The 71,413-nt window shown below is 42.3% G+C and overlaps 5 protein-coding genes and 1 pseudogene across 7 annotated transcripts; 5 read left to right on the top strand and 1 right to left on the bottom strand.

Annotated features, from left to right (window-relative positions):
* The first annotated feature begins 4,472 nt into the window (after window positions 1-4,472).
* LOC308372254 (peroxynitrite isomerase THAP4-like) lies at window positions 4,473-13,755 on the top strand. The gene is made up of 4 exons (XM_080847396.1): window positions 4,473-4,627; window positions 12,845-12,999; window positions 13,106-13,165; window positions 13,368-13,755. Exons 1-4 carry the CDS (start codon window positions 4,478-4,480, stop codon window positions 13,639-13,641), a joined length of 639 nt encoding a protein of 212 aa, XP_080703522.1. The 5' UTR covers window positions 4,473-4,477; the 3' UTR covers window positions 13,642-13,755.
* Window positions 13,756-14,952: 1,197 nt separating this feature from the next.
* Window positions 14,953-21,185, top strand: LOC308372295 (alpha-(1,3)-fucosyltransferase 7-like; annotated as a pseudogene). The gene is made up of 4 exons: window positions 14,953-14,973; window positions 16,596-17,176; window positions 17,818-17,886; window positions 20,974-21,185. The product of its transcript is annotated as an alpha-(1,3)-fucosyltransferase 7-like (transcript).
* A 15,577-nt stretch (window positions 21,186-36,762) lies between these two features.
* On the top strand, window positions 36,763-38,513 carry LOC308372294 (caspase-7-like; the record flags this gene model as incomplete). Its single annotated transcript, XM_080847453.1, has 4 exons — window positions 36,763-36,979; window positions 37,479-37,642; window positions 37,814-37,949; window positions 38,200-38,513. 4 exons carry the CDS (start codon window positions 36,763-36,765, stop codon window positions 38,511-38,513), a joined length of 831 nt encoding a protein of 276 aa, XP_080703579.1.
* A 963-nt stretch (window positions 38,514-39,476) lies between these two features.
* Window positions 39,477-45,740, bottom strand: dusp11 (dual specificity phosphatase 11 (RNA/RNP complex 1-interacting)). Its single transcript, XM_080846932.1, has 10 exons — window positions 45,582-45,740; window positions 45,179-45,230; window positions 44,986-45,061; window positions 44,767-44,898; window positions 44,289-44,412; window positions 44,132-44,192; window positions 42,123-42,169; window positions 41,657-41,732; window positions 40,783-40,950; window positions 39,477-40,515 (listed from the first exon to the last, which is right to left on the bottom strand). Exons 1-10 carry the CDS (start codon window positions 45,694-45,696, stop codon window positions 40,197-40,199), a joined length of 1,170 nt encoding a protein of 389 aa, XP_080703058.1. The 5' UTR covers window positions 45,697-45,740; the 3' UTR covers window positions 39,477-40,196.
* Window positions 45,741-46,084: 344 nt separating this feature from the next.
* LOC308372281 (STAM-binding protein-like A) lies at window positions 46,085-52,540 on the top strand. 2 transcript variants are annotated; one of them, XM_080847436.1, is made up of 10 exons: window positions 46,085-46,202; window positions 47,324-47,534; window positions 48,212-48,287; window positions 48,381-48,476; window positions 48,894-49,290; window positions 49,481-49,605; window positions 49,892-50,029; window positions 50,655-50,767; window positions 50,858-50,957; window positions 51,347-52,540. In XM_080847436.1, the coding sequence occupies exons 2-10, from the start codon at window positions 47,332-47,334 to the stop codon at window positions 51,401-51,403; spliced, it is 1,305 nt and encodes a 434-aa protein (XP_080703562.1). In that variant the 5' UTR covers window positions 46,085-46,202; window positions 47,324-47,331; the 3' UTR covers window positions 51,404-52,540. The 2 variants fall into 2 exon arrangements, with proteins under 2 accessions (XP_080703562.1, XP_080703563.1); XM_080847437.1 differs by having other exon boundaries at window positions 46,096-46,202; window positions 47,328-47,534.
* Window positions 52,541-52,740: 200 nt separating this feature from the next.
* Window positions 52,741-63,052, top strand: atp6v1b2 (ATPase H+ transporting V1 subunit B2). Its single transcript, XM_080847987.1, has 14 exons — window positions 52,741-52,877; window positions 53,761-53,816; window positions 54,206-54,304; window positions 54,433-54,526; window positions 54,611-54,688; window positions 55,669-55,808; window positions 56,756-56,857; window positions 57,179-57,276; window positions 57,538-57,661; window positions 57,760-57,910; window positions 58,024-58,106; window positions 58,207-58,311; window positions 59,070-59,199; window positions 61,713-63,052. The coding sequence occupies exons 1-14, from the start codon at window positions 52,745-52,747 to the stop codon at window positions 61,847-61,849; spliced, it is 1,530 nt and encodes a 509-aa protein (XP_080704113.1). The 5' UTR covers window positions 52,741-52,744; the 3' UTR covers window positions 61,850-63,052.
* The last annotated feature ends 8,361 nt before the right edge of the window (window positions 63,053-71,413 follow it).

The raw sequence follows: 71,413 nt of genomic DNA, 5'->3' as shown, positions 1-71,413 counted from the left end.
CTGCCTACGGACTTCCCATTGGGTATCAGTGGAGGTGGGCTCAGAGACGAGCGTTGCCGTGGCGCTCGTGACACACCTGACAAGCCTCTGTCTGTGAATGCTACGAGGTCCACCAACAGGTGCTGCAAAGACCAGAATAATCCTCAGGACGCTCCGTGCTTATGCCCCCAGCGTACAGCCCCTCCGCCACGTCCTCATGCATTACCGTTCCCCTGCACACCGGAGTACAATGGTCGGATGAAGGATTGGCTACTCGAGAGATACGCCTCATCTACATTCAACACTTGCCCTCATCGAGCCTTGCCTTGCATGGAGGGGCCACCGATCGAAATGCACGTGGATCCAGCAGCCACACCGAAAGCATGCCACACTGCGGCCACCGTGTCTCTGCACTGGCAGCAGAGAGTCTACGACGACCTCCTACGGGATGAAGCCCTTGGTGTCATTGAACGTGTGCCATATGGCGAACCAGTGACGTGGTGCCATCGCATGGTAGTCACCCGGAAGCACGATGGCTCCCCCCGCAGGACCGTAGACCTCTCACCTCTTAACAAGTTCTGCCAACGTGAAACCTTCACCACTGAGTCCCCATCCCACCTTGCACGTCGCATCCAGAGGGACACCTGGAAAACCGTCACGGACGCTTGGAACGGCTACCATAGTGTGCCTCTGCGTGAATCGAATCGACATCTGACCACCTTTATCACGCCCTTCGGCCGCTGGCGCTACATCAGGGCGCCACAGGGTTTCCTGTCATCGGGGGACGGCTACAACCGCCATTTTGACGCTGTCCTCTCTGACTTTGAGCGCAAAGAACGTTGTGTGGATGACACTGTTCACTACGACACTGACCTAGAGCATCACTGGTGGAGGACCATCGACTTCCTGACACGTGTTGGCCGGTCTGGCATTGTGCTAAACCCAGATAAGTTTCAATTTGCTGGAAGGAGTGTAGATTTTGCTTGGTTCAGGGTGTCGGATGCTACCATAGAACCACTCCCAAAGTACTTGGACACCATCCGAGACTTCCCCACCCCGGACTCCACGACAGATATTAGAAGCTGGTTCGGCCTCGTCAACCAGGTGGCGAACTACGCGCAGTTGCGTGATACTATGGCGCCATTCAAGCCGTTCCTCAGCCCACGCTGCAAATTCTCATGGTCCCCGGACCTGGAGGAAGCCTTCCAAGTGTCCAAACTAGCCATAATTGGGGCCATCCGTGAGGGCGTGGAGATCTACGACATGCAGAGGCGCACCTGCCTCCGCCCTGACTGGTCCAGGCGTGGTATTGGCTACTTCTTGCTCCAACAACATTGCAGCTGCACTTCAGGCATTCCAGACTGTTGCACTGGAGGATGGAGGATCACCCTTGCTGGTTCTCGGTTCCTATCCTCGGCGGAGCAACGCTATGCGGCCATTGAAGGAGAGGCCCTGGCTGTGGCCTGGGGCCTGGAGCAAACAAGATACTTCACACAAGGATGTGACAACCTCGTTGTGGTCACCGACCATAAGCCCCTTGTGAAGATCTTTGGCGACCGTACGCTAGATGAGATAACGAACTCACGCCTGTTCAGACTCAAGCAGCGCACCCTGCCATGGCGCTTTGACATCGTGTACCTGCCAGGCAAGAGCAATCATGCTGCGGATGCGACTTCGAGACATCCTTCCCCCTCTGGCTCTGCAAACGGCCTGTCTTTGGGGTCGCTGAGCATACCTGACGCCGTAGAGTCAGCGCTTATGGCCTCCATCCGTGATGATGCAAAAGAACTTGGAGCCATCTCATGGTCCCTCCTGGCACGAGAGACGGCAGCTGACTCGTGCCTCGGCCACCTCCTGCACCTGATTGAGCACGAGGGCAGGGTTGACGTTAACGACCCTGTCCTGGCGAGTCTGTCGCCGGCCTGTGAATCCATCTATGCTCAAGATGGCGTCTTCCTGTATCAAGACTGTGTCGTGGTTCCACCGTCCCTCCGTGACAGCGTCCTTCGGCACCTCCATGCCGCCCACCAAGGTACTTCTGCGATGGAGCAGCATGCCCGTGCCATAGTTTATTGGCCCGGAATGTCAAAGGACATCTGAGCCACCAGGTATGGATGTAATCGCAATGCTCCATCACAAGCTGCCACGCCCCCCCTGCCATCCCCACCACCGTCGACCCCATTCGAGGCGGTGTTTGCTGACTTCTTTGACTATGGAGGCCGCCACTACCTAGTCGTAGGGGATCGACTCACGGGCTGGGTGGAGGTCCTAAGCTCCACAGCAGGCACTGATCTTGGAGGCTCGGCTGGCTTGGTTCGCCACCTCCGGACGTTCTTCGCCACCTTTGGCGTGCCAGAGGAACTTTCCAGCGACGGTGGTCCAGAGTTCAAAGCTAGTCATACAGAGGACTTCCTCCGCTTATGGCTTGTTAGACATCGTGTGTCCTCAGTTGGATTTCCACAGTCGAATGGGAGAGCGGAGGTTGCAGTGAAGACTGCCAAGCGCCTTCTGATCTCCAACACTGGCCCAACTGGCAGTCTTGATCATGATCGCTTCTTGCGCGCCATGTTACAGTTGCGCAACACACCTGACCCAGACTGCAACCTCTCACCGGCCCAAATCATTTTTGGTCGTCCCCTTCGAGATTCATTTTCTTTTGTCAACAGACTGGAAAAATTCTCAAACCCTCATATCCGGCCGCTCTGGCACCAGGCTTGGGCAGCGAAGGAGGATGCCCTTCGGACCCGGATGTCCCGCACCACACTCGAGGCCGCTCCGCCCATTGGCACTTGGTGAGAAAGTCTTCCCGAATCCACACAAGTGGGACAGGTCTGGAGTCGTGGTGGAGTCGCTGGGCCACGATCAGTATCGGATTAAGGTGGACGGGTCTGGGCGCTTGACTTTGCGCAACCGGCGATTCCTTTGCGGTTACACTCCAGCCACCCCATACGCCCGACAGCATCCAGCTGCACCGTTGCTGCCACCTGCGACCCTGGAGTTCGAGCCTCTGCCTGCCCACCTGGGGCCGGTGGTGCCCCAGGGTATTGTTCCACGAGCGGCAGTTGGCCCCGCGGCATGGCTTTGGCAACCTCCCCGCCGGCACCCCCTAGTGAGGTAATCCTTGGTCTCGGAGCCCAGGATGTCCCTGTCCCTACAGGCATCACCATGGATGCGTCCCTTCCAGCGTCACCATCACCACCACCGCACCCCGACTTGACCGGCCATGCTGCAGGACTGAGTCCGTTCACCTATTCCGAATCATAGCTTTCCGGACTGGGGAGGATGCAGAGTTTACCACTGGCCACTAGGGGGTAGTATCCCACTAAAGACACTGACCGGCTCAGTTGAGTTAGGAGTCGGCCAGATTGAAGAAGAAGAGTAGAAAAAGCATGGTAGGAAAAGCATGTTAGATATTACAGACGTTCCTGTTACAATTGGATAAAAGCATGGTAACCTTATTCATGTCCATTATAATTTTGTTTTATCATTTATCATCATTATTAAGTTCCTGATGATATTTATGTTAGATATGTGTGCATGTAGCTCATATTGTTATTTTGTGAATTGCTGCAGGACTTCTTCATCTTTGTCATTAAAATAATATACCTGACATTGAGGAGTGTATTTCTTCAAGTATGACATCGTCAGGCTCATAGATATCTTAGATAAAGGCTAGATGGATTATGGCGGACTCTTGAATGTCCGCACAGGAGGCCATTTTGAGGACAGTATGCTTCCGGTAGGGATCAGTGGTACGTTAGGTAACGTCAGTGATCTTCACAATCGTTTACACTCTTATCTCGCGGAAATTTTGACGGATTTACATATGACTTGATTTACAATCGTCATTACCTTGGTAATAATTCTGGATGCTTGAACATGTTGAAATGTGCAGCTTAATTGTGTATCACGGCTATTGTGTATCAGTCATTTTACATCAATTGGCGAGTAATTGTTCTTTCTTTTCAATATAACTTAAGTTGCACATAATAAAACTGAAGTTGCACATGATTTCCAATCGGGTTGGTTTGTTAAACATCTTACATTATGATTTCGACAGGAAATTGCTGACTATTGCCAATGAAGATGCCAGAATTTTGTGCAACCTGCTCTATTGAACACTCCCTTGAAACGAGACCTGTCAGAGACCTGTCAATGTTATTTTCATATGAAAACCCATGTTTATAATTCTTCATAAGTATGTAGTGCCATAAGAAATATCTTACGTTTATAACAAACCAACCTGTTTGAAAATCGGTTGAAAATTGAGCAAGTTCTGATTATTTAAAAAGTCCACTACCAACACAACAATGTTAAGGGGAGTGAGCGATACTGTCCTCAAAATGGCCGAAATGTGCGGACATTCGACTCCGTCGGCCACAAACGCAGGCAGGATATCTAGCCTTTATTATAGATATCTATGGTCAGGCTACCTTATTCCCCTACGACGCCATTTTGAAACGAAAACGAGGCTTAGCTGGGTAACACACCAGAAGAGATGTCGTTTTACTGCTGTGTCCCCGAGTGCAGGTCCTACAAAAGAAACGAATCTGGCAAATACAAATCATTCCACCGCTTCCCTGCCAATACCGCAATTCGGCGAGAATGGGTGGTGAAAATAAGGAGAGATGTTGGGCATCATTTTAAGGTAAGACACAAGGCTACTATAATAGAAAAACCAGAGCAGACATTAGCTAGTTAACGGTACATTACCTAAAGTTAGCAAGCGAGCCAACTAGCTTATGTAACATCGTGAATGTTTGCTTTAAATAAACAATTTTCGGGATATTAAGATCATAATGTCATGAAAGTAAAACAAGTCAACATGAACACAATAAAAGCAAGTGATGTGGCGAGAATAGGATCTCACTACACATTTTCTTTCAATCAGAAGACCAGAGGCAGGATGTAGAAATCTGGAGGTTTATTATTGTAATCAATAAGCTACAATAAGGAGATGGTCCATGGATTAGCTCGATCTCATTGTATGAATGGTCTGCAGGCCATTTTAAGGCCTGTCAATTGTGGGGTGTGTTCTATCTGGTTGTCTGCCAAAACCAATCAGAAATAACTATTCCCTCTTCTCTAACTCCTCTGAAACCTCCTAGGTGTGTGTGTGTGTGTGTCGTGACAGGCTCCCCCTGGGACCCCCTCCTTTCTTGGAATGTGCCTGTGTAGTAACTTTATTGCTCCCTCTAACATCAGTGAATCATTTCTATGGCTGAGTCACTGTTTTCCCAACTAGTCTGCCTTCCCTAAGTGAGACTTTCATACAGATGAGTTAATCCATGTTCATCTAAACATAAAATAGATCCCACATATCCCCCCTATGTGTCTAATTGACACACAAAATATTTTATGATATCATAGAAAGTACACACTATCAATACACTTGCAGAAATAAAAGCCCATCCTAACGTCTACACAGCAAAAACCCAATAACTAACCTTATTTTAAACATCTGTAAATTTAAACTATCAATACGTGTTCATACGAAATTCCATTACACTCCAATATAACATATTATTGCTCCTCCAGATTAACACACATTCAACAATTATAAAAGACCATCGGGTCAGTCCCGAATGGTTAAGGCACATAATATGATATACAACATGTGAAAGCATATAAAAAGAAAAAACATAGATCTTGTGACAACACATACTTATACTTCAATAACTTTTCTAAGAGGCATATAACTGTCTGTATCCCGTATCTTACAGACACACTTAGAATATAGTACCGTTATATTTGTAAATCTTTAATTTTCTAAAACACTTCAAAAATCATTATAGCAATAAAATGCAATCATCCCCAAGCAATATTTCCCGGAGAGGTCTTCATACGCAGAACGGCAACTACTCTAACAATACCGAACCCCCCTATGTATACAACATATGTGATCCCATTATATAAAACTACAGCGCACTAACCACCATCCCATCAGTCTATGAATTGTCCAGTGTATGCATTCAGTGTATATTGTATAACTACCGGTGTGCGAAGTCTTCAGCTTCTGTAAGCCGTCGAAGGGCAGAGGTTATGGCTGAGTTTTCACTCACGACCATCCCGCTGGCAAGGCAGGGCCAGCACTTAACCCTGACGCGTTATTTGTTTTTTAATTTTTAATCCAGGATTTATGTGGTCTGGTCACCCAGTTCCCACACATCACCGTTGGAGTCAGGTTTGCCTCCTGACCCATCTTGTTCTGAGCTGCACAATACCTGTAACAGTCCTTATCTTTTGCACATGACATTGTTAAACCAACTTTATTATCGTCCAAATAATCAAACATCACAATCATTTAAGTGAACCTAGAGGCTATTGCCCTTACTGCAAGGAAATTAAAACAGGGAAGACCACAACACACCACTGCTATGACCATGTTATGTGCTGCATCAGTTCCCTTCCCCCAATGATAAAAAGCATCCATTCACTGCAGCATTTCCATGACCTAACAGCACCTCGCCCAGGTCGAGCTGCTGCAACAGAATGCTCCCCATTTTAACCCTGATACTATAAATTGAGGTAGTCCCACCACCTTGTATTCCTGAAATTTTACAAAAAGTTAGTACAATATTACACATTAGAACCTTGACTTCTCACCACCATTGGCTGGAAGCTCTTTTTGTTTAAAACCTTCACCTATACCCAGTCTGCTGACTGGACCAGTCCATATGAGTCCACCTGTGTATATGTAATCTCAAAAAATTAGAAACAACAGATACACATCATTTCCACACACCCTCTAAACATGCTCTAAAAGTGTGTTATATGATTGCCAACATTTGCAGTACGTTTATTTCATGCTTCTCATTAATTCTTTATTGTTATGCTAAAATCATTGCTGTAATGCTAAAAATATAATAATGTCACATATTAAAAATATACTTACCCTCTCTCAGTTTTGGTCCTGTCCTCAGACATTCCTCAATCACATGAATCCATTCATATCTCCAATACCTTTTAATATCTATGTAGTACATAACTACTTACAATTACACCTTCCATTGTAAAATATTACCCAAAAGTTTTATTGGTACTCCTTTTCTCTGATTATAGATGCTACAAACATAGCATTATACAAATTTTATTTTCCAAAACTTCCCATAAATAAAATGACCAAAAACCCATAAATCTAATTTTCTGTAACCTCCCCCCTTACACACTTAAAACTAAAAGTGTGTGCACATAAACAAGGCAGATAACATGTATGGAATTACCATGTGGCCACAATAGTAAGTCCATAATTTACCAAGCCTGCATTTTAACCCACTTTGAAATACACTTGGTCTATTCCCCTGACCTAATGTCATCACATATTTACACAATATCATTAACTACTAAGCTTGACTATAACTGAATTACTGAGGACACTGTTTTGCAAGACATCCTGCACACGTGGCTTATCAAAGCATAAAGGCTGACCCCCCTTAGTCACATAATAATAACAAAAGGACTTATACTGGTGTTCACAATCTGTATACTACATCAACCCTACTCATACCAAGGTTTATCACCAGTAAACTTAAACCTAACAGGGCATGGCATTCCTTCCTCATGCCCATCACACACTGAAAGTACAATTATTCATAGTATACCTTCCTTTGATGCCATTTCTGTTCCTAAACCAAAACCACTTATCGTAGATATTACAGCCAAGCCTGTAAGAGACACTTAAAACCACATATTTACATACACTTTTGAGTAGTTAACACAAAACCAAAACAATTCCTCATGCAGATCTTTAAATATAAGCCATTTGACTCCATACTCAAACTGGCCTTCTTCTAAGTTTCACTGACGCATGCACAGGGGAACCCCTTCTCTGTCATTCTTCACCCAACTCTATAACTAAGAACACTGATAAGAGAAACTCTCCATACTCTACTCTTTTTCTTCTTCTCTCTTTTGCCACTGTATCTATCTGTTTTAACATGTCTATCTTTAAAAATATAAATGCATATCCGGTTAAATCTGTTAGTGTTGGTGTTGAGCATAATCTAATCTTTTAAACCCTCAACAATCCTATCTATATAACATATTGTTGCTATAGTCACTATTAAAATGTATAATTTACCCTTAACCTGTGTATTTCTGGTGTAACAACAGTCTGAAGGACCATATTATCACCTGCAGCGTAGTTCTCTATCAGCTTGGTTTAATAACATATGTGGTGTGGGAAGTGCTTGAAGAATCATGGTGAGGCGTGGTGTCTGATTAGTCAAAGAAAATCCATCCGAGGTACACTCAATTTCAACTCCCATACAGCAAAACACATAGTGCCCTAACAGATTAATAAGAGTATGATTTTAAATCAATATAGGCATCCTTACTTTCTTCCCACTCACTTCAATTGACACTAGAGCTGTTAAATTCCCCAAGCCGCTTTAAAACTGCATACCCCCGTACAGGGAAACTAGACCCCCGGTTTCACCCATTCATGGCTGAGCTTTTCCTCGTCCTACCACATTGTACCTATAGGTGCACATTCTTGAGAAAAGTCCTTGTTGTGTGTGAGGTCATGTCGGAGGCCTTTTAACCTGCCACCTCCCTTCACCCCCTCTCCCTCTGCCTTTTCCTCTGAATTTCATCTGAGGAGGCCCTTTCCTCTGAGGGTTGCTGCCACTGTTGAGATGGCTGTGTCCAGTTCGATTGTTCATAGGCTGAGGGTGCCATAAACCTGTTGGGGAGGGGGTTTCTGTGGGGGATATTGAGCAGACACTGGTCCAGTCCCAGACCCAGTGCAGGGGCTTGAGCTGTCTCTCAGCTGTCCCTTTCACATAGTCCAGTTCGGTTTGAATTCAGATCTTAGGCTTAGATCCAAGCAAGATGTTTTCTTTCCATCTCACTCTCCAGACGAGTTATATTGGAGCACTTTCTTGCAAAATGGGTAGTCCTAGAGGTCAGCCCAGCCACAACTTGATGTCCCCAAAGTTGCTAATTTGTATGTGTGCAGACCTTTCTTTTATCCTTTCTATCTACACTTCCCTCAAAACCTATTTTCTATTCAGCTGTTATAAAGCATTGTTTTGCTTTTTCTGATTCTTCCCCTGAGTTACTGCCTCTCTGTCCTTACTCTATTCTTGAATTCTCTCAACACTTTCCCTAATGGACTTTGTGCTGTCTCTTTCACTGCTGTTTTAAACCTTAATGGGAGCACTGGTGTTAACAAATCTGGCTGTGGACCTTTGTCCTTTTCCACCTCACTACTAAAATTACCCAAAAGTGCATCAATTACTCTTTATTTTAAGTTGTACTGTTTTCTTGTCTTGATTTCCACTACGTGTCCCCTTTTCTGGACTGATTCTGACACCCAGACATGTCCACGCCTCATCCTGCATTCTCCTCAAATGTATTATTTGTTTTGTCATTATATCAAACATCTTATGTCCTAATCCTACTCGTCCTGACTTTAGTCAGTGAAGCCTGCCCTCTTATTGCTTGTGCTACATGATCATTCCATTCAGTAAACTTTCTCTCTCTCTCTCACCCCAAAAAATGTCTATAGATGTCTATGTCAGTATTCTCTCTCTCCTTGCTCCAAAATGACATTCCTCCTTGGGACCCCTGTGCCGTCCATCGTCTAATTCTGTCAATACTATGTCAACCCCCATGACCTTGTCTCCACACCTCTCTCTTTCCTGTGTTTCCTGCCTTCTCTTTGTCTCTCGTTTCTGACAAACCCTCTTCTGGTCATCTCTTTATAAATAACCATAATTCTTTTCACCTTCCTGTGTCTCTTCTGCCAAACATACTGGTGGGGATGGAGTCCCCTCTGACCTCACCTCCTCTCCACTGTTTACATTTTCAACATCTTTATGACTGGCATAGTCGGCAGATGGCTCTGCGGATCGCTTTCTCAGTGTTGGCACCCTGACCTCACATCTGCTGGTGATATCTCAATACTTATCTCCCCTTCTTACTAGTGTCAGTGATACTCCAAAATGTTCCTCTTCTCCTCAGCTTTCTCCTTTGTTAACTTTATAAATTCCTTCAAAGTCTGCAGTATCACATTTGCTTATGACTAATACAATACAACTACCTCCTGTAAAAGTGTATTTGGTTCTATGTCTAACAAAGGCATTTCTAAATTCAAACAATATCACAACACTATATCTAATCTGACTTTCCTCTCACCCCCTCTCCTTCTACATACAAACGTGTGTGTGAGGCCACAGTCCTCTGTGACCCCTGAGCTAACAGCCCCCACCTTTGTGCTTTTCTGTCCCTGTCTTTCTATTCCAAACAAATCTGTTATCAGCAAGGTTTTCTTAACAATCAATCACAATGGTTTGTTTAAAAAGTCAAAGTTACTTGTTAACGATGTCACGTCTTATAATCAAACTACAGCACTTCGGGCAATGTTAGTCATGATGGCACTCAGTACTTTTGCGCAAATAATTGGTCTACACATACACAACACAATTCCTACTTCCACTTTTCCCAATTCAAAGTCTTATGTAATCACACAACTTCCCTGCTAATCAAAAACTATTTCAAGACACAAGGTCTTACATCTATTTCTGATTCAATAATACAACTCCTACTTTACATCTGTCTTACACATGCTCTACATAAAGAAATCTCCTTTTTATCTATGTTTGTCAAAGCATGTATTTTCCAATCAATTGTTCCTTCAAACCATTTCCAAACCTTTTCAATCTCCTAACTTACTTTAACACACAAGAACAACGATAATCAAGTAATTCACAATTTCACAACTTATGCAATGACACGTTTTGCCAGTCACAACTTATCCAAAAGATAACTTTCCACGTCTGTTTTTCACACACTATGTAAAAATTGAAGAATCAACATGAATGTTTTGAACTGAATGTGTCTTGCATATGTCGGAGATTTCTCATTCATTCATTTACCCAGCATCCACATCAAACTAGAAGCATTTAGAATAACTAGAAATCTCAAAATGAAACTTCTTATAATTCACTGAACTTTTTATCAGGAATGTAAACAATCCTTCAGTGAATTTATAATGCTCCTTATTAATCACTGCAATTATTAGGTACTTTAATTTTCACGACCTGCAGTGATATCACAGAATTTTCAATCAATCACTCTCTTTCACTCATACACCTTGTGTGTTCTCCACCTCTCAGCTATTGAATGTAATTAACCTCTTTCAGTTTAAGTGTTTCACAGATCAAATATCACAATACTTCACAAAGCTTATATTTCCTGAAAAATAAAACAAGTTCAGCATATCCCACATTAACCAATGATTTTGACCAACCAATCCACTTTTCTCCAGCTTACGCACCCACACAATTACTGATTACCAATATCAGTACTTAATAACATACAAAACATTAATCACAACTCAATGAGTCATTTTCCAGGTCCTCTAATGCTCAAGAGAAACTTTCACTCAATAAACTCCACAAGGTTAGACAAACTCTCCCTTGTACATAAAACAAACTCCACAAGGTTAGACAAAACTCTCCCTTGTACATAAAACAAACTCCACAAGGTTAGACAAAACTCTCCCTTGTACATAAAACAAACTCCACAAGGTTAGACAAAACTCTCCCTTGTACATAAAACAAACTCCACAAGGTTAGACAAAACTCTCCCTTGTACATAAAACAAACTCCACAAGGTTAGACAAAACTCTCCCTTGTACATAAAACAAACTCCACAAGGTTAGACAAAACTCTCCCTTGTACATAAAACAAACTTGCACAAACAAGGTGTACTTCCCCTCTGTGCCTGGACGAACAATCAGACAATTCTCAATTTGTCTACCAATTTCCTATTGGTTTCCGGATCCGCTATTCCACATAAATATTAAACAAAAACCTTCCTGCATAAATAGTTCCTTAACACATGCAAATATAATTCCCATGCCAAATTAATTACCCAACAGTTTCTTACCACAGATCTGCAAACTGGCACTATTTTAACCTGAACAGTTTTACCACAGACCTGCAAACTGGCTTTTACCCCCAAATAAAACCCTTTTTCCTAATACACTCCAGATCTACACATTCAGCCTCTGGCGAGTTCTTGCCTGAAGGACTTTTGTCCGGCTTCTCTCGTGCTGAGTATTCTAATTGACTTATTCAACCAGACTAATATTAAAACTTGCTTACCATTTTTTTTTAAGAAAGGTGCCTTCTGGTTGAATTCATCAATCGGTTTACTCGCACCCCGGAGCTCGGTCCTTTTCAGTTCCCTTCTTGGTCGGCCAATTATGATGTGGCGAGAATAGGATCTCACTACACATTTTCTTTCAATCAGAAGACCAGAGGCAGGATGTAGAAATCTGGAGGTTTATTATTGTAATCAATAAGCTACAATAAGGAGATGGTCCATGGATTAGCTCGATCTCATTGTATGAATGGTCTGCAGGCCATTTTAAGGCCTGTCAATTGTGGGGTGTGTTCTATCTGGTTGTCTGCCAAAACCAATCAGAAATAACTATTCCCTCTTCTCTAACTCCTCTGAAACCTCCTAGGTGTGTGTGTGTGTGTGTCGTGACAGGCTCCCCCTGGGACCCCCTCCTTTCTTGGAATGTGCCTGTGTAGTAACTTTATTGCTCCCTCTAACATCAGTGAATCATTTCTATGGCTGAGTCACTGTTTTCCCAACTAGTCTGCCTTCCCTAAGTGAGACTTTCATACAGATGAGTTAATCCATGTTCATCTAAACATAAAATAGATCCCACACAAGATATTGTTAGGTAACGTTATTGACACCAGTGACAAGGCAGCTAGCTAATGTTAGCTACGCTAGCCAGCGAACATGGCACGAAAACACCAACCAAATGCAAGTCGGGCTGGCTAGATTTGTATCAATTACTGATTTGTTTTGATGCTAGTTGTTATGATCATTGTTTTCACAGATCGGTAATAACACGGTAGTGTGTTCTGATCACTTTCCTGAAGAGTCCTTTACCAAGACTCTATGTGGCATCAGGAAACTGAAGGAGGGTGTTGTGCCATCTCTGTTTACATGGTCCTCCAAGCCTGTCAGACGGAAGATTGCTAGAACGGCAAGGTATTTTTTTTTTTTGCACTGTTTAACAACCTTCGTCCAACAGTCGGTGGCCATCTATTTAACTAAATACTAATGAATTGAATTAATGCGACAGTTTGTTTTTCAGTCATGTTGCCACTGCCACCTGTGGAGAGCATACACTGGGTGAAGAGTCAGATGAGTCAAGGTAAAACACCCAAAGCCTATATGAGCTAATTAGTTCATTATAATGTACATTCATTTGCTTCCATCACTTTCAGTTGTTCATTATACATAAAAAGCATGGCAGTAAATCTTTAAGATGGTTCTGTTTTGTTTGTGGAGGAGGACCTCAAGTGGTTGTCCTTGTTAAGCATCTTTCCCTTTCTTTTTTTACCTTACCATTCCAGCCAAGTAGAGACGAGCTTGCCACACTCCGATCACGATTATACTCAGCGGCCCCTGTCCTTTGAGGAGCAGCTTCAAGAGGCCTGCAAGACCATCGTTTGCCAGGAAGAGGAAATTTCGACTCTTCGTAGCAATCAGTTCCTCTTCAAACGCTTTCAGTGTGACGACAAGCAAATCCAGCTCTACACAGGATTCAGAGACTATAATACACTCAAAGCTGTGTTTACAGCTTTACAGCCTACAGCTTGTCTTGTATATAACCATAGCTCTACATAATTTAACACAGCAAGACTCAATTCATTTTGACTGACCACAGCATACAAGACCCTCCAACTGAAGACTGCACCTATCTTCCTTCAATCACCAGACACTAAATGTCTTTTTATCTCGAAATAAAAAATGTATCCTGTTCACTGACATAGTTCTGTAATGTTGTTTATTGAATTTGAGTTACATTTGTTCAGATATTGCTTATCATGTGTTTACAAGTCACTTGTGTGTTTGGTTGTATGACTTTGTAAAAGTTCGGTTAACAAGTCAGTTGAGTATTTAGCCGTATAACTTAGCAGAAATAAAAATAAAATAAAAACCATCGTTTAAGGTCAGCCGACCTGACACCACCCCCACTCTACCCAGGTCCAGCTAAACAGGTGAGGCGGCCAAGTAAGTAGGCCAAAACAATGAATCAATGGAATCTGAAAATAACACTCCTTTGTCAATTCCCTTTGGTCTGAACAAGTTTGGGGATCTGCTGTTTCTCGTTCACCCATTTATCTATTAATGTCGTGATTATAGGGGGCAATAACCGATGGGCTTAGATGATACACAAACAATACATTGCAATAATGTATGAAGTCATGTGCATTTATTCGAAATCACAAAGAAATGAGGACATCATGAATAAAGACAAGAATTATGACACCGGACGTAACTTTCACCATCACCAGTGGCGATCCTTGAGCTTGTTCACTGCACCTGCAAAAATACGAACTTCCTTGTGGCTCTGGTCCCAGTGCTCAGGAGAGATCCCTATCCACTTCCCCTTTCTGGTTCTCCTTTCCTCTTCCTTTACCTCCCCAACCCCCCTAAAATAAAACTTGATGATTCAATATCTGTTAGACTATACTAGACTTTATTCAATTTTCACTATCTGTGTTGCAGTTTTAGGCTTGTCAATGATGTTTCAATATTCAGCATCTCTGAACAACTTGTATTCGGTTCGTTGCTGGTCAACACACTAGAATTCTTATATATTGTTTTTTCCAGGTACCAGCTTAGACGTTTTAAACCAACGGCCTCAAACTCAGACTACCTTCGGACCACTTTTAGCAGTGGGACCAATGCCTTTCTCACAAGAGTAGTGTGGATGAGAAATATAGACAAGCATGAATGAGCTTTTCTATATTTATTGACACTTTTAGATTTAGGGTCAGCCCACATCTCTCCACACTGTACAGAACTGCATTGAGTCTCCTGGTCTGGAGTCTGTGATTGATCATGTCATTGACATTCTCTACCCTCTCGATGCCAGCCAATGCCATTGCAATCTTATGTTGGTATTGCTCTCTAGCTGGTGGCACACCAAATATGAGTCTGTTGTACCTGAAAGTACCAGGGTATACAGCAAACGTAGCAGTACCTCTGGATTCTGGTGTGAGCTAGTTGCTGGTAGCCCCACTTTAGCTCCAGTTTGATCGGTTCATCCCTGATGTCATCCTCTGGTGCCTTTGGGGTAACTACGACGGTTCTCTCATGGCTTGAGTCCCTGCGCTGGGGTAATTGGAGCAATTATTTGAAACCATGGCATAGCCTACTTATGCTGACTGTACACATGGAATAGGGGCATGCTGAGGAATGGGTTTACATTGCCAGGAGAAGAATAAAAGACCCAGGAATGATACAGTGAAACAGTGACAGTGAAAGAATGACTAAAATGTTTCATATGAAAGTGAGATCTGGCACACAATTATGAATAATTATTCAAATAACTTTTATTACTATAAATATAAAAATATTACTTTGCAGTTCGTGGTCTCGGCCAACAAGTAAATAAATTCCATTTGCAAACACACAGCCCCAGTGAAGATGGTAGACCTGACAGTTCACTTGCCACAAGAATTCTTTCCTGAGGCAAGGCAAGGCACCTAGCCTGTCCAATGGGATGCTTGCACAGCTTTTCCCTGCATTTGTACTCTCAATAATTAGCAATTTTGGAGGAAAGCCTGTGCATCAGGTTTGGCCAGTCATGAGTTGTTTTTTGGGAGGACACCTGTGACGTTTCATGTGACTTCTCACTTAAATGTCACTAATGCAACAATGAACAGAAACCCGTAAATGTACCGGGAATGGTGGATGACTCTTTTACAGAAAGGTAAGGTTCCATTTAGGGAAAATGTGTTTAAGTGGTAGAGGTGCTGAGCTACCCAGATAGCAAGCAAATCTATACCGACCGGTGGATTTTGATCGACACCTCACTGGAGGTGTGCCACTTTTGGTCCACTCTGGAACCACCATCATCTTTAGATAACCTGGGTGTGGTTAAGGAAAAAACATAAAATGTTACCTATTCCTGGAATTTCTTAATTATATCCTTGGCATTGTCTATTTAAAATATCAGCTGCTAAACAGAAGAAGCACATGGGTGTGGTTATTGCTAACAAGACAGGAATCCCTTTATCATGCTTTTAAAACATTTATGTCATGTCTTTATCTAAACCCAGAGATGATGGTGTTCCCATAGCAGATCAGAAGTGGCAAACCACCAGTGGGATGCCAACCAAAATCCACCGGTGAACCGATATATTCTTGCTATCTGGGACTGAGTAAGCATAGTGAGGCCCAGTCTTGACCTAGCAAATGTGGAGCTGGAACAACACAAGGATCCCATGTAGGCTACTGCTATGCTAAATAGACCTACATGACAATGAACCTTCTGTGTATGCATGTTTATTTATTTATAACTAACTGCTGTTAGTCAGTGAATGTTAGAAAAGGCCATTTAATAGTGATTATACCCTTAATTTCAGTGTTGTTAGATAATGTTATGTTGCTGTAATTTGTAACAGAGAGTAGCCGATATTTGTCTTTGATATTTTTTTATTAATGTTCTATTAATTGAAATTCAAACTTTTTATTAATTCACAGCCAAAAGGTCGAGAAAGCAACAAAATGAGATTTCCGTCTCACCGACAGATTCTTCTGATGTTCATCCTTGTATGTTCCATCCTCAGGTGGTCCAATTACTGAACAGAACTAATGCAGAGTCAGGCACCAAAACTCAAGATTTTAGTGTGGCACTGGCCATTTGGGAACTCATTTAATCTAAATGGTGATTTCTGCAAAGACAAGTTCGGGGTACCCAATTGTATCATGATGGATAATCAGTCCCGATTTTCTGAGGCAGACATTGTGATTTTTCACAACCGTGAGCTGATCCAAGGCCAACAAAGGTTGCCTGTGAACCTGAAACGCCCAGAGAAGCAAAGGTGGGTCTGGTTTTCCATGGAGAGCCCAGAGACAAATGGTGATCTGATGCCCTTTAATGGATACTTTAACTGGACCATGACCTACCACCAAGATTTTTAAGACATTTATTCACCCTATGGATTCATGGTGCCAAAGGATTCTGAAACTCACAAGCCACTTGAGAGTTTCATTCCAAAGGACAAGACTGATTTGGCATGTTGGGTGGTGAGCAACCTTTCACAACACCATGAGAGAACTTCTATATACGAGAAGCTGAAAACTGTGATTCCAATCAAAGTGTATGGTGAAGCAGTAAATAAGCCTTTAGATAAGGGGTTTTCAACCGGTGGTCCGCGGCCCCCTGGTGGTCCGCGGCGGTATTGCAGGGGGTCCGCGATTTTTAAAAAAAATAAAAAATATTTGCTTTGATATTTCAGTACATTTCCAGATTACTCTAGATTCAAGCTGACAGAATGTAGCCTTGCACCTATCCAGTCGATGGTAGCCTGTGCTTTGCTGATGTAAATGCATTGCGTTCGTAAAGTCACGCCATACCGTATTATTCATAACGTACAGTCTCGCGTGCATAGCCTACGAGTCATTTTTGAAGTTTAGTTTTCATATGAGTTAAGTTCTGGATAAGTTGCAGATCGAATTTCCAGAGCTTGCTGCAAAAGCAATGAGGTGTATTTTGCAAACTTTCAAACTACATGTGTGAGAGCATTTTTATTTGCGTACTTGAAGAATAAGTACAGGGCAAGAGAATGATATGACACTGTCGCTGTCTACCATTTCGCCACGAATAAACAGGCTGTGTGGACTTCACCATGCCCAGATATTACACTGACAGGTCTCCCCTCTCCCCACACATGCACGAACGCACGAACGCACGCACGCACGCACACACGCACATCAGAGGGCCGCGGATTACTTTCTAATCAGAGTGGTGGTCCCTGGGACAAAACCAGTTGAAAACCCCTGCTTTAGATGATCAGACTCTGTTACCTACAATCTCTCGCTGCTCCTTCTACCTGACCTTTGAAAACTCTTCAGAGAGTACATCACAAACCAGCTATGAAGCCTCAAGAGAAGGGTTAACTTGTTATGCATTTGTGTGAAAGAAATATTCTATAGTATTATCATGATATGTTTTTTGGTTTGTTAAATGGATTCCTCATTCTGTGTCTGTGTTCGTGTTGAGAGGAAGGCACTGTCTGGTAGGAGAGGGGCCATTGGGGATGTTTAACTTAGACGTGTCATGAAATCTTTAGGTTATACTGAGTTAGTGTCCTGTGTGACCTTTTGTGGAATGTTTTGATGGACTCAGGGAGTCACCCATGGCTTGGGGTGAGGGGGTCCTATATAAATATAGAGTTTGCCACGCAAAGAGGTACCAGTGTTTAAAGGTGATCCTCAAGTCGTTCATCAGAGCATTTGAACATGTTGTGGAGAGCAAGGCTGATACCTACCAAGATAAGTTCTATTATCTGGATCCCGAATGTTCTTCAGCAATCAGCATACACCATCTCTTTGAATTTAATATCAAAGTTATGTAAGTCTACTACTGCTTTATGATCCCTTCTGGAAAAAGTAACCTAGCCAACTAAAACGTTACAGATAAACAACAGTAGGCTATACGATACGTGCATTTAGGCTAAACCATAACAAATTGCCAGACGCGCCTTCATGAACAATAACAAATTCGCCTTGTCGTCTTACGTGGGGAAATGTCTTTTTTTATTGCAAACAGCCCATGAAATTAGCCAACAATATTATATAATATAATATTAAACATGATGAGAACATGTATTTGTGAAATGCATTCAATTAAATTGTGATGTCTACTACTCTACGGACTGATGCTGGTAGGCTACAGTAATATAGGCTACTTTATTTTACCCCCGGCTTGTATTCGGGGCCGGCCTTTATTTGTCCGTATGGACCACGACCCCGGCTACTATCTGGAGCCCGGCTTTTAATTGAATCCCGGCCTTTATTTGAGGATTTACGGTAGTTTGTTGCAAGGCTACCTTTAGGAAAAAATACACCATAATTACTATATTTATTGTAAAGCACTGCATTAGCATTTTTCTTTCAATGAAGTTCTACTTAAATGTTGTACCTGCTGAGAAATGACTAAACACCTTGGATACTTTTATTTTGTGTGTATATATCATTATCATTCATAACCAGTGAACCAGTCATAACCTCCCTAAACCTTATTTATTTTCAACCAAAGATCCTTTAAGTTCAACTAAACTGACTGGTTAAACACTATCATTAAAATGTTCCAAAGTCCAGCCATTATAAAGGATATTGAATAAATATCAACCTTGTAGACATATTGATGCATTTGCTGTCATCTCTTTGGAAACCTATGGCTAACCCAGGCTCTTGGTCATTTTCGTAAGGTCGCGTGGTTTACGAATTGCTCACAGTGCTGAAATGTGCGCTCAGAATCAAAAATATTTGCTCAGTGCTGAAAAAAATTAGAGGGAACATTGGAGAGGACGTGTAATATTATCAGAACTGGTTAAATTCATTGACCGCCAGGCGAAAATTGCCATGGACCCCCTATTTGGAAGCTTGTCTCGATCTCATGGAATGAAGGAAGAAAGAGATAGAAAAGATCAGATGTTCAAGCAAGGTGTCCACAAGGGAAGCAGCAGCTTTGCTACAAGAGTTGTAGCTCCACAAGAAGAAAAGGAACTACAGGTGACAATTAAAAAGGCTGCTACTGTTGCTTCACAGAAACCCTGTGTTTATTGTCACAACAACCACATTCTAGCAGAGTGTAGAAAATTAAAGCATTCACCATTCAAGGGAAGATTGGATTTCTTAAGATCCAAAGGCTTGTGCTTTGGATGTCTGTCCCCGGGACACCTCAGCAAAGACTGCAAAAATAGAGCAAAGTGTCAAACATGCTCACAAAGACATCCAGATTGTAAAGAAAGATGACAGTGTGTCTGCTGATAAGCAAGAAGAGGATGGCTCTGAGAGCAAAGAAATCACCAATGCATGCCTTTCTCTGAGTAAAGAAGCATGTGCCTACACTGGGGCCGGAGGAAAATTTGCATTAGCTGTTTTGCCTGTTAAGGTGAGGTCAAAGAAAGGTGATAGATATGTGGATACATATGCGTTTATGGATCCTGGCAGCACAGCAAGCTTCTGTGAAAGAAATATTCTACATAAGTATTATCATGATGTGTGTTTTACTTCTTAAAATGGATTCTCCATCTGTTTCTTTGTTCTGTTGAGAAGAATGCAGTGTCTGTGAAAAAGGGGGATGTTAAACTTAGACGTATCATAAAATGTTTTCTAGAAAGGAGCTAGTGTATGGTTGAGGAGAGATCTGAAACTGCTACACTCCTCTGGGCCAGAGTAAATATCTGTTATTGATTATATTCTTGGTTGTGTGTGTCTTAATTCTGAGGTAACGAATACAGTCCTAGGTTAAGGGTTTATTTCCCTGACAGCTTCTGCACAGAAGATCTCAAGAAAGCTAAATCTCAGGGGTAGACAAAAACAGATTCTGCTTAACACCATGGGCTGTAGCAAAGCAGATGATGGTAAGACTTTGAATACGCTTGTCATAACAGACTTAGAGATGGGCGGTGTGGAAGAAGATACTTACATAGATCTGCCCAAGGTATTCACCCATAGATTCATTCCAGTTCAGAAGGAAAACATTTCCAAACAGGAAGACATTGCAAAGTGGTCTTACCTGAAAGATGTGTCACTACCTCATATTGACGCTGAAGTGGGTCTGCTCATTGGTACCAATGTACCAAAGGCAATGGAGCCATGGCAGGTTATACACTGTGAAAGAGATGGTCCATATGCAGTCCGAACGGCCCTAGGTTAGGTGGTAAATGGACCAATAAGAGGTTTACAGATGAAGAGTGAGACCAAGGAGAGCCACACAGCCAATCATGTTTCAGTTGTGGAAATTGAAGAGATGTTACGACAACAGTATAATGCAGACTTCCCAGAGCTTGACTGTGAAGAGAAAGAAGAATTGTCACAAGAGGACCACAAATTCATGACTCTAGTGGAGAGTTCAGCTAAACTCGAAGATGGGCATTAATGCATAAGTTTGCCACTGAAAGATTAGACAAGGAAAATGCCAAATAATCGTTGCAGAGCAGCGTGCTATCAGCCTGAAAAGGAAATTGAAAAGACATGAGAGCTTCCATGAGGACTATAAGACATTCATGAAGGACGTAATTGAGAATGGCTATGCAGTCAAGGTCCCCAAGCAACAACTGTTGCGTGATGATGGCAAGGTGTGGTACATTCCTCACCATGGAGTGTATCATACCAAGAAGAACAAGATGAGGGAGGCTTTCAACTGACTAAGTGGATCAGCTCCAGTAAGAATGTCCTATTAACCATTCATGAAGAAGACTGAGCCACTGAGATCAAAGACTTAGGTCTAAGCCACAATATTCTTCCCATGGAGCGCGCCCTGGGTGTCCAGTGGTGCACAAACTCAGATAGTTTCAAATTCCATATGAAGATACCTGAAAAGCCTATGACAAGGCGTGGGATCCTGTCTGTTGTAAGTGCGATTTATGATCCGCTTGGATCCTGGCACCAGCCATTCTGCCAGCAAAGCGGATCTTGAGGGCGCTCTCTGAAGAAAAGTGTTGCTGGGACCAGGAAATCATGGAACCACATGCAGAGAGATGGCAAGAATGGTTGTCAGAGTTGAAAATGCTGGAAGGATTCACAGTAAGCAGTATGCAGTCGCAACAAATACACCACTTCGTTGACGCATCAGAGATTGGTTATGGTACCGCCACTTACCTGCTGTTGGAAAACAAAGAAGGTGAAAGAAGTTGCACTTTACATCCGTAGATGACCCTGAGGTCAAGTCCTGTGCAGTAGGAGTTGAAGAGGATGCTCCTCAACAACAGGCCTCACCTCTGAACAAGCTCATATCACACTACTCAGATTGGGCACGCATCAAAAGAGCAGTTGCTGGGACTGTTAGTGTTGAGAGAGGAGAGAAAAGCTTTCATGGATAAAATCAAACTGTCAGAAATCTGTCCGAACAAGCGAGATATGCTGGCTACAGCGCACATGAGGAAGTTCAGATGGACACTTAACCCAGCTGTGCTTGAAATAGAAGACTTGGAAGAGGCTGAAAAAGAACTCATACGAGTTTGCCAGATTCAGACCTACCCAGAGGAGATCATGGCTCTTCAAACGAAGGGATATGTGAGGAAGAACAGCCCAATCTACAAGTTGGATCCCTTGCTGAAGGATGGAATCGTAAGAGTGGGTGGACGACTCTCCAGGTTGTCATTGCCAGAAGAGACAAAGCACCGTGCAATTCTTTCCAAAGGGTCACCAGTGGCTGCTCTTATCCTGCAACATATCCATAAACAAATTGGACATTGTGGGCGCAACTATATGCAGGGGTGCATAACTGGTACGCAGGTACTCATGCGCGGCAAAAATCAGGAATACTAATGCCACTTGAGTTACTACCCGCCTTTGCGTACTGATCTCATCTAAGACACATGTTGCTTGAGAGCTTGTCAACTACTTTCAGCGATGTCCAAAAAACAAAAAACATTAAGCAGCTTCTTTGGCGTTTCACCACCTACAAAGAAACGCCAAGTCGCGCCAGAGAAGAAGAAAATAAGACTTTTTTCGGAAAGGTGGCTCCAAGATGTGCAGTGGCTTGAAGCTAATGATGAGCGCACTGAAATGTGGTGTAAAATGTGCCGCTCACATCCACATCTTGCCGACAAAACAGGTGCGTTTTATAAAGGCTCAAGTAATTTCAACCATCCTTTATTTGATAAACACGAGAAGAGCAAGGAACACACGAATGTGGCGCAAGCCATAGCTAATAAACAAGCTAGCCGAGAAGACCTGTCCAGTCGCCCTCTTAGCAGATGGCGAAACAAAGTGAATGAAGAGCAGCAGAAAGCTCTTTTTATTATTTTTCTCCTCGCCTTCCACAAAGCTAAACACGCACGTCCCATGTCTTCATATTCTGAGGATATTCCTTTACTGAAGCGGCTAGGAGTAAATGTCGGAGGTGCATATCATTCACGTGAAGGGGGCACACAGATCGTGGAGAGCATTGCTCGCACCATCACCGGGGAGTTACGAGCCAAGTTGCAGGCTGCTGAATTTTGGGGGCTGCTTTTTGATGGATCTGAGGACATCACAAAAACTGAGCAGGAAATCGTATACATTGTGTCTGTGTCCAGCAACGGAGAATTTACCTCTGACTTTATTGGACTAATTGAACTGGGTGCTGAGTGAACCGCGCAGGCCATAACCGACGGACTTGTGAGACTTTTCCAGGACGCAGGCTTGGATGACTGGACAACAAAGTTAGTCGCTGTGTGCACAGACGGGGCTGCTGTCAACGTAGGGGTGTACAATGGCGTTGTGCCAAAACTCCGGCAACTTGCTGCAATTGGAGACTCCCTTGTGCACGTTCTTTGCACCGCGCACACACTGGAGAATTGTGCAAAATCAGCTGATCGCAACGTTCCTTACTGCTTCACTGAAGAAGCTGTGTGAAGCTGTGTGAAGAAAATGGGATCTCCTTTGTCAAACTGGGCAAGTTTCATAATATCAGATGGTCTGCATGGAGGCATGAAACGCTGTTAAAAATATCCAGATTGATGCCAGCCATTAAAATGCAACTGGCTACGAGTGACAACAGTGACTTGCAGCATATCTGGACAGAGCGTTTTCATTGCTTTCTGTCAAACATGCTTGACATTGGCAACATTTTGAAGACCACATCCATTAGGTTTCAGAAGGAAAAACTGACCATTGGAGAATGTAAGGATGAACTCATGGTGGCCATTGGACAGTTCACTCTTCTGCTTGATGGTGAAGGCCACAGGGCACTCACTGTCTCTAATGCTGATGCTGACAGAGACCAGACAAACTTACTCAGGGGGTTAATTCAAGAGTTTGAAATCAGATATGACTCCCTCAGGTCATGTGATCATTTCTTAGTATTTGATCCTTCAACATGGCCTCTGGAAATGCAAGACCTCCACAGTTTTGGAAACACAGTTTCCAAAACAGTTTGTAGCATTGTAGTTTGTAGCATCCAAAACAGTTTGTAGCATTCTCAAGAAATATGAGGCCACCTTGCAACTTGATAAAGACACCACTGTGACAGAATGGATGCGCTTAAAGCAAGCAGGAAAACGCCTTGGAGCCTGTACTGTGTATGACTTGGTCCAAATAGTAAATACAAGTAACCCAGATGCTTACTCCAACATCAACAAGGTGGTTAAGCTGTCTCTTACACTGCCTTTAAGCAGTGCAGCTTGTGAGAGGGGATTCTCACATCTCAACATAATAAAAACCAAGTACAGATCTCGTCTGTCACATGCTCGTCTCTCAGCCCTGATGCACATTCACCTGTCAAAGCAGACCACAGAGACATTTGACCCACAGCAAGCTGTTGACCTGTGGATGGAGACAGCTAATCGGAGGCTCAACCAAGGACAGGGAGGTGCATCTGCAGCATCTTCATCATCTACCATGCAGGAAGCTGAAGCAGAGGATAGTGGGGACGACACGGAGGGCGACACTGAGGAGGACAGTGAGGAAGACTGCACTTTTTAAGATCACGCTACATGTGGGGTGAGTACCAAACACCATCTCATGGTACTCACCTGAGTAACTCACTGAAAAAGTTATGTGCACTCCTGACTATATGTTATCTAAGTTGCGCACAAAGTATTGGATACCACAAGCAAGCTCATTGAACAGAGGCATCATTTCAAGATGCACAGTCTGCAGACGGCTGAACAGTAGGACTGGAGAGCAAAAGATGGCTGATCTGCCATTGAATCGCATCATCCCGGATCAGCCTCCTTCCACTAATGTAGGAGTGGACTTTTTTGGGCCTTTTGAGGTCAAGAGAGGGCGCAGCAATGTTAAGGTACGGAGTACTCTTTACTTGCCTCACCACAAGAGCTGTCCACATTGAGATTGCCCACAGTCTGGACACAGACTCGCGCTCCGCCGCTCCGAAATGCGCTCCGCCGCTTTACTTGCAGACGAGGTCAGGTCAAAATCATCTCAGACAATGGGACTAATTTCGTTGCTGCTGAGAGAGAGATACGCGAGGCACTTCAAGATCTGACCCAGAAAAGGATTGCAGATGCAATGATGGAGAAAGGGGTCAAATGGATCTTCAATGCGCCTGCAGCTTCTCATCACGGCGGTGTATGGGAAAGACAGATTCGTACATTCAGAAAGATCTTGAGATCAATCGTCCAACAGCAGTCTTTGGATGACGAAGGACTGTTAACAGTCATGTGTGAGGTGGAGTCCATCATTAACAACAGGCCTCTCACACTGGCGTCAGACAATCCCAACGATCTTGGATGTCTTGACACCTAATCACCTGTTGCTTTTGAAGGCATGACCAATCATCCCTCCTGGAATTTTCTCCAAGGATGACCAATATGCTCGAAGACGATGGCGGCAGGTTCAGTATATTGCAGATCTGTTTTGGACCAGATGGCTCAGAGAGTACCTACCATCACTTCAGAATCGACAGAAATGGTCAAGACCAAGAAGGAATCTTCAAGAAGGAGATGTCGTCTTGATTGCAGATGATGCTGCCCCGCGGAATTCCTGGGTAATGGGACGGATCAGTAAGACATTACCAGACGGCAAAGGTGTGGTAAGGAGAGCTATTGTGCAGACGAAGACCAACAAGCTGGATAGACCGGTCAGCAAGCTTTGCTTGATACAAGAGTCAGGATAAAAATGGCTCTAGTCTAGGACTTTGAATTTGATTCTTGATTTGTACTGTATAGTTTTGAGTATTAATAAAGATTTGAGTTATTCTATGTACAGTGCCACTTGAAAGTATGTGAACCCCAATTGGTGAAAGTATGTATCACCAATTTTCCAAAGATGAAATGTCAGGTTTATGTTTATCATTTGCATGTACTTGTTTAGAGGAAATTTGTCTAAAAAAAGTACCGGTACATGCAAATGATAAACATAAACCTGACATTCCTTCTATGGAAAATTGGTGATGAAAAAAATGAAAAATCATGGTAAAACAACAGAAAACTCCTAAGTGGTCAAGGGGTTCACATACTTTAAAGTGGCACTGTATAAGGCATGAGCATATGTAACGGAGGTTATCTTCCCCTCGTTGTTTCGTTGTTTTTCAAAGTTTATTGCTCTGAAACATGAAAGTAAAGAAAATGAAATCAGTCAAGACAAAAGCTTGCAAGTCGCACAGCTCCTCTGTCATGTACTTCCAGGGAAAGAGACAGAGGGAAGAACACAGGGATATCTACTTCATTACGCCCATTTCAAAACATTGTTTACAAACAAACTTAGGAACCAATAATCTGCTTCTTCCATGTGCCAGAAAATTAACCCATGAAGGGGAGGTAAATTCAGGGAAGCATATTTGACCCTGTTACACTCACCCCCACTGACTTCACTGAATTGACATCAATACAACCAAATAAAAACTATCAAAAAAAAAAAAAAAAAATGCAGGGAAAATGTAACCCATAATAAGGACCGAAGGTCCACCAGCATCAGAGTGCTGTCCGTTAACGGACTAGAAGAGGAAGGAAGCCAGCTAGAGGGGTTTAACCAGGCCCTAACTCATCACAGGAAAAGGTGCCATATACACCTTGCTAATGAGGGGTAAACCTACCTACAACCATAGCCTAATTTAAAAGGCAGAATATAACAATCTCTTCCCACAAGGGGACGATACACAAGATCAAGAAAGAGAGAGAGAGAAAAAAAAAAAAACATTTTCTTTTTTTTTTCCAAAAGAAAACTTATCAAACATTTATCTATCAATAAACCTGTAAATCCTATCTACACAACTCCTCTTAGGAGATTCCGCACCCACTGAAGAGCCATAGTCTGTATTAGCCTCTTCACAGGCCTAACAAGTCTACCCTGCCTAGTGTATAACCCACCCCCGTAATGACCAGGTGAAGCACGTGTGTGGGCAGTAGACTTAATTGTTGAGGGGGGCTCCACGGACAGAGACACCTCAGGACTATCACTTTGTACAGCACAGGCAGGATTGCTGTCGTCCAAAGACAGCACAGTGCTTACTGAGTCCAAATGAACTGTATCCGGAGCCACTTGAGTCCCCTGTGAATCCCCTGTGTCGCTACTGTGAGAAGTGGAAGCACCAGGAAGCCCAGCCACCCACAAAGCTGTGCGGTCGACAGATGCATTGTCTCCACTGGACCCTGAGACACAAGCCTCACTTAGACTACCCCCAGAAAATGAGAGATTCTCCTCATCATCCACATCGGTCAGTGGCAGGAAGTTAACTGGCATGATGAGGTTCCTATGTACAGTTTTCACAGTACCTGATGGGCTCCTGATGTGGTATGTGTGTGTTCTAGTATTCACAGTGACGACAGTGTAAATAGTCCCCTCCCACCTATCTGCCAGTTTCTTCTTACCCCGCTCACCCTTGTTAGCCAGTAAGACTCTGTCACCCACATTAACCAGGTGTCCCTTAGCCTTTCTATTATACAGCTCCGTCTGGCGAAGCTGTTGTTTCTCTGTGTTGGTCTGTGCCAGAGTCATAGCCTCCCGCAAATCCCTCCCTAAGGATGCCACATACGTGTCGATGTCAACTGTCTCCCCGTCCAGCAAGGTCAGGTCTACAGGCAACCTAGGAGTGCGGCCATACATCAAATAGAAAGGGGGGTACCCTGTGGTTTCGTGAACTGTGCAGTTATATGCAAAAGCAAGGCCATTCAACATTTGAGGCCACTCAGCCTTTGATCTAGGTGGTAGAGCCCTGATCATATTCCCTAGAGTGCGGTTCATTCTCTCTACCTGACCATTCCCAATGGGGTGGTACGGGGTGGTGTGGGACTTTTCCACCCCAGCCAGTTGGAGCATCTCCGCAATTAAAGAGCTCTCAAAATTAGCCCCCTGGTCAGAATGAATACAAGCTGGAAACCCATAGACACAAAAGTACTTGTTCCATAGGACCCGAGCCACAGATTTCGCCGACTGACTAGGGCATGGGAAGGCACATGCCAGCTTAGTGAAGTGGTCAGTCACTACTAAAACATCAACAGACTTATTATTGGAGTCTTCTGCAGACCAAAAATCTATGCATACTAACTCAAGAGGTGCTGAGGAAGTAATGGAAACGAGAGGAGCCCTAGCCTCAGGTTCCGGAGCCTTGCTCACTACACATCTCTTGCACCTCTGGACGTAAGCCCGGACATCTCTCTCAAGTGTGTCCCAATAAAACCTCTGTCTGGCCAACCACAGAGTACGCTGCTGAGCCTGATGACCAGCCTCATCATGTACGCCTTCTAGAACCATGAGCCTTAGTGCCTCAGGTACCACATACTGGAAAGCATTCTTTTTGGACACCGGGTTCTTAGACACCCTATACAGCACACCCAACCTGATGGTGAGTTTACTCCATTGCCTCAGGGTTCTAAGGGTCTCCTGGATCTCGTGTACCCGCTCCCGCCTGGACGGACGACGCCCCCTGTCAACAAAGAACCTGACCCTGGAAATGGTAGCATCTTGACACTGCTTGTCATATAGTTCGTCATGACTGAGCACTGGCAAAGGATTTTGGCCAGACATGGACATAGCCTTCAACTGCTGAGCATGAGAGACGGCCCTAAGCCTAGCACCGTCCCCCCAATGGTGAGAGGACTGTAATACAGCAGACACTTCTTCACGCGAGACTCTACCACCCACCTCAAACCGTACAGCATGTGCAGCCCCGACACACACATCGTCGGGCCCAGAAACCACCCGCCGTTCCCTCGCTTCAGAAAGCTCAGTGGACAAGCGAAACATGTCCTGGACTGCATCCACTTGCAAGTTCTCTGCCTCCTGGAGCAGATCAGCATATGGCGTTCTGGTCAAACGGTGCATAACTCTAGGCCTCACAAAAGGCTCCCTGCTAAGAGCATCTGCCACCACATTCTTGGGACCTGGAATATACAAAATATCAAAATCATACGGTGCTAGCTTAGCCACCCAACGCTGCTCGCATGCATCCAGTTTCGGCTTTGTCAAAATATACTTAAGTGGGTTATTACCAGTCCACACAGTGAACTTGTGACCCCGTAGCCAGTGACTGAATTTATCACAAATAGCCCACCTCATGGCGAAGAACTCGAGCCGATGAGCAGGATATTTAGACTGGGCATGATTCAATGACTTGCTTGCAAAAGCAATGGGCCGTGCTTTGTCTAGATTAGTTTGCACCTGGGACAGTACAGCCCCAAGGGCAGACAGCAGAAAAGGCTTAGTGAAATCTGGATGAGCTAGAGGCACACAATTCACCAGTGCAGACTTAAGGGCCTGAAAAGCCTCTGAACACTCAGGGGACCAGTCTTGAGGGCAGAGCTTTCTCCTTTGCACTGGCCTACTCACCCCCTTATTCCTACGTGGCCTTTTTGACCCACCTGTAAGTACAAACAGTGGCCTAGCAAGCACAGAACAGTTCTCAATGAAATGCTGATAGTAAACCACCATACCAAGGAAGGAGCGGATCTTACTAGCTGAGGGTGTGGCACCATCAGCCTCCATCAAATCTGACTGCGAGACATTCACAATAGCCCCAACCTTGTCTGGATCACTTGCAACCCCCTCCTGAGAGACTATATGACCAAGAAATTTCACAGACTTCCTAAGAAATTTACACTTTGCAGGCGACAACTTTAGGTTGTGTTCCCTCAACCGCTCAAAAATCATTCGCAATCGCTGCAAACTCTCATCTTCAGATCTCCCAAAACATAACAGGTCATCCAAATAACAGAGAAGGCTTACAAAATTTTGATCCCCAAATATGGAGAGCATCATTCGCATGAAAGAGGCGGGGCTATTACACAAACCCTGCGGCAGCCTGTTATATTCATGCAATCCTAATGGAGATGAAAAGGCGGTATACTTCTTATCATCCTCATGCAAAGGCATGTTGTAATAGCCTGAGGTTAAATCCATAGTGGAAAAGAACACATTACCACCTAGAGCAGCAAGGACATCCGCTTGGTGAGGAAGTGGGTGAGCATCCTTAACCGTGCGCGCGTTAAGCCACCTAAAGTCAGTGCATAATCGCAGGTCCCCGTTCTTTTTCCACACCAGCACTAATGGGGAAGCATACTCACTACTAGATTTTCTAATTATCTCCTTTTCCTCCATTTCATCCAAAGTCTCTTTCAACTTCTGATAATGTGCTGGGGACAACCTGCGATATGGCAACCTGAAAGGACGGTCATCTGTTAACCTGATCCTATGGCAAAACTTGCACGCCTCACCACAGTCAAGCTTATGCCGAGAAAAGATAGACTCGTATTCCTTTATCAGATCAACTAACTTGTCCTTCCCACAAGGAGAGGCCTGACAATCGTCAATGGGTATAGACCCTAGCCTGAGGCCCTGCAATGTACTGTCAACATTCCCAACCCCGCCACCAGAGTCACTGTTAACAGACAAACTGCCATGAGAACTGCCTGACCTCACCGTAGCTACATTCTGTGACATCAAGTCATGATCAAAATCCTCCAGGGCAATGCACGGGTACATATCTGCTACCTTTGCATTCCGGCGCAATGTAACTGCGTCGGGCGTGGGATTAACAATCTTAACCGGAAGCCACCCATCTCCCCACATAGGAGAGACAATACATCTAACAAGCATCTGTCTATGTATGCAGCGCGTAGTGCTGGGCTCCACAACAACTGTGCTGCCAACAGAGATATGCGTTTTCGGAGGCAACCTGGCCCACACCAGATGCTCAGTCATAGGTTGGAGTGTGACTGCACTCTTCAGCCTCAGTGTACCCACTTTATCTGGAATGGACTCACCTCTCCATCTCTCCAAATTTGATAAAAGGCGTACAAACTGGCTGCTATCACCCTGACCTGCTCCATCAGGCTGACTCACCACCCGCCAGAAGGCATCACTGGACTTAAATTGCCTGATTAGAGGCTTCAACACATTAGTGCCAACAATCAATGGATCCACCTGTCCCTTGATAATCAACACAGGAACTTCAAACTTGAATCCATACATCTCAATGACCATGTCAAGCACACCAAGAGGACTAGTCTGTTTACCACCGCAACCAACCAGGACAATATCCACAGGAGTTGGAGACTCACCAAGCAACACACCAGCTTCCCTCAGACGTGGCACAACGTCTGCACTAAGCGTGGTCGCCATAGACCCAGTATCCAACATCCCCTGTACTTCAACCTTGCCCTGCACTAAAAACGATGCATAGAACAAACTGTCACTCTGTGTCACTCTCATGGTGTTCTGCATGACTATTCTGCTTGACTTTGGTAAGGTTTCACACAAATACGAATACACAGACTCAATGTCATCATTCAAACTGGAGGGTAAACTAAGCTGCCTGCCACTGCCCTCCCCTGAATGGAGGCTCACCAGTTTCCCTGAAACGGCTTCGGCATCTGTGCCGGCTCCACTGCCACAGGCATAACATCCCGGCTCCTACCTAGAGACCTACTCTAACATTGAAGTCGTGTGTGGCCAGGGCTGAAACACAGTAAACACAAATGATGCAATCTACAATGTGACTGTGTAGTGTGGTCAGAACTCTGACACACTCCGCATCTGAGGTTGCGCGTAACACTTTGCCTAGGCTGGCCAGCAACTTGCGCATTACACACAACCATCTTTTCTACCAGGTCAAGCAACCTGTCAATTTTGGTATCCTTTACAGCTGCACTAGCTGGCTTGCCCACCCCCACTGCAGGCTCACCAGTCGGCACACTGCTGACCACCGCCCCACATACAGGTGTGGCTGTCAAAGTGGTGTGCTGAGATACATGGCCCACCTTTCCCGCACGGCTCCTCAAAAACTCATCCAACTGTGCTTGGACTTCACAGGCCGTCCACATAGTCTGTGGCTTACTCATGAACATTAGGGACAGGTCTTTGTCAGGGCAATGCCTTATAAACATGGCCGCAACCTCCACCGTTTGCGGATGTAATGCCTCACTGCCTTTTCCCAAAGACTGCTCAACTACCTCAGCTGCCTTGTTCAGCCTGATCCAGTAGTCCAATGGCTGCTCACAGGCATACAGCAAAGTGGCATAAAAATCCGCCAGTGGCATACCTGAACGCACCACTGAATCAAAGTGCTGCCGGAGCACCCCAAACACAGTCTCCACATCACCAGAGTCAAACACATGACTATTGCTGCGCAGCCAAATGCGGACTACATCTCTAGCCCTGCCCACCAGTCTGCCCACCAACTCATCCACACATTCCCTCCCGGTGTAGCCACTTCTACCTAAATATGCTCTCATTAAACCCTCCCATTCAGACAGAGAGAACTTATCACTGCTATCACCTCTGAAGAACGGTGGCTCTTTCCTCTGAGATTTAAGGACCAGATTCAACTGTGAGCCATCTATAAAGGAACCACCCCCGGTTAATGGCCAGTAGATAGAGATGGAGAACAAGAATGCATGGTATGCAAAATATTTGCACTGAATGCCTGAGTAATGTTAGAACTGATATCCCTAACTTGTTCACTGGTTAGCACCGTAGGGGTGTCCAACCTAGTCGATGCCTGGTGCACAGGTGTAGAAAATGCAATCCTTTTCCTAACACTGTCGTCACCCATCAACCCAGGACTACCTGAGGGACTAAATGTAGGAAAGCCCCTCCCCCTCCCAACACTGAAGTAGTAACAACCATAGACATGTATAGGGTTACAACCAGGCTCCATAATAATTACAGGTTAATAGAAAGAGAGAAGAAAAAAAAAATCGAGAAAGAAAAAAAATATAATATTCCAAAATGATGTATTACTATTCAACCATATAAATTGTTCATTTGCACCGCCTCGCTGACAGAGACAACGGACGCAATCACCCTTGCAATGCACTCAATACAGTTCAAAAGATACACGGTGATGTATGCACGCGCATCCAGCCTCAACCATGCTGTAGAATCAGCGACGTCAGCAGCGGCACGAGTTGACGATGGTCTCAGGTCGGCGTGGCTGTCGTCGAAGCAGCTAGCAGCCCAGTGTTCGGCTTTCAGCTGAACAGAAATCCGGATCGTCGGCACCACTGTAACGGAGGTTATCTTCCCCTCGTTGTTTCACTCTGCGTTGTGTTTAGAGATGACACAGCCACCGACCTGGTTTTTCAAAGTTTATTGCTCTGATACATGAAAGTAAAGAAAATGAAATCAGTCAAGACAAAAGCTTGCAAGTCGCACAGCTCCTCTGCCATGTACTTCCAGGGAAAGAGACAGAGGAAAGGAAGAGAACACAGGGATATCTTCTTCATTACGCCCACTTCAAAACATTGTTTCCAAACAAATTTAGGAACCAATAATCTGCTTCTTCCATGTGCCAGAAAATTAACCCATGAAGGGGAGGTAAATTCAGGGAAGCATATTTGACCCTGTTACACATATTGTAGGATTACATTGTTTAGGCTCTTGTTTAAATAAAGAAATTTGGTAATTGTTCTGCCCACCTGCATAATAATTAGGGGCCGGAAATGTAAGAGCAAATTTGGAAGAAAAGTTTGGTTGTATAAAAATATTATTCAGAAGACTGTTTATTTAAATCTGTAATTTCATAATTTCATGTATAGAGAAATGTTAGTTAATTCATAGGTGTAAAGTACATTTATTGGTTAAAAGTAGTGGAATGTTAAAGAATCCGGAGACAACGGTGGTCATGTGACCAACTTGTGCTTGCTCAGTTTTGAGATGGTCAGGTTATGGAGCAACACAGTTTTTCTGACCGACAACAACAATGCACAGATTTACCTTTTATTTAAAGCTTAGAATTCATGTTTTGTTTGTATGTTGCAATTTTGTCAGTAAAGTTTGAAAGGAAGTTTTTTGGAAGTTTGGATTTTTTTTGTCGAGTTCACACTGGTTGCTAGAAGCCTGCTCCATTAGTGGCATATGGAACAAAGACAGAGAGCCACTTACAGCTTGATTTAGAGTGCTAGCGTAAGCCTGTTTGACTTGGTAGCTGACCATGGTCCTGGGATGCCTATATCGGAGATTGTGTGTGCGATGTCCACTGACAATAAGGGTTAAGGTGGCATTAGAGCTACTAGTGCAATGGAGGAGAAAGGAGTTTGGTTGCTTTGCTACGCCGGATCGCGTGACGTAGTAGACGGACAAGACTGGTTTAAATCTCCTAGAATGCAGAGGTGGGGTGAGAGACAGGTGTCAATCATCCCTATGGGCTCCTCCTTAACTTTGTTTAAAAAACAGCATTGAAGTATTTGCCTCCAATATAACTCAACACAATACTAAGAACCAGCACCTATTTACAAAAAACACATATACACTGGAAATATTGCCTATAAAATAAGACAGCTTCAGGCTCCCAATTTACATTTTATAGTGAAAAATTCCTGGACAGGAAGAAGACCATTAAGCTTAATTTATGGTTGGCCTTTTACAGACACGCAAGCACGTCAGACACGCAAGAGCCCCTTGTGTCATTGCGAACCGCCTCCGAGCACCTCTTGAGTGCGTCTCCCAAATGTTGCTACTATCCGACCAGTCGACGCAAGCCGCACGCCAATGTCCAACCCATCGCTGTTTACCTTGTGGGTAGTAGCGTACATTAGATAGCTGGCTCAGACACCTCGCAAACCCCCTCAGACGTGTTTTTTCAGTTACAACAACGGGTTTTTTACATAGTGTACACAGTGCTGGTGGTAACGTGGCACCCCAAGCCATTACCTAACTGTCTTTGTTTTATGCATGGCTTTCTCTAATTTCTCCACCTTTGAAATAGCAACTTCATACACAGTGAAAGGCCACCTTTTGCGTGGAAAAACAGCAAGCACTGCAGGTAGTGTGTACTAATAGCACTGATAGCCTTAACAATGAATTCTCTAAGCTCTTAAACCTGTCCTTGGCCACTCAATGTGGATTGTGCAAAAGATGCAGAGATTATTTTTGATTCTGATATTCTTTTCCTTTCTGTCCCTCAGCTCTTTAGACGCGTGTTCCTTTATGGGTCTGCTTGGTGCAAGAACGATTCCCTTGACGCTGTTTCGGTTTTTCAACATTTATTTTAACCTTAGACATGAAAGAAAAAAATGAATTGCATCCAAGTAAAAAGTATATAAATATGACAGTGACATGAAAGTGACGTATGAAAGTGGCATATGACAGTGGCTGGCTGAGATGCTCTTCCTGACTGGCTGTGGGCTTCCTCCATTGCCTGGCTATGGGGAAAATGTTAAAGATTTAGAACATTTTGGAATATGACTGTGCAGGTTCCAACACTACAGAGGGTGAATAGAGTGGGAGAGAAGCATAGGAAGAGGATTTGTATTATTATTTGACAGACACAAAACTTTTCAACTTGTCTGCTCTGTAGTCATTAACTCCTTCCCCGCTCACCCACACATGTATCATTATAATATTTTCTCTAACAGGAATGTTCATCACCAAGGGTTTGGCATTGACTAGTAAGTTGATGAGGTGCATCCTCCAAGGCTGGCTGTAACTTGCACAGGTCCTTAGAAAAACCTGAAGGGAGACAATCTTAGTGCGAGGAAGTTGATTTTACCTTAACATACCACATACCACATTATCGTGTCAAGTGTGCCAGGTGTCTGATGAACTATTTCCCTTCTTTTCCTTGGGTCATTCCATATAAGGTGACTGTTTTGGCCCAAGATGTTAGGCTGTGTCTAGGTATGTGCCATGTATCTATGATACTTACACTCAGGCATTAATAGATTATTAAATGCAGATATCTGAGAGCTAATATGAGGTTAATCAAAGGCTGATATCTCTATAAACAATGACACACAACAAATGAAACCCACAAAAATGCACACAACTGCAATACTCCACTGTCAACACGGTTGGAAATGAATTTGTTCAGCAACAGATGCTTCATCCTACACCTTTCACAATGTGCACGTGTAAAGTTATGTGGACTAACAGCAGGTATGGCAAACATTCAAGGAGTTTGCCTTCAGCCTCATCCCCTGACTCACTAGCTTAGGACCTCAAAATTCTTTTGTACTCGACACAAAACGGGAAGGTCAAAAGAATGTGTTGCAGCCAATTAAACTTCCATTTTTTTTACAGCATCCCTGGTTATTATTTCCATTTCTACATTATACATGCAAAACAGTTTCTTCTTAGTCCTCGTAAATATAATTAAATCTTAAATGCTTAATCTACAATTATTATTCAATGACAATATTATTACAAAAACTATTATTTCCATAGAAATGGCTATAACACCGCCCTGACCAGGAAGGGGGAAGGACTTTCCTGTACATACAAATAGCCAGTGCCACAGGGTAGGACTCACGTGGACTGGGTAAACAATACATTACCTTTGTACAAATGGAATCCACAATCCTTGACACATAGCCTATGATCTAGAGACCTTCACAAATGTTTGGAGTGAATTTTGACATTTATTTTTCCTGGTGAAATTCATTGAAAGTATTATATTTGCACATAAATGTAAAACAAATGTACAAAAACACATTTTCCATTTAGCAAATAGTATGAATAATGGCAATCTCAATTTCTCACTAATACATCACCCAGGTCAATCTTCTGAGTAGTTGACTATTCTTGTAGTGCTATGTCATTTTCAGAGGTTTGCTCAGGATGTTTTATGTCTCACAGGATTACCTAACAGGCAGGTGACGACTGTGAAATGCCAGGAAGGAGGCTGTAAAAGGAGTGTCAGTGACTGTTGAGTGTACTGTTATGTTCAGGGGCTGATCCTTATCCACGCCTGCAGTGAACTATGCAAACTTCACATGACAGTTCTTGTTAGTTCTTGTTCAATCGTTAAGGGTGGTGTAGCTTGTTCAGCTCTTTAGCTTGGATTGAGTGTGCTTTTATTTTCCACAGTGCAATTCAAACTTGTACTAGTATCTGGAGGTCCACATGGATTTTTGGAACACAATAAGGGGAGGCAATCAGGTATGCAACAGGGCTGTAGTGGTGTCCGTTAAGGATTTTGACCCTGGAGTTGACTTGGCCAAGCGGAAGGGAGTCGGTCGCGATGCTCAGCGGCTCCACAAAGTGCTGAGTCGACTTGGCTTTAAAGTGAAGATCCACAATGACCCAACAGCACAAGAGATCTACAGTTTGTTTGAAGAGGGTATGTTCTTCAGATTTTTGTTTTATGTTTATATCAAATGGGTATTCATTAAATTTGGTATTAAACTATAATTGCATAGGTGGTTTTCAGCAGAGATGACTGAAAAAATGTGTTGCCGTATAAAGATATATCTATAGGTGGATGTTTTACTTTGATGTTCTGGGTGGTCTGTGTGGTATTCATGAAGTTATGTAACTACTGAAGGTCAAAGAGGTAAATTATTATTTCATGATAGTGTGCTGTTTCACTTTCATCATTTGACAGAATCAGTTACTGAGTCACATGATTTGTCATCCTCGGTATCCACCCATGTCTGATATAAAAAATATGCGCATTTTCATCAAATGAAATACCTCATGTTAAATATTTATGCAATTCATATGTAATGTATACATGTACTGTAGTTCAGTCTTCAGCACTAAAAATAAAATCATATGCTTAATATAACTTTTGAGGATATTGTGCTAAACTATACTATGCAATATAATTTTCTCCACAGAGAGCAAAAAGACTGTTGAAAATTTCTTCATAGGCATCCTGTCTAGTCATGGAGAGGAAGGAGTGGTGTTTGGGGCAGATGGCAATCGTGTGAGACTCTCTCAGATCTTTGGGTTATTTAATGGCCCCACCATGGTTGATAAAACAAAGCTCTTCTTTGTGCAGGTAAGAAGTCACTTCATTACCAGAATATTACCTGCCAATGATGGCCTGCTCCAATAAATATCTGACAATGTCACAATGTGACAACATGAAAACAAGTTACCTTGAACTGCACTTGTCTTCACTCAGTCTTGTACCTTCTATGTTTGATTCAAATATATCCTCTCTTTGTAGGCATGTCGAGGCCACGAGTTAGACAGTGGAGTTGATATTCAGACAGACTCAGCCTCCTTTTCAGATGAAGATGACTATGTCTCCGACTACCTCTCCATTCCTGTTGACACAGCTGTCATGTATGCAACAGCTCCAGGTAACTTGCTCTTCCTGTCTCAGCCACTGCTATGGAGATTATGTCAGAGAACCACAACATGCCATAGCTTAAGCTGTAAGGGATAATGTATAGTCCACCAGTCAGTATCGGAAAATAAATCCCGACGGGACCAACAGAGCCCTGATGCGCAGCGGATACTATACATTATCCCGCTCATTATTAGGAATGTATGTATGTATCAATGTTAATTGCCAACCTGAACTCACATTGTGTTTATTTTGGTTTGCAGGTTACAGTGCCTTTATGCACCCGTTAGGCTCAGTATTCGTCCAGACTCTCTGCGACCTTTTGGAAGAGGATGGAGGCCGTGACCTGGAGATAACCCGTATCATGACAAGGCTGAATTACCAGGTCGCCTTCCACTTCCAGGCAAGGGGACGGGAGCTGGCCGGCAAGAAGGAGATGCCATGCTTTGTGACGCGCCTTACCAAAGAGGTGTACCCCTTTAGAGACTCACGGAGGAACATTGAAGAGCTGAGTGAAAAACTTTCAACCACAGTGGTGGAGAAATCTCACAACATACGCAAGCGCTCCATCAGTTAAAGGAACAACCTTATCTGTGTAAATACTTAGTTCATCTTGTGTCTAGTTGCATTTTTTTCCATCACATCTATGTATGCAATTGTTTCTATCTCAACCTTTGTCAAATTATTTTTATACTGGTGTATATACATACACACAAACAGACTGGAGAATGTTTTAGTTCTTTACTACATCTGATGGGTGACAGGTTGTAACAGGTTGTTAACAGAAAGACTAAACTGAAAATGAAAGACAACCAATAATTAGTTGGCTCAGACATTGTCTCATGACTCAATCTGTGTCGTCATGGAGCCCCACCTTGCTTACGTGTCCTGGGGCAGGAACAGGAACAGGACACAATGTGACTTAAGACATGGGTATTCCACTCAAAGGTGAGTTCTAGCGTACTAACTGCTGGTGACAACCATACAGTACCAAAGGCAATTAAGATTCTTGATTACAATTCATGTGTAAGTTAAGTAGTTAAAATGGAAACGCCTATAATTGTTGGTAAAGACATTCAAGAGGCTGACATGTATACGCACATGTGAACTAGCCCTTGGCAATCATAAGTTAAACATGTCTGCAAGTGCAAGTATCTGTGCAAGGGGACCATTAACTGAAGCATTTGCTTCCACGGTACCTTAACACAAAGATTAGAAAATGATGCATGCAATAAACAGCTTTATAGCTATTCAAACCCTCAAGTTGATTATCGAGGCCTACCATTTGAAGGAAACAAGCACTTACATAATACAGGAGTGATGTACATAAAAATAAGAGAGGAGGCAGACGTCTAGAAGAAAGTAAGAAGGTAGAAAGTGATTCCGAGTGTAAGGCTTGAAACTCCACACTTAACCCTTTTCTTTCACTCTGTTCCAGTTGGAATCATGGTATTTCAATTCTTCACCTAGAAAGGTTTGATTGTGTGCTCATGATTAAATGTTGGTTGCCATTTTCTACTTTATAAAAATGTTATCCAGGCCTGCTTGCAGAGTTTTTATTTATGATGTTTTAAACCTATTGCAAACAGTACATGTCATTGTGACCATTTTTTGTGCAGCATTGAATGCTAACTGAATCCCCATCTTAACTGATCTCAGATGATTTCCTCCGAGGACCAAAAGGCATTTTAAAACTTACATTAAATTAAAAAAGGCACTTGAGACTGGCTAAGAATGTCAGGATAATGCATGTAGGATATAGTCTGTCCACAAAACTCTAAGCTGTTTGCCTGCCCATGGTCTAGGAAAGTAAAGTCAGTTAAGTCTGCAAAGTGACCCTTAGACTAAACCAGATAAGAAGTTCTCATTTATGTTGTTGCTTTGATTATATCAGAATCCAAGGCCAAATGGTTAGTGCCCAGTAGAGCATTAAAAACACTGTAAAGACTGGAGTAAAACAAAGTTGATGAATATGATGTAAAGTATAACCCTCAGGAGAGAAGATGACTCTCCCCTTTGGCGTTCAAAGAAGTAAATAAAACACCCCATAGCGGCAATGGCCCCAATCTGTCTGCTACATCCCTGTTTCAGTATGACAAGACAAACTGCATTAGTTTGTCAGGCATACCCTTCAGAAAATGCAAAACTATTGTGTATTTTGTTTGTAAACATTCTCAAAACAAACCACATTTGTGGTAGTGTTCAAATGGCAGCTTTGGTACACAAAGAAACACCACGCTTATGTTTCTTCCTGCCCCAGTCAAGTCCAACGTTGCCTGTGCGAATGCTTGTGGGACTGGTCCCGTGACTTGCGGTCCCTGTGTCCCTGTGGCTGCTGTGGGACTGGGGGACCTTCCTCTGGTTCAAACCTGTAACGTTGTACTAGCATCGGGTAGGGAAGAGGGCAGGACTGTGGGTGTCCTCTCCTGTCCCAGTCAGAAGGACGAGGCCTGTGGGGGGGCAGTCTCTGAAACGGAGGTGGGTCAGGGTAGAGACCAGGCCCAGGGTAGAACCCAGGAGGGGGCAAGAAGCCTGCACCGCCGTTAAACCTCTGGTCCATCCCCCAGCCAGGATGAGGTCTAGGCAAGAGCACAAGGTACAGAAATGTAATTATACATATAAGAAAGTGCAAGGAAATTAGGGGGGCAACAGATGCCAGGTGGGAATCTAGTTTCCCCTTTCCGAACTGCTTGGTGTACAAGCTAACAAACATAGGACATTGGCCAAAGAATGACCTACTCAACAAATGTATACGTTTATGACATTTACTGTGACGAATAGACAAGAAGAATGAAGTTATATTTCTAGTAGAACACACAAATGTCTATGTCAATGAAAATAAGTACCTAAAATGTTCTTCATATGGGACATCGTGGTCTCTGGTTCGTGGCCTCTGGTTCCTGGAGGGGGTGTGGTGTTTAGAGAACTGGGTCTGGTTGAAGGGGGCATTGGGATGCCTGTGGTTGGCATACCCTTGGGTGGGTTCTTGCTCTGGTTCCTCCATACCTTTATTACTGCCACCAAAAGAATTAGGAAACCCCTGTTACTATGGGGCTTGAGTTAATTACTTAAAGTTGTAAATACAGTAGGCTTGGGATTACATAGTGCATCGAGAAACAGGAAATAATAATGATCAATACATATAAGCATTTTTCCCAGGTAGAAATAAATAAGCATTTCTGCTACAACAAACCCTTTAATTACCTAAGCTGTTAAGGCTTACGATTCTCAGCATCATATAATGAAGCAGCACTGGAGGGTGCTGTATTGTATTTTGATTTTTCAACGTGGGCCCTATTTTTAGATATTTTTGAGTCCAATCTTTCACTTTATCAATTTACGATGTAAAATGGCCCAGTATTGTGTTAAAAAGCTGTAACCAGCAACTGCAAAATGGCTACACAATGTATCCGATGGGGCAAGCATCTGTGTGAACAAAGTAAACAGCTTGTTTTCGCCACTGACAGGCTCATAATATTACTGCAAGTGTCTAACAACATGTAACGGATCCCTACAGAGATAGCCCGGTGTCTGTTTATCCAAAATAACTGTAAAGAAACTGTAGAAAATGACGGTTTCCACTGTTTCTGTAGTTTAAGTTTCAGTAGAATTTAAATGTTGGCTAATATTAATACAAGAATGCCTCAGAAACAAATCAAGAAAATAACATACTGATCAATATACTTTTTATGACATTCACAAAATACAGCCAACGGATACCTTCTCTTAGGTCTCTGCTGCAGGTCATCAATGTAGTTCTGTCTCTCTATGGTATGACCTCTTGATGTGTTGAATACTGTAAGAAGAGGAAATCAATTCAGCATTTTATAGTTTCAGATATCTGTCACACCCATTTTTTACTTCAGGAACTTTGTAGCAGCCCAAAGGCATGTCTAAACGCAAGTGAACAACAGTGCCAACTACTGGTGTATGATGAGCCATTGGCACGTATGAAAACTTACTGTGGTATTGGTCTGTTTATCAAAAATATAACGTCAACAACGATGTCAACAACTTCCATCTTTCCCTCTTATGATGCCTGGGTGATGCTGAGGTCACACAGTCTCATAACAATAAGTTGCCACCAAGACAACCTCCTGAACATGGCTCAGTGATTACTGAGGTGTAGGTGAACAATGATGGTCACATGGGTAAGCTTCAGGAGCTGGAGAACTGGAATACTTACATTCTATGGCTTTTCCAGGTTCAATTCCATCAACATCAATTAGGTACCTACAATTGGACAGATATTTGCAGGCCTTAGTTTGATGAAGTCCTTCAGTCAATGATTTGAAAACACTTATGCTGAATTCACACGGAGCCTAGTTTCACTCAATCAAGTTCATTTTTCACACAAATCGAATCTTTTAATTTCGTAAGGACGGAGCCTTGTAACGAGAGATCTGCGTAAGGACCGGCACAGCCGATTGTGATGAACCGGCTGTAGTATATACCCCACGCCTGTTGGTGGCGCTTTAGCACTGCTACAGATAACTGAAAAAACTTGAAAAACGTAGAAGAGAAGACTACGCAGCACACGGTAAAGGAGCACAGCACACGGATAAACACATTACACAAGACATTCAAGCTCCAATTAGCAACATTACATTATGGTGGTTAATAAATCCAGTGGTTAGACTAAAGGTTATGCCAAAATGAATTCTATTTTCTATTGATAATAAAGAGTTTGGAACAGTACAACATGACATGTCTGTCATCCCATTTCCCATGAGGCTTTTCTCCGACTATTTTTACTTTTTTTGAACAAAAAAGCAAATTTATAATTTGTGGTCATGAAAGTTATGTAACGTCTGAATAAAAAGATTTAGATCAAGACAGGAGGCTAAACAAAATTCAGTAGGCTAGATTAATGAGAAGGAGTTCGAGACACACCATGAGTGAGATGTAGAGCGACAACAAGTGTTATATATATATATTGGTTGGAGATCACGTGTAGATCACGTGGGACAATGACGTCATCGGGTTGCGTGAATCCGTGCACACGAACACAAGATTAATGTGATACACATTTTTAATGCAGTTAACGCAACTTTGTTTACTTCCGATGTGCGTTGACACGAAACCGGTGGTGCCTGTAGTCAGTTAGGCAGAAGCAACCGAGACGGTAGTGAAAGTTGGAGAGCTGAGGGATTGTTTGGCGGAAAGTTTCTGTTTAAGAGGCAAAATGACGGAACAATCGACAAATCTAAAGTTGTATGTAGCATTTGTCAAGCTTAATTTAGCTGTCACTGAAGCAACTCGTCTTTAAGTTTTCACCTTGCAAAGCACCCGACAGAAAGCAACCCCAGGTTAGATGGTCGCCAACCCACACTATTCTAACGATTTACCGTCGAGTGGCAACATTGTGTTTCGCATATTCCTTGCTTGACGGCGAGAGAGCACGAAACATATACCATTAAACAACAGAGTCTAAAATACACGCTGTCTGAAGTGATTACTCGTAAATGTATAGGATTCGACGAACGTCAGTAACGTTGCATTAGTGTTGTTTTTGTGCGTTATCATTGGAGTGGATATGCTTTTCTGTGGACAGCTACCAACTCAAACGACTGCCCAGGAATGATTGGTGCTATTTATGTTGATAATAGATTGCAGCCACATATTTAATTCATTATTTAAATTATTCTAATCATTATATTGACCTATTTGAACCTATTTGTTTGCATGTCTGAAGCATCACTTATTTTAATTAGGCCTAGCTGAGTGGTCTTGTTTGCATGTTCCATCACTTGTTTTGAATACATGCTATCTTTTGGGTCCTGACTTGCTTGTTGTGCACAAATAGGCCTAGGCCTACTGCAATTCAGTTCTCTGTGTGTATTTATGTTGTTTTCGTGTGCACAATAAAATGTTGATGCAATATCTAGAGTTAGATTTTCTTTTATTTATTTCTAGGCTTCCACCTGTGGCAGGTGCTGATGTTGCTTTTTCAATCGCTTATTAATTAGAATTAATGGATTATAGATTCAATTAGCCTAATAGAATATAGATTCGCTAAAATAAGCGGGGTGTCTGTTGGGCCCTGTCCTGTTACAAATACAAAAAGTTGGGCCTCGGAGTCAAAAAGGTTGGGAACCCCTGGTCTACATGATAGGGCTATCTGTATTCTGAACAGCACGGACGCACACAAACTAGACTCCGTCTGAATTTGGCTTTAATCAAGTAGACACCAACCTGCACACAAGGTAACCTGTGCGATTCAACCCATGGGTACAATGGACACCAATCAGCTTATCTGTGGTTGTAAAGAAAATGAATACAATTGACAGGCATATCACTGTAGTTGAAGTGTATTTAGATTTTGAGGTTGGTGTGGTAGTTAATGACTTGCCATTATCTTCATTGTCTCGTAGAAATCTTCTAACTGCCTTCTTGAAACTGAGAATGGTAGGGTCACTTGGAACTTCATGTCCAGCAGTGAATATCTTCAGAAACTTAACAGATTCGGGCAAATCCTACCATTCACACAATTTCACAAATTGCTTCATCAATCAATGTAGTGACACAGCATAAGAGCATCCACAACAATGAATTCACAATTACAGAGATAATTTAAACATTTATCCAATGTCAATATGTCTATCTGCAATTAAAGTTCAGATCAGTTTGACAAAACCAGAAGGGTGCTACCACATGCCCTGGGAATACCCGGTAGATGAGATGGTAGAACAGACACACAATAATGACTGCAAGTCTGTCTAATTGTCTGCTTTTTGAAAATGAATGTCATCGTTTTGCTACATCAGACTCAACAGGAATGTTCTAGTCCTAGAAGACCAACAAGCTTTCCAGTATAATGTTACTCTTACCTGTGGATTGTAGTAGCGTGTTGTGAACGTTAGGTCAATGATTAGTCCTAGCCGTTGCTTCTCTTCCTCTACCACGTTTAGGAGATCATTAAGACCAAATGCCTCGGCGGGGGGCAGGCGATTTATAAGGGACTGAAAAAGCATGGCGTCACTTCCAGCTCAACATGGACAGATACAACATTCATTCCGAGAAAAATGTGTTATTGTGTAATTTGTTACCTGTTTCAACGGGACCTTAAAAGCAATGAAACGCGTTCCAGGTATCCTTTTCCCCACAGCCTGGTAATCGGTCCACCTGAGAGAGGTTTAGGTCAGGAAAAGTTGAATCATCTATGTTCACAGCTATGGTTACAGCTATGCCTTGTGCTTCAGTTCTGGTAAAATGTCAGTCTTAAAACGAATAATATCTTACCTGTCAGGGATACCATTCTTCTTATTCTTGTTATGAGACATTTTCTTCAGACCTGTAATTTGATTAAATGCCCGTAGTAAGCCAATAGTAGGTAGCTATCTTGCAAGAATTTGAATCTTGATGTTAGCCACATCATCCTGGAAAATATTTCCTTAGTTAAAATTACTCAGCCATCACAGTGGTAGCTAAATGTTCTCTGCGAATTTCAAATATGACATTATATTTAAATCATCACCGAAATATTTACAGAATGTCCATTCTAGCAATATTAACGAAGCATTTTAACTTTGAACCTAACACAGTCAAGACACTGTCAAATGCTAACTAATGTTAACTAGCTAGGGCACTCTGCAGCAGCTAGCCTCAGAATTTCATGACTCAATCTTAACATTAGATGACTTACGCGTGGTATAAATATCCTTCTGACAAGATGTGAAATAACACAACTGGAACGCTTTTACAGAATCCCTACAAGTCACCTTGCTTCCAAGCAATATTAGTGGATGAATCCCACACATGCTACATAGCCACAAATAGTTTCAGCTGCTCCTTTACACGTTCGGCAGACATGACTGTACAATATTGTTGTGGCACACTCCACATCAGCTCTTACTGCCCCCTTGTGTTTCGGAGTTCTTGTCTGGGAGGGAAAGTAATGGAGTCGCTCCCTGGTAGAGCAAAATGAATGGGATTCTCCATAGAGACGTTTTCAGTAGAAATAAATCTCGTCTCGGTCATATAATTATATCTTTACTATTTTGACTAGAGAGAATACCGTTTTGACCTGGAGAGAAATGCTATATTGATTTTTGGGAGTGTGGTTCGATTTAACGTTAAAACAGATTGCCATACTCCGCTTCTCGGTCGCATGCTCAGCTGATTCGGTACGTCACGCTAAACCAGGAAGGAAACTGGTATGGAAAGTAGTCGTGTAAAGTGCAAACTGACTAATCAAAATATGACGTTCTATCTTGGATCCATGACTTATCTTTAGCTCAATTTTGGCAAGCTCTCAAACGATCAGGTGAGATTTTACACTTGAAGTTACTTAAGTTACTATTTCCTCGGTACTGGCTATCTAAAAGTAATTTACATGTAGCTTGTCTGTTTATTAGCGATAGCTAGATCTTGACAGTGTTGGCCAGCACCAGTAATGCTAATGTAGTTGTTAGCACAGAGTAAGCAGTGCGTAGAAATAGAGCAGTCCCAGATGTAGTAAATTAATATTAGCGAGGAATTTGTAATCCAGAAGTGGACAAACAGTACTATTGTGCTTAAAGTTAGTCAGTCTATTTCATTCGAGAGATGGTTGTGTCATATAAACATAGCACAAAAAGTAAGAAAATGTGTGTTTGGTAGAGTATTTCTTTGTTGTAACCATGCTTATTGGCAATACATCAAATACCGCTGGAAAGCCTGTTTATTTCCTTTTTAAATGGTGCCACATCTGTTGGTGCCACTGCTGTGGGATGGCATCCCATTCTCCAACCAGCATTTGCTGCAAGTCAGCCAACGTGGTTCTGTTGGTCACTCTGGCACGAAAAGCACGCCCAGGCTGATCCCACAAGTGTGTGTGACCAGGCTGCTGCTCAACCCCCAAATGGGATGTTCCTTACAAATGTGGCACCATTTAAAAGGGAAATAAACAAGCTTTCCAACGGTATACGATTTATTGCCAAAAAGCATTGTTACAACAAAGAAATAATCTACCCAACACAAATGTCCTTACTTTTTGTGCTGTTTATATATATTTATTTATAGAAAGACAGAACACAGAACTACACACACACACACACACACACACACACACACACACACACACACACACACACACACACACACACACACACACACACACACACACACGCACACACACACACACACACACAAAACAGTCCAGGGATTATAGTTAGTATCATTTATATTGGTAGGGCTATCGACCACTACTGAATTTGTGATGTTACATGAAATGCGTTTGAAGGTTCTAAAAACGCAGCTAATAGCCTACTATAAAAAAAATAGGATTGAGTTATAAAACTAGTTCTGTCTGTCTGTTAGCGAAAGTTACTAGAATAAATTCATATTGAGATTGTGACATGGTTGTTTTTTCCTCCAAAATAGCTAATTGATATTGTATTTGATCAGTTAGCACCATGTCTGACCACAACGACACCAGTCTCCAACCTTTGGAGCGTGTCCGTGCCCTCACTAAAATGGGAAGTTCGGTGGACGTGAACGAGGATGTACCGCCCCGACGATACTTTCGATCTGGTATGGAGATGATCCGTATGGCAAGTGTTTATGCAGATGAAGGGAACACAGAGCATGCGTTCATCCTCTACAATAAATACATAACGTAAGTCACTTCATTTGTTTATTTGTTGTTTCAGGGAGGCTTCATAATGCTTATGTATGCACTCTTGTGTTGCTGATGTGCACTTCATCAGAATCAGAATCAGAATCAGAATTCTTTTAATGGCCAAGTATATTCACACATACAGGGAAATTGACTTGGTGTGGTTGGTGCATAAGACATAACACATAACATAACAACAAAAAAGCATAAACAAGAACAAAGGACACATGTTTTTTAAGATAATAATAAATAATAATAATAATAATAAATAATAATAAATAATTTGGGCACATCAAGGGCAAGTTACAGTTAATTTGAGTACATAAACCCAGAGTCAGTGTGATGCAGGGGGCTTGTTTGTGAACTGCCGCGTGGGGAAAAAACTGTTCAGGTGGCGAGAGGTTTTGGTCTTAATAGCCCGGAACCTTCTGCCGGATGGGAGACTCAGAAATAGGTGTTGACCGGGATGTGAAGGATCAACGATGATCTTCCCTGCTCTCTTGCTGGTCCTTAAGTGAAACGGGTCTAGAAGAGACGGCAGGTCGCAGCCGATGACCTTCTCGGCTGACCGAATGATCCGCTGCTGTCGGCTTTTTTCCTTGGCAGTAGAGGCAGCAAACCAGATGGTTATTGAAGAGGTGATGATGGATTCACTTACACTGTTCACTGTGTTTCAGGCTTTTCATTGAAAAACTTCCCAAACATCGAGACTACAAAACAGCCAAAATACCTGAAAAGAAGGAAACCATGAGGGTACTGAAGCACAACCATGTTCACAAAAAGGTTGACTTGTTGACGCCTTTACCCTAGTTTAATTTTAATGTGTGTGTTTTTTTTGTCCTGCAGAAGCTGAAAGAGATCGCCTTCCCAAAAGCTGAAGAACTGAAGAAACTACTCTTAACACAATATGATAAAGATTATGCAGAATATCTTGTGCGAAAAGTGAGTCATTTTCCATGTAGACTAGATACTAAATTGTTTGTCCATCATGAACATTTCCTTACATCAGAGGATCATAGCCTATAAAATGTACCCCATAACAACACTCGGCCTTGGTCAATAAGAGCAGCGGTATTGTACAAGTGTGTTGCCATAATGATAGAACTAGTTAAGTAGTAGTAGTAGTAGTAATAGTAGTAGTAGTATTAGTAGTAGTAGTATTAGTAGTAGTATAGTATTAGTGGAAATGTGTTTGTGCATACCTTATTCCTGCTTTTTCTAAATCCATCTCCCTTTCTTTTCTTTTCTCTCTGTGTTCATAATTATATGTGTGTCTCCGTGGGCCATGTTTGTCAATGCGTTTGTGTGTGTTTGTAATGGTGCTTGCTGGACTGTGCGTATGTGTGCTGGGGTGGTCAGAAAGCAGAGGAGGAGGCCCACGTACGCGAGCTGGCCAGGCAGAGGCAGCTGGAGGCGGAGCGGCAGCAGCAGGCGCAGCACCAGCAGCGCCAGCGTGAGCAGGAGCAGGTGCTGGTCTTTGAGGAGATGCTGCGCCGGCAGGAGCTGGAGCGCGAGCGGCAGCGCATCCTGCAGGAGTTCGGCCCGCCCGTTGGCCCACCCGTCGCCCCGCCCGTCGCCCCCACCGCACCTTTGCCATTCATGATTGATAATGACCAGGGACCACCACAAGCCCTTAATGTCAACCCAACACCCCCCCAGAGTCCTGAGAGCACCCCGAACCACACCTTCCCACCGGCCTATGCCCCAACGTTTGACCGCTCTCTGAAACCCGCAGTCCGAGTCAACTCTGGGAATAGTAAGCCACCTCTGTCAAACCTAGCCTGGCTTATTAACAGCACCATATGAGCTAGACTTTAACAGCAGTTATGCTAATACTGATAATTTATTCGAATCAGTAAATACTAGTGAGAATGATCTCAACATATGAAAAATAAGATTTGTATGGATGATTGCACAGAATTAATACTATCAATGTGTTTTCACAGGTCTGACCATAGATGGCATACGGCAACTTGCAGTAAGCTCTGAATTGTGCCAAAAGTTCCTTAAGTTAGCTGAAAGCAACACAGCCCGTGCAGTTGAAACCTGTGGCATTCTATGTGGCAAATTGGTAAGTCATGTGGCTAAGCACACATTGAGAATTTTGACAAAATTTTCCCCCAATGTTGACATTGATGATGAGTTATATTTCCCATGAACGCAGGAAATATATTTGTGGAAGGTGTCAATACATATGGCCACTGCACTACTGGGAGTTTAGAATGTGTTTTTCAATGTGACCTAATATCACAGTACGTCACAAATGTTGTTTGGATTTTAGCATGATCTTTCCAAAACAGTGGCTGAGAGACAATGGTTGAATGTCATGTCATTAGAGCTATACATGTACTCTGCAGACCAAGAATGCCTTCACAGTGACCCATGTGATCGTCCCCAAGCAGTCTGGGGGACCTGACTACTGTGACACAGAAAACGAGGAAGAGCTTTTCCTTATCCAGGACCAGTACGACCTCATCACCCTTGGCTGGATCCATGTAATAATCCATCTGCACACCAGCCTTAAAGCTGGCTCATTTCTCACACTCAACTCTCAAAGATGAAATACAGAGACCCAGACCATACATTTTACATTTACATTTACATTTAGTCATTTGGCAGACGCTTTTGTCCCAAGCGACGTTCAGGGGAGAGAATGGTCAAGCTACAAGCAATAGAACCTGGTGTAACAAATAATACTACTTTAAATAAGAAACATATAAAAAACGAAAATGAAAAGAAAAAGTGCAGGAATGTTATTGCTGTAATTGCAAGTTAAGCACTAGTCGAAGTGCCAGTTAGGACGGGAGGTGCCCTCTGAAGAGTTGGGTCTTCAAGAGCTTCTTAAAGGTAGAGAGGGGGACGCCCCTGCTCTGGTAGTGCTCAGCAGTTCATACCACCAACGTGGAACTACAAATGAGAATAGTCTGGACTGCCTGGACATTTTATACTACACTGCATTTGTGCTCTTCATTACACTCTGGCTCCTTAAAGCAGCAGTATTGGAATCTCACCACAAAAAAGAAACACAAATGTTTTGTCTTGTCTAGGACTGCTCCTATTAAGTGATCGATAAAGAGCTATCTCTTTACAATATAATAATGGATTTGGTTTGTTTTGTAGACCCATCCCACACAAACAGCATTCCTGTCCAGTGTGGACCTTCACACGCATTGCTCCTATCAGATGATGTTACCGGAGTCCATTGCCATTGTCTGCTCTCCTAAATTTAAAGAGTGAGTACTGGTTGCTAATGTCCATGGTCAATCTGATTACATGACTTGTATGTCTGGCTAGAGGCCCTATGATGTGAATTTTTCGTGCAGGACTGGCTATTTCAGACTGACAGATCATGGAATGACCGAAATATCTACCTGCAAACAAAAAGGATTCCATCCACACACCAAGGAGCCTCCATTGTTTACAGTGAGTAGTGTTTCCTCCATTCTTTTTGTACTCCACGGGGCTAAGGCTTTTGGATCATAGTAGTTAATGTAGTAGTTAACATTTTTTTATGTAAATTGTACTGGTAGTCTACTGATTAGACCCCTTTTCTGTAGTACTTCTCCTATAGCTGATTTTACAGGATGATGTATCAGCAGATTTTAATAACAGCATAATAGCTTTCTGTGGATGGTGGTGGTAGTAGTAGTAGTTGTAGTAGTAGTAGCAGTGGTACTAAGTAGAACAAAATCTTTCCAACAGTTTCATGCAGTAGCTAATCTTTTAATATGTTGGCTACATTGAACCATACACATGGGTTACAAGAGTTTGTCTTGTCTTGTACTGAGATGCGACTACATTGTCATTTGTAGGAAAGCAGACATGTCACCATCACTGATATTGGTGTGACGGTGCTGGACTTGCGGTGATGGTTCCTTTGTAGCCATACTGCGTGCCTTCCTGCTTAACCACATCATGGGAACCTCAACTTACAAAGTGGCCTGATTGTCTGTTTCCTCATGGATGGACACATGATAAAACAGAACAAGTTCTCTGGTGGCCAAAAAGCATGGCCATATGTTTAAATGCTTTTATTTTTTAAATCAGAAGCCAGACTTATGAACGGCAAAGTATGATTACATTTAATTTAATTTAAGCCCATATGCTCATGTTACATATTTATTTATCAGCATCCTTTCATTGTCTCATTCCTAATACCATGTTAGAGTAAAATAAAAAATAAATCTTCTTTGTGGACACTAAGAGATTGTAGAGGACATACAGTAGGTAAATATTTTATTCTTGTTCTCCCACAATCAGTTGTCACCCAGAATCAAAGCACTTGATCAATATGCTCGTAGACCTAAGATCCGGACCTTGTTAACCTGATACAAATGATGAAAATAACTCTTAAGTGTTCTGTACTGTGCAATGGAGTCCATGTATTTCAGCTTTTAAGTTTGTAATGGTATACTGTCTGACATTGTTGCTAAACTGTATCATTTGTTCCAAAGTATGGGGAAAGTGCTCTGCTCAGAAAAAAGTGCAGAGGAAACACTTACACGATATTGACAGTGTGATAATGGCCATTTTGGAGTGTTAAATTAGTCTTAACATTGTTCGCTGCTTTGATTTGGTGTGTGTGGATGGTAAATGTCACAATAGCACAGATTAAAAGAGACTGGTGTTCAATCAGGAACAAGGTTTTATTTTTTACAATGATGTGTGTCAGGGGAGAGAGGAAAGTTTGACAGACTTGATCTATTGCATTTAGAGTCATTCATAGGCTTATTTGGTCTGCAAATAAATTAGGAAATAAATCTAAAGTCCAGCACAGATCATGATTTTGAAGGTGTGTATGCCACAAGATTAATGAAATACATAGCACTGGTCAAGTATGGATAATGATGGATAATGCGTGTTAAAACAAGTTAATGAAATAATAGCATTTTATTCAGCTTTCTTATTTGAGTTACTGTTTTATTGTTGGGATCTATCTTGCGGTGTCCTTGTACATTGTCACCCCTTATAAATCGTCTCTTGCACTGTTTCTTGATTTCTTTTTGTGTAAGTGCTGTAATTGCTATGTCTGAAGACAATTAAATAAATTGTCCAAGTAGTAGCAGTGTAACGTTTTCTGTGCATTATGAGGAAATTATCAGCACCTTGGCCAGCTCACCAAGCAGAATGCGCAAGGGTTGAGCGTGCAGTGTGAAGTGACATGCGCAGTGTGACCGTCACGACTTGGTCGAGGCTGACAGTGCGTTAACATGAAAGCAATGAAGGGAATGGTTGGCGGTGCCATAAACGAACTTTCAACTGCTGTTGGAGGTTTAAAAATGGCAGGTGCTCGTGAACATGCTCTTGCAGTGAGTCGAGACTATATTTCTCAGCCACGACTAAGTAAGTGCCATTAACGTGTTTTGTCTTATACATCTGATTTGTACACTAGCCGATTGCTAACTATCTAGGATAGCTAACATTATCACTATATAGTTAACTGTATGTACCTTTCCCACGAATGAATGACATTCTCAACATGATAAAGCTTATAACATATTAACTAACACGAGACAAATCGACTGTCACAAACGTATGCAGGTGCATGTCAAAACTGTCTAAAACACGGCAACACGCTAACGACAACAAATGTATCGATAGCACATCCGCATTAAACAGACCAGCCTATTGACATAAGTCAGGTTGATTTATAATTAGCTGTAGGCCTATAGCAGTAGCAAGATAACATAAGTGCCATGATTAACCAGATCTAAAGCAGTCCACCTACACTCATTAAACGTCAATCTAGTTTTGAATAAATAATACTCTGCATTTCGACAGAAGGAAAGTAACGTTAGCATCTATAAGGGTCCACAAAGGATGTTGACCTTGCAAGAAATAGGCTAATGTTAATGCCTGTTTTGGGACTTCCAGGATGTCAAGCGATACATGAAGTATAAGTGAGATATAAGGATTGTGTTCTGATAATTTAAACTGTTGTTATTGTATATATATATAGGTATTTGCCTACAGATGAGAATTTTTTCTTACATCGCTATGTGGAATGTTGGCTTGTTATCCTAATTAACCCTCGAATATAGTCTCAGATGGTCACAGACTGATGAAAGCTCCACTTTTTGAGTTACATTCAGTTTTCCAGCGTTGGCGTAGTTGTGTTGATATCGTTGATTGTGGTCAACACATATGATGTGCATTACTTATGACTTCATGTTACTGTTTATTGTAACTAAATGTGTTCTAAATGCTTTGTTCTGAATGCTTACAGCATACCAGACCGTGTCTGGAGTTAATGGCCCTCTGGTCATTTTGGATAAGGTTAAGGTAAATTCCTTTAATTTTCAAATGAATTGATGAGTCCTAACATGGCATTGGAAACACTCTCCCAATTTAATATTGGTTTTGTGAAATTGTATTTGCATTCATAATATGTAGTAGGCTACTCAGTTATAGCACAGTATGTAGCCTCGTTTTTAACTGGAAGGTAGCATCAGTGGGAAAAAGTTGTGAGATACAGAGCTCACAGGATCAGATGTCACATGACTCCCAGCCAAAGTGCTTCTCATCATGGGAATGTCACATGACTCCTGCAGAATGATTCATGAAAGACTGTACTCAGCTGATGTGTAGTGGTTCAGAGTGATTTTCTTAAACACTATTGCATCCTTCTTTCATTATGCAGTGATTGTATTTTATTCCTATATTTGTTATAGTTCCCCAAGTATGCAGAGATTGTGCATCTCACCCTTCCTGATGGGACCAAGAGGAGTGGGCAGGTGCTGGAGGTTACAGGATCAAAGGCTGTCGTGCAGGTGAGAGGGTTAACTCATGCCTTTTCCATAACTGTTCCTCAAACATCCCAAGACATCACATCCACATTATAAAACCTCAGTGGAGTAACAATATTCCAATATGTGTTTCGATTTCTCCTCTGATGCAGGTATTTGAGGGAACCTCTGGTATTGATGCTAAGAAGACCAGTTGTGAGTTTACAGGTGACATCCTGCGCACGCCAGTGTCTGAAGATATGCTTGGTAAGGTTCTCAATTGCATTTATAATGGGTTGTAGTAGTATTTTCATGTCTGTTTATTTTGACTGACATTTAACTTTGCTACAGGTCGGGTGTTCAACGGGTCAGGCAAGCCCATCGACCGTGGTCCTCCAGTCATGGCAGAGGACTACTTAGATATCATGGGTATGATGCTTTAAACTGTCCAATACCAGACGACTACTTTGATATCATGGGTATGATGCTTTAAACTGTCCAATACCAGACGACTACTTAGATATCATAGGCATGATGCTCTAAACTGTCCAATACCAGACGACTACGTAGATATTAGGGGTGTGCCAAATAATCGTCATGACGATGCATCGCGATTCTAATTTTCACGATCTACTGCATCGATTGTTGACGCCAAGTATCGATTATTAATTAAAAAAAATAAATAAAAAATTGCATGAATGGTTGGCGAACATCAAGCATTTCCGGCCGCGCAATACTGCGACAAGTCATTCATAAACAAAACATGCAGTGTATCCAGTAATAATAATATTTGTGTTAAGTAACCTCCAAAAGTCGTTTAAATAAATACAGCTATGTATGAACTGAGTTGCTTTGAGTTATCAATTGAACACACTATCCAGATCATACACAGCCAGTCAGCCACTGGTAATGGCTTCATTTTTTTCTAACAGTGTTCAGTGAAAATTCGCAATGCATCGCAATGCATCGCAATGCATCGCAATAATTCAAGTATCGCGATGCATCGTGATAGAATCGCATCGTGGCATGTGAATCGTGATACGAATCGAATCGTGACTTCTTTGGCAATACCCACCCCTAGTAGATATCATGGGTATGATGCTTCAAACTGTCCTATACCAGACCACTACTTAGATATCATGGACATGATGCTTTAAACTGTCCAATACCAGACCTTGGTTTTACGAGCGCAATGCAGATTTGACATGGCATGTTGTGGACCTGAAAACTGTAGTTTTTATTAGGTTTGATTAGTTATGATAGACTGGTTTTAACATCCATACATGTAAACCACTTTTGTCATACACACTGATGGAATAAAATACCATCATTACAGATCAGTGGTTTGATACACAACTTTGTAATTTAGGATCTGTAGTAGTTGATATTGTACTTCTTTTTGCCCAAAGGTCAGCCCATTAACCCCCAGTGCCGTATCTATCCCGAGGAGATGATCCAGACAGGCATCTCTGCCATTGATGGCATGAACAGCATTGCCCGTGGACAGAAGATCCCAATCTTCTCAGCCGCTGGCCTGCCCCACAATGAGGTTAAGACAACACATTTATTTCAGTGACACCTTTTTAAGAGAAGTTTATTAATGTACAAATGAATGCTGGTACATTGCCTATTTATGCCCCTTTTGTATTTGAAATAATTGCATGACATTCAATTATTTGAATGGATAAAATGTTTCAAGTCAGCTATTCAGCTAATGCAAACAAACTATAAACCACAACCAAAACTCTGTAAAGTTGTGATTAAGTCATGCCAAGTGGCCTTATAGTACTAAACTGTAATTTACATCGGCTACATGAAGATTAGTGTACAGTATATTACCGGTATGAGCTCAGCCAAGGAAGGCTGATTCTGATGAAATTACCTTTTTTCCCCTCAGCCTTCACTAGGTTCTTAAGTACAGGTACTGTAATCTGACTGACCCCTTAGGAAGTTCCTAGTAGTTCAGAAACCCTCTCGCTGTGTTTCCAAACCCTCGAAACGGCCATATAATGATGGTTTAAAGCAACGCATCGTGGCTTGTATTAGAATCATTGTCTTGTCAAGTGTTTTTTGCCTTTCCCATTCTTAATGAGATTCACTTCTGTGCCTGTGTCTGTGTGTGTGTCTGTGTGTGTGTCTGTGTGAGTGTGTGTGTGTGTGTGTTTGTGTGTGTGTGTGTGTGTGTGTGTGTGTGTGTGTCTGTGTGTGTCTGTGTGTGTGTGTGTGTGTCTGTCTGTGTCTGTGTCTGTGTCTGTCTGTGTCTGTGTGTGTCTGTGTGTGTCTGTGTGAGTGTGTGTCTGTGTGAGTGTGAGTGAGTGTGAGTGTGTCTGTGTCTTTGTCTGTGTCTGTGTCTGTGTCTGTGTCTGTGTCTGTGTCTGTGTCTGTCTGTGTCTGTGTCTGTGTGTGTGTGTGTGTGTGTGTGTGTGTGTGTGGGTGTGTGGCACCCTTTAGTTTAGTTTTAGTAGTAGTAATTCTGTGGTTGTTTGTTTGTTTCAGATTGCTGCCCAGATCTGTCGTCAAGCTGGGCTTGTGAAGAAATCCAAAGATGTGATGGACTACAGTGATGATAACTTTGCCATTGTGTTTGCTGCCATGGGGGTGAGTGATATCACAGCATCTGGTCTTTGTTATGTTTAGGTTCTGGACATTTGATTTACTAATAACACAATAAAGTGTATCATTTTAGCATGAGTAAAGTGTGCTTATGTCTGTTAATTCAATCCTAGTATTCCTTGAAGGGATATGTTGGTCATAGTCACATTTTAACTGATTTTCAACTGACCTACTTCAATTTATCATTATGCATGTTGGTACCAACTATTTGCCAGAAATACTCAAGGGTAAGAAGTAGAAAATCAGTGCACAGGTTTTTCAGAACATGCACCCTATGATGCTGTTGTGGACTATCTTTAATCCCAGGTCAACATGGAGACGGCAAGATTTTTCAAGTCTGACTTTGAGGAGAATGGCTCTATGGACAACGTTTGTCTCTTCTTGAATCTGGCTAATGACCCCACGTAAGAGTTCAGACTTATATTTCTGTACATTAAGCTGCTTCAGGCATTTCAACTTCAGAAAGGTCCTTTATTTTCTCAAGCATTGTATGGTGTTGTAAGCTTAACCGGTAGAACAAGGTGCTAAAAACGTTAAAGTCATGGGCCTGATTCCCCATGGTCTCACTCATGTAATGTATGCTTACCTGCGCTGCAAGTTGTTTTTATCAAATCACCTGTGAAACAGGATACATATACATAACTGTCATTGTGTTCTCCCTGCAGGATCGAACGCATCATCACTCCGCGCCTGGCGCTGACCTCTGCCGAGTTCTTGGCCTACCAGTGTGAGAAGCACGTCCTAGTCATCTTGACCGACATGAGCTCCTACGCCGAGGCCCTGCGAGAGGTGAGCTTACCCTCCAACCCCTCACCGTGTGCTGCTCGGACCACAGCAGCTCTTCTCTGTGTTCACCCCCTGTGCTTTATGTTCCTCTCCACCTCCAGGTGTCTGCAGCCAGAGAGGAGGTGCCAGGCAGGAGGGGTTTCCCTGGCTACATGTACACAGATCTGGCCACCATCTACGAGCGAGCTGGTCGCGTGGAGGGCCGCAATGGCTCCATCACTCAGATCCCCATTCTCACTATGCCAAACGACGGTGAGCCAGAGAAGCCAGGGCAAAACCCAGCGGCAGGACTGAAGAATCAGACAGAGTTCAACCTCCTGGCTCTGCCTGTCTCGCTAAATCTCTGTCCTTCTGTTGTTCCCCAGATATCACGCATCCCATCCCTGACTTGACTGGTTACATCACAGAGGGTCAGATCTATGTGGAAAGACAGCTGCACAACAGACAGGTCAGTCTGGAGGCTGGGCCTCAAGGCTGTCTCCTGTTGAATGAAGTTGGTAGTAGAATCTTTTCCATTCAACTGAGTGTTTATTTCTTTCCTTTGCCAGATCTATCCCCCTATCAATGTGCTGCCCTCCCTGTCTCGACTGATGAAGTCCGCCATTGGTGAAGGAATGACGCGTAAAGATCATGCTGATGTGTCAAATCAGCTGGTTAGTTCTAACCCTCTTAACATATTGTGAAAGATCCATTTAGTATGGGTATGTACAGACATGTTGACTTATTTTACAGAATACCTTATTTATATTGCAGCAGGTTTAACACAAATTGCACACAAATGTGGCCAGGAAATGCTTAATGTTGCTTTATAACATTAAGCTTTTTCCTGCAGTGTCAGTGATACAAAGCAGTAAAGGGTCATTGCTGTGGTCATGAGGCGATCATGCATAGCTACTTACTTGAACACAGGATTAGATAAGAATTGCCACCTCCTCAGTGAGTTGGTGTTACCATTTTAATGGATGTGAATTAATCCATGCAGAAGTTCTACTGCTGGCAGATATGTGTGCATGGTATTGTGTTCCTGCGAATTAAGGAATGCATGCAAGTTTATTTGCAGAAGGAGTGTCAGTGGAGATATTAGGAGGTACAACTGGAATTGATTCAAATGGAGTAAAATTGTTTGTTTTGTGTTTGTAAAGGCACTTATTCATGCAAATATAAGCTTATTTAAAACTGTTGATAAACTAAATACAAATGGGCTATTGCAGTTTGAAGTGTAGTCTATACTAATCAAATGACAAAATCAGATGTAATGGAAACTCCAGGGATTGAGTATTTAGGACTTGGAGTGGAAACATGTGGTACATTCAAATGTTTCAACAAATGGGAACATTAGCACAAGGACTCTCACTCATCACTGGTTGTGAAGCACATAATTACTATCACACCCTCTCCACTCCTTTGGCAGTATGCCTGTTATGCCATTGGGAAGGACGTGCAGGCGATGAAGGCTGTGGTGGGAGAGGAGGCCCTGACTGCTGATGACTTGCTCTACCTGGAGTTCCTGCAGAAGTTTGAGAAGAACTTCATTGCCCAGGGTAAGGAGCTGGGAGGGGCGCCATAGCCACCATACACTGAGAACTGGACAAATATGAGGAAATAACTCAATTCAGTAGGGACATCTATACCAGGGGTTTTCAACTGGTTTTGTCCCAGGGGCCACCATTCTGACTAGAAAGTAATCCGCGGCCCACTAATGTGCCTGCGCGCTCGCGTGTGTGCGTTCGTTCGTGCATGTGTGGGGAGAGGGGAGACGTGTCAGTGTAATATCTGGGCATGGTGAAGTCCACACAGCCTGTCTATTCGTGGCGAAATGGTAGACAGCGAGAGTCTCATATCATTCTCTTGCCCTGTACTTATTCTTCAAAAAAAAAATGCTCTCACACAAGTAGTTTGAAAGTTTGCAAAATACACCTCATTGCTTTTGCAGCAAGCTCTGGAAATTCGGTCTGGCAACTTATCCAGAACTTAGCACAGGCTAAAATTGGTTGAGACTGGATAGGTGCAAGGCTACATTCTGTCAGCGTGAATCACCTTTATTGTAGACATATTTTCTTATTTCAGACATTTTCAAGAGTAATCTGGAAATGTGTTGAAATATCAAAGCAATTTTATTTTATATTAAATTTTTTTAAATCGCGGACCCCCTGCAATACCGCCGCGGACCACCGGTTGAAAACCCCTGATCTATACAGTAGTTGCAAATTTCAACCTCTGCGATTATGCATTATAAGTTTGAAAAGTTTGGTCAGACACAGATCACTGTTTGATACACACAATACATTTGAAGCGTTTTTGAGTTTTTCGAAAAGGGCTATATAAAATAAAAATATTATTACATCATGATCAGAAATAGAACATGTTTTCTTGTTGAACAGATTATAATGATGGCATGTAATTTAGGAACTAGACTGATGGAGTATGATTTTCATGCCTTTTTTTTGTGCTGTCAAGCAATAAAAATATTTAATCGTGATTAATCGCATTTTTGTCATAGTTAACTCAAAATGAATCGCGATTAATCGCAATTTTTTAATCTATTCTAAATGTCCCTTCAATATTTTTTTTTTTAATGCTTTAAAGTGGATTGGCTTGCTTTATGCAATGTTTTATTTTATTGAAAAACAACATTGCCAAACAGGGCGGTACAAAATAAAATTACAAAATGCACATTTCAGATCAGAATCAGAATCTGCTTTTATTGGCCAAGTTAGTTTGCACAAACAAGGAATTTGTCTTGGTGCAGTGGCGCTCAGTGTGCTTACACATATTACACATATATACATCACAACACAAAACAATACAACAGTGCAAATCAGTACAACAGGGCAAAACAATACAATACAACAGTGCAAAACAATACAATACAACAGTGCAATGGATAAACAATAGTGCAAAGTGGACAGTCCAGGAAGAGCAGGCATAAATAAATACTATATGGTATTGGGTTATACAGGAAGGGTGAAATAAAAAGATATGGTTGCGGGGTAATTCTCCATTGGTTATTTTTACATTGCCACAGAGGGTTAGCTGTTCAGGAGAGAGACAGCAGGAGGGAAGAAACTGTTCTTGTTTCTGGAGGTCTTGGCGAACAGAGATCTGTAGCGCCTACCAGAGGGGAGGAGTTGAAACATGTTGTGTCCAGGGTGGGAGGGGTCTGCAGTTTTTTTTCCTGCCCGCTTCTTGACTCTGGATGTGAACAGGTCTTGGATGGTGGGCAGGTTGACACCAATGATCCTTTCTGCAGTCCTGACAGTCTGTTGAAGTCTGTTCTTGTCCAGTTTGGTTGCGGATCCAAACCAGACAGTGATGGATGTGCAAAGAACAGACTCAACGACTGCTGATAAACAAGGACTCAGCCTATAGTGCAGTTAAACCATGGCGTAATATTTTCTTTTTTTTAAGTTTGCTGTGATCATAGAAGTCAGGCCTCTTATTTCAAAAACAATGAACCGTGACAGTAAGGTTACCTATAAAAGGTAAGCCTACTACTTCTGTGCTTTCAGCCAGCTGCCTGTTGACATTTTCAGACAACAGTGAAGCTCGCTTTTTTTGCACAACACAACTTGTAAACTTTCTATTCAGAAGCTTTTTATCATCCATTTCGCCGTATCGCGCTCACCATTAAAAAAATTGTTTTTTTTTAATCGCACGATACAAAAATTGACGTTAATAACGCGCTAAACTGACAGCACTACTTTTTTTGTTATGTGCACTCGTTTTTTGGCGGTAATATGGAAAGATAAACAGACTAATTGCCAAGATGAACAGGAAGAGCTTATTCAAATAGGGCAGATTTGCAGCAGCTGTTTGCAGCTTCACTGATCATAGATGCATTAGCAGGTGGGGAGGGACAAGATGTCACTTAGAGCTGTGCCAGTTACAAAAGGGATTTAAAGTACCAGAAATTTGAACTCATAATTCATGTTTGTTTTGCTTAGTGGGATAATGGCATGTTCCTCTGTGGTCGCGTGTGTGTGTGTGTGTGTGTGTGTGTGTGTGTGTGTGTGTGTGTGTGTGTGTGTGTGTGTGTGTGTGTGTGTGACTATAGGGGCCTATGAGAACCGCACTGTGTATGAGACACTGGACATTGGCTGGCAGCTGATGAGGATCTTCCCTAAGGAGATGCTGAAGAGGATCCCTCAGGCCACGCTGGCCGAGTTCTACCCTCGCGAGTCCAAGCGTTAACCCTACTCTCCCTTCAGTTCCCAGATGCCGCTCCTGACCCTTCTCTTACCCCTCCCCCACACACACAAGCACACTCCTCCTTTCTCTCGTCTGACTCACTCCTCCCCATGTTGTACTCCTTGAGACCTGCTGCACTTGTGTAAGTGGTTGCTGTCATCAGTAGTTTGCTCAGAAACCTGTGTGAGTGCTTCTGCTCCTCCCTTTGAGGTTAATGTGCCCAACAATGCCAGACACGTTCTTGGTTAATTAAGGAATGTTGGTTGTGCTTCCTTCATATGGAGATAGTTGAGAGCAGGCAGTGGAATGGTTGTCTGCATGTGTTGCCATAGTGATGGCACAATCCCTCCCGAAAAAATCGACAGGAGCTCAAAGTTCATACCAGTACCAGTTTAGAACTGACATCATTCCTCTGCTGAATTTGGACCTGTCTGTTACTGCATATTGAATTAGCTACGTAGCAAACAAAAGGTAAATACCATAAAAGTACGCCTGAGCCTCAAGAGCAAGTACAAGCAGTCACTGGTGTGGAGGGGACAGATTGTTAAGTGTATTATTATTTTGATTATTAATGTGCGTACCTTTCCACAATTGCCCTGAACTGAAGTGCTGTTATAGGTTTTCAAAGACTACAATGTGAAAAACATGGGTAAATTGATAAACTACATAGTGGTGGAATTATTACAGATATTTAAGAACAAAGATAAAATGTGAGAAAGCTCAGATTCAGAAAACAAAGAAGATCAGGCCTAGTCAGTGTACACAGAAGATGATTTATGAATAAAGTTTATTTTTATGTTACATCAATGTTAAATGCCTCTGCATTTTCCATTAGTTCTATGAATGACGTTGCAATTTGTGTTATTGTTGTCATGTTTCCAAGCCTAGCTCCTGTTCTGATACTTCTCTTTTGGGATGCACTTAATTTTGAAGTTTACAGTAGAATGTCAATAAGGTGGAGTCCATTGTTACGCAGATTTATTTATTTTCAAGCGACCATCATATTTTGTTATTAAAATATGTGCCATAGGAAGGTGGAAATGTTCTTCCTAACAAAATGTGGTGTGGTAAAGTATGTACAACTATTTTAAGTGAATCCCAGCTGATGTCCTTATTAAGATTCATTATTTTGTCTTTTATGTGTATGTGTAAAAAAAAATGTTTTTTGTCATTGCATGCAGATTATGTTGTTCACATTGTTGTAAAGTGTCTTTACTGTCGGTGGATTAAACTTGAGTCTGACTCAGGATATATTTTGTGATTTGTATGTGAGAGTCCAGAGTGCACTAAGTGAATCTAAGTGATCAGTAAATTAGGTTGGCAAAGTTCTGTACTTCACAGATGTGTGGATGAGAAACTAGACCATTTCAAGTCCACGGGAAGGCCCTCTGACATATAAACATCTATACCGAGCTGATATTTTATTTGCAATTTTTCTTACTGTTTGCACACCATAGGGCGCCAAACACCATACATTAAAATCAGGCTGGCCAATGGATGACAACAGAAGTCAATGGCACATACCAAAAGATTCAATCAAATATGTAACCACTTGCTTGCTTAGCATTTTATGAATGCTTTGGCTAATGTTAGGAGAGCTTTACTCACATTAATACAATCTATTTTTTATGTTTGGTTATGTCTCTCATGTTCACACCAAACATTTGATACAAAATTATTGTTATACAACATCACTGTCAGTATTGCATGGTTATGGGGTGAAGAGGAGGGCTAATGTGCATGCACACTGTATGGTGTTAGCTGCTGTCAGTCTGAGTCACTGTCAGCCTCAGATGTCCCACCCTCAATGTGGAGTGAAGCCACCAACCAACCCCACCCAGCAGGTCCACAGCCACAGAATGTCCCCACTTTTGACCAGAGCATCAGGGAACAAACGTGTTTATTGAGACCGTTATAACAGGATTCACCGTAGCAGCAGTATGTTGGACAAAGGGATGGTCGCTGAATTTAAATTTCAAATCAAATGCCTAGCTTTCATCAAAAAAAGTAAAACAAACAGTATGTGTTAAGTTTTCCTACAGGGTTGAAATGCTTTGATGGATATCTCATGGAGAGTACCTGTCATCTGCCCCCATCTGTTCTTCCCTCTACCTAAAAAACACGAGTACATATTTATCCTATCAACACTATCAGAGTTCACTCATTCAAAACAGCCGTCATGAGAGCTGTTGGTTGAAATGATTTCATATTTTTAATTCAAAATCTTCACTTTAGTCTTTGAAGGATTAAACGACTGTTATGAAAGCGCTTGGAAAACTCAAGTTTAAAAGGTCAATTTTAAAGCTCACTGTAGAGGGCATAAATGTTGCATGTCCACAACGATTTATAGATAGGATACCTTCTAGGTGTGGGGCAGCATGCTTGAGCCTGTGTTCATGCTGGGGCATGAAACATACAGTCACTTCTTACATCACAGAGCATAAAATCAAGTGTTGAGACCATCCCCAGGTTTAAAAATAACTGATCGGTGTTGTGTAAGGAAAAAACAATAGCAAAGGGAAATGGGCAAACCAGCGGTAGCTGAACTCCAGCCTGATAGAGTACTGCAGCTCAGGTTCAGCCTCAGGTAGGGCTACATATTCCAAATGCCCTTGTATTGTTAAGACACAAGTAAAGTAAATGTAACACATTTAAGGTGCGTTTTTGTCCTTTTACAAGTTTATATGTGTGTGAATTTATGCTACAACCTACAGTTAGGGCAAGGATGCATTCTCTTCGCCACACTCTTAAACCAGATATTAGCAGCAAAATACTCCGATATGTGTAGGAGTGACTTTAACTGCCAAATGCTCAAGAGTGCCCCCAGTGAACTGGGGCATAATGACTCACTGACAACTAATCAATGCCATGTAAATAGATGTAAATTCAATTAGTCTAAACCCCACCATAATTCTAGTCAGCATCAGCTCTCTCCCTGACGTGTTGCCATAAATTTGTTTTAACAAACTCCCCAATGAAGCAGCAACCAATACTCATTTGCTACTTCGTTAAGGATTGTATGGTGTGCAATTAGCTGAGTTATCTTACAGATTCAGAACATCTGGCTACCATGCCTCTCAGTCAGTGACGTGCGGTGAAGTCAGTACGAGGGTAGGCACTGAGTTATGAAAGCCAGATTACCTTATTTATTGTTTAGGCTAATAGGCTACGTCAGGACAGTAGGTACAAGTGCGGCACACAGGCACGGTCGATCGATATATAAAAAAAAAATCCAATCACGATAACATATCGTGTGGCCTACTACTCTCAGTCTCGCACACGCACGCACACACCAGTTAACGTCCATCATCAGAATGCAACCATCTTTATCTGCACAGCGGCCAATTATGTATGTCAGTCAGCAGCAATGAGAACACACACTGCTCAATTGAATATGAAAGCAAATGGCTTGCAGTCGGCATTAATTCAACCCCACACTCATTTCAAAATTAAGCTCAAAATAGTTTCTAACTCACCTGACTAGCACAGCCACAATGCCAATCTTTTTTGTCAAACCAGTCCGTTTGAAACGACAATTTTTGGTCCCTTTTGCAGAAGTTCATTTAGTGTTGGAATAGGCCTCCCTATTGCTAGTTACTGCTTTTTTCTATTAAAGTCGAGTTTAGAGAAATGTCTAAGTTCCACAGTATCGGTAGATACCGCTGTTGTCATTTTTACTTTGATTTTCGCGGGGATTACGCTTAACTTGTGTAATGACGTCAGCTGCGCAAATGTCCAGTAATATCTCGATTTTAATTGGTCCATGTTTGATACGTAACGTAGATGATTACTGGCATAACATATTTACGTGCAAAGGCACAGTAGAGTTGTGCCTTTCGACGTACATATTAAAGAATACAGAATCGAAGTGCGCATGCGCGACATGACTTTTTCTTAGCCGTTCACAACGAATGGACAGTAAAGGCACTGCTTATTCTGCCGTTTTTTTGTATTTGTTTATGCGTAACTGATACAATTGTCATTGTAACGTCTAAACAATTGGAATAACGTATGTATTGCATATATAAATCACAAGAATACTCGGTACAAATACAAATACAAGTTTATTAAATAAAATGATTTAATAAACATTTTTACGTTTGAATTTTGTCAGGGTAGGCAGTGCCTACCTTGCCTACCCTGACTGCACGTCACTGCTCTCAGTCCAAATCAACAGAGGCCTACAGGACAACACAGCACTCAGCATGCAACGCTTTTGCCGTGAGACACACACTTTTATGTCCTGTCTCACACCAGCATTAGAAAGATATTCCACTGACTTCAATTAATTTCATGCCAGAATTACACCTGTTTTGGTCAATCCCATCAATTGTCATGCCAAGCCTGCTTTGAAAGTTGGCAACTCTATTATTGGAGCCTTCAGCATTTCTGAATATTGATATTCCACTCATTTTCATCAAAAGGGGATTTACGGGCAATATCCATTTGAAAGATTACTTTTATATAATATTTTATGATAATATAATTTAATTTTTTTATTTTTGCTATTTGTATTAGAATCCTTGGGATAAGATCAAGTGACATACCGTATATCTGTACAACGAACATGGGCATTAGAACTCTAACTAAACTGGAATAATAACTTTATTAAGGACTAAGTTCATTATACCATGGATCATAATTTCATTACACCATGTACTCTCAGACATTTGGACTCGAGGAATGCATTTTTCAAAGTGGCCTCTCTTATAACAGGAAGCAGAACGATGCCAGAAGCAGCTTTGTTGATTAGAAACGCTGATAATCATTTTGTTTCCACCCACTCTTTCAGCCAGTATGTTCCCCAGTGGTCTTATCAGAATGGAGACTAATTTGATGCTAATGATGATGGAGGGGACTGTGATTACCCCCTTGAAAAGAAGTCATTAACATTCTCTTAGTTGCCCCAAGGTTGAAGCAAAAAGATAGGGAGAGATAGACAGAGAAAGAGAAGAAGAGAGAGAGGCGGAGGATGGGAGAAAGAGACTGCCTCAAGAAATGATAAATGCTTTCAAAATGATTTAACATGATCTGCCTCCAAATATGTTCAATGAGACTTCAAAAGAGGTGAGAAATTGAGAGGCATTTGGAGAAGAAAATATATGCTTTTTATATAAGTATTAGTCCTGAAAAAAAAAAAAACGTATTCAAATGAGGGTGACACTTTCTTTAAAGCAGTGTCTGCGCTGCATGATAAGTGTATTTCTAGGGCTTTATAACATGTTTATAAGTCATCAAAGCAGTTAATACAATCCTTTGTCAATGTAAATGAACATTTGTAGTTACACGCATGTAAACATGATCAGATTACATGTTTAAAGCACAAAGACCATGAGGGATTATATAATTGACCTGATCATGATCATGATATTGGTATCATCAATGATGTTTGTAATGACTTTTAAAACATGCAAAAAAAAAAAATGTGTTTATGACTCCAATTGTGAAAATTCAATAACAGTTGTGGAGGCCATATTAAACATTTTACATTTTATGAACCATTCCATACTTTTAAATTATACTGCATTATGGATTCCTGCTTTAAGTGAGGATTGTGCATTATTTATGTTATGTGAGGATTGTTGTTATTGCAGGTGATAATTTCTGCACCTTTCAAACGCACACACCTGCAAGAGTGGATTTCATAAAGCAAGTTTATCCTTAAAGATATCTCATAAAGCAAGTTCATTCTTACATGTATTGCCAAAAGGGGCTGTGTGTACTTGAAGCTACAGAAGTAAGTACAGATATTGTCAATGAAGAGCTTATATGTCACCATAACAGCATAATTTAAGACATTAATTACACCTTAGTTAGAGTCCTGGAGACTTGCCTGCCGAAGGTGATTCTCCTCCAGTGTTGCTCTATTAATCATTGCCGGGGCTGGACAGAGGAGTTCCACCTGTTTCCACACAGTGGTGCTGTGGTCATTCTGGGATCACTCCCCTTCACTGTGGAGCTGCAGCGAGCGAATGCATCTCTGCTGTTGTGTTCCAGTTGACGGGTTAAATAAACACAAGACACGAGCAGGCCCAGAGAGCAGTCTGCTTTGGCTTCCCTCCCTCTGTGTTAGATAATGAAGAGCACTCACTCTCGACTGGATAAGGCGCCCTTGTAGCCACCAAAAGCTAAATCAGAGGCACTGCTATTTTACAGATGAATGGACAAATGAAAAAAAGCACAACTTGTATTGTCCAAAGAAGCTTCCTTAGGTTCTCTCCCAATATGTCTCTTGTTTATGTAGTAACATCAATCATGCAATTGTGTTTTTTTTTTTAAGTTTGTTGATGGATTTGTTTCACATTTCCTTCTTTTCTCTGCACAAACCAAACTGCACACCTCTTGGTTTATTTTTACTGCACACCAGAAATTATTTCCACTATCACCACTGAACCGTGTAAGTTACGGGTGAAATTACATGAGAAAATGTGCTTGGTGACTCAAGTCATGAAAATATTCCATTTCATTCATTCCCATATTGCCAGTCAGGGTGGCTGTAAACTGTAAGGGTGCTTCTCTCTTTGACTAAAGCATCCCTCCTCCAAATCCTGAGGCAGCATTCATCCCCACTGAGCTTTGTTTTCCCAACTTGTGAGCTCCTTCCCCTAAAAAATTGGTCTCAGCTGGGGGCTTGAGCGTGCTCCAAATCCTGTCTGCGACTCCTTGTGTGGAGTAGATGGAGATGGGCACGCCCTTGGAGGTCAAAAACATCCCAGGGCGAGCTGAATCACATGATTTAGAGGGGCGGGGGGGGGAGAGAAAAAAGATGAATAAATAAGATGTGCCAGCGCACAGTGTTTATTCAAGCAGAAATGTTGCAGAGATGTGCTCCGTGATGACAGCAGGTTCAGCTTTACCTTCATCCATGCTGATAGTTTTTTCGTTGTTTCTGAACGTGGTGACTTTGACTTTGATGACTGCTGTTGAGGCCCGGGTAATTGAACGGTGGTTCCTGAGCTCTGGATGAACTTGCACTGGCTTCACAAGTTCACACGTGATGCTGATATTCATGTGCTGTTATCAGAACTGCATGGGCATGTGCGTTAGCCTGGCTTTGATGCGATAACATTGTCTGAATTGCTCCATGGGTTGGACATCAAACACGATCTTATCAAGGATATAGTGATCAAGAATTTCAGTGGGAAGGATGTGTTCAGCAGTAACAGCCTTACCAATCCATTCACTCTTAACACAGCACATTAACATATAGTATATCAATGTAACATATAGCATATCAAGTGCTTTGATGTACAAATAATGGACATCTGTACGGAACACCTGTAGCGATCTTACAGAGTCAGGTGTATACTTCTTCTTGCTTGTACTTAAACAGACATAAGAATTCAGAAACAGATATAGAATGTCTCTGTTGGCTCGAGCCACTCGGTATATTGTTCGAAATATATGTGTGCGGAATGGTGAAAATGTGTTTCCCTTTGAGACAGATTTGAATGTCGACAATTTTCAAGAACAAATATTTGACTTCAGAAGGACAATTTTAACACGTAACCTCTTTTTTGTTTGAGGTAGTACATTTACGCCAGGCCATTTTCATTTGGTTTGACTAAATGTTTACCTCTCGGCACTTGGCATGGCCTTTATCAGTGCAAAGCAGGGTTGTGTGGGATAGAGTGTGTGTGTTTGCTTGTGTTAATGTGTATGTGTATGTGTGTGTGTGTGAGAGAAAGAGACAGACAGACAGAGAGACGCTTTGCAACAGGACACGACTTGGCATCTGCCCTTGTTTTTGGATGGCATCCTCTTTTTTTCTTCTATTTTTTCCCACTATTCTCTTTTACACAGCACCCACTCTTGAAGCTCTGGTGGGCAGGCAAGCGTGTGCCAGAGGTCTCCTGACTGTTCCCTCTATTCCCCCCCCTTCCACCCCCCTGGGTCAGAGTCTCTGGGATCGGGGAGGTCCCCTCCACTGGCACCACTTTAGCGGAGTTCACTCAACGGATGAATGTGTCAGCACGCCCTGTGGGGAGACAGCTATCCAGTCCTGAGCACCAGCCGGTAATGGATCACTGTCACAACATGTCCACTTTAGTCCGTTCCACCATGACAGTGGTGAATGAGTCGTGGTTCTGGAAAAGAGGGTGGGGGGGGTGGGGGGGGCAGAGGGTGCTGTGGGACAAGCCCCAAGTCTGTGGTCTGTCTGGTACTGTAGCTTCAGTGACACATTGATTAGTTATGGGGAAAATCTTCATGGCACAGGTGACACCATCATCACATTTGAGATATTTTTGGGAGGAATGCTGTGGTCCTCATGTTATAATGAAAGTGACATTGAATGCACAAGGGATGCTTCTCCAAACAGTTGTCAGGGGGCAAGAAAGAAAACAATTCTGTTGTGCTTAACCTGTTCCAACCTCATTGCCAATTGAGGGGACCCTAGTCCCATGGAGCATAAGGCTATTTCTCGTCCGGGATATTTTTTTTTTTTAGTTTTCGTCTTAGAGACATAAAAAGAACAACCACGGAAACATTGAACCCTTTTCTAATATTATTGCTGAGGTCTTCTAGAATAGAATCATATATTCCATTTGTGCATCAATGTTTTTAGTTCAGCAAAATGTACAAAAACATCAAGGCATGTCAGTCAACTTAGAAAAGTCTAAAAGGCCTTGGACCTTAGAGTGTTAATCTCCCCTTTTTGACTCTCTCTCTCTCACACACACACACACACACACACACACACACACACACACACATTGACGTAAGCATTTCCATTAAGTCAACAATAATGAGAATCCGTGGACTACATCTCTTTAGCTTGATCTGCCATTAATTAAAAGAAAGGATGGGCTTAATGCCACTATTAAGGTCACATCTCTGCCTGTGCTGCTCCTCAGACAGCTCTAAATAAAGGGCTACCCTCATTATCCTCTCTGGTGTGCCTCAACAGCTTGGCGACTACAATGAACTCTCCTGGCTACATTGTTTGACCTAGTTTGTGGGAACATTAATCAGATGTCCACAATGCTTCGTCTCCCTTGTGTGCTGGAGGCCGGAGTAGCGTCTCACATTGCTGCTCACTTAGGCGCATGTACTGCATACCACAAACACCTTCAGCAAGTCTAAGGATGTAATGAGTGTTTTTAAATCAATCTGCTTCCCCTGCTCCCGCATTTTAATGCCCTGCCCTTGACCTGACTTTGGTGCATTACGGAGGTTACTCCGAAATGACTCCACCTGTCCATCCATTCAGTTTGTTTGTACGGTCTTTATTAATTAACTACAGGTGAGTATGGCCAGCTCTTGCTATCATTTACATAAGTATATACTTCTGATTCAGAAAAAAATCCTTGATGTTAGTCACATTCAAGTTTGCATGAAGCATAGACAGCTGTTTAAACTTATGTAAAACATATTACTATATATATCCATATCAGGTACGATAAATGGTAAATTGTCAAATTGATTTGCAAAACTTGCATGAAGATTATTTGTTATTTAAACACAAAGCAAGTAATTTTACACGTAATCATCATTCACACGTTGATATAGAGATAGAAAGGACATTTTATCTGAAGCCTATAAAGACCAACCTCACTCATCCGTGCC

This window comes from Sprattus sprattus (assembly GCF_963457725.1).
Source record: "Sprattus sprattus genome assembly, chromosome: 11".
In the NCBI taxonomy this organism is placed as follows: Eukaryota; Metazoa; Chordata; class Actinopteri; order Clupeiformes; family Clupeidae; genus Sprattus; species Sprattus sprattus.
This window is presented reverse-complemented; position numbering and strand designations above follow the sequence as displayed.

Bases quoted from the DNA above. Each gene is read 5' to 3' on its own strand.
- atp6v1b2 (XM_080847987.1), top strand. From the start codon at position 52,745: ATGAAAGCAATGAAGGGAATGGTTGGCGGTGCCATAAACGAACTTTCA. The intron at 54,527-54,610 runs GTAAGGTTCTCA...ACTTTGCTACAG, and splicing joins AGTGTCTGAAGATATGCTTG to GTCGGGTGTTCAACGGGTCA. The intron at 55,809-56,755 runs GTTAAGACAACA...TGTTTGTTTCAG, and splicing joins CTGGCCTGCCCCACAATGAG to ATTGCTGCCCAGATCTGTCG.
- dusp11 (XM_080846932.1), bottom strand. From the start codon at position 45,696: ATGTGTGGGATTCATCCACTAATATTGCTTGGAAGCAAGGTGACTTGT. The intron at 40,951-41,656 runs GTATCCGTTGGC...TTTTGGTGGCAG, and splicing joins CAGCAGAGACCTAAGAGAAG to TAATAAAGGTATGGAGGAAC. The intron at 40,516-40,782 runs GTACTTATTTTC...GCTCTTGCCTAG, and splicing joins CCATATGAAGAACATTTTAG to ACCTCATCCTGGCTGGGGGA.
- LOC308372254 (XM_080847396.1), top strand. From the start codon at position 4,478: ATGTCGTTTTACTGCTGTGTCCCCGAGTGCAGGTCCTACAAAAGAAAC. The intron at 4,628-12,844 runs GTAAGACACAAG...TTGTTTTCACAG, and splicing joins ATGTTGGGCATCATTTTAAG to ATCGGTAATAACACGGTAGT. The intron at 13,166-13,367 runs GTAAAACACCCA...TTACCATTCCAG, and splicing joins GAAGAGTCAGATGAGTCAAG to CCAAGTAGAGACGAGCTTGC.
- LOC308372281 (XM_080847436.1), top strand. From the start codon at position 47,332: ATGTCTGACCACAACGACACCAGTCTCCAACCTTTGGAGCGTGTCCGT. The intron at 47,535-48,211 runs GTAAGTCACTTC...ACTGTGTTTCAG, and splicing joins CTCTACAATAAATACATAAC to GCTTTTCATTGAAAAACTTC. The intron at 49,291-49,480 runs GTAAGCCACCTC...GTGTTTTCACAG, and splicing joins CCGAGTCAACTCTGGGAATA to GTCTGACCATAGATGGCATA.